Source organism: Pongo abelii, chromosome 2 (genome assembly GCF_028885655.2).
Source record: "Pongo abelii isolate AG06213 chromosome 2, NHGRI_mPonAbe1-v2.0_pri, whole genome shotgun sequence".
NCBI classification, from domain to species: Eukaryota; Metazoa; Chordata; class Mammalia; order Primates; family Hominidae; genus Pongo; species Pongo abelii.
Genome location: NC_085928.1, coordinates 126,063,356 through 126,135,444, shown reverse-complemented (window position 1 = coordinate 126,135,444; position 72,089 = coordinate 126,063,356). Strand labels below are relative to the sequence as shown.

At 39.3% G+C, this 72,089-nt stretch overlaps 1 protein-coding gene and 1 long non-coding RNA gene across 2 annotated transcripts; both read right to left on the bottom strand.

Moving 5' to 3' along the window:
• Positions 1-34,771: 34,771 nt before the first annotated feature.
• On the bottom strand, positions 34,772-35,668 carry LOC134761088 (uncharacterized). The gene has a single exon (XM_063722426.1). It carries the CDS (start codon positions 35,666-35,668, stop codon positions 34,772-34,774), a length of 897 nt encoding a protein of 298 aa, XP_063578496.1.
• Positions 35,669-42,260: 6,592 nt separating this feature from the next.
• Positions 42,261-49,648, bottom strand: LOC129058606 (uncharacterized). The gene is made up of 3 exons (XR_008523822.1): positions 49,553-49,648; positions 49,293-49,446; positions 42,261-42,390 (listed from the first exon to the last, which is right to left on the bottom strand). It is a non-coding gene; the product is annotated as an uncharacterized LOC129058606 (long non-coding RNA).
• Between the last annotated feature and the right edge of the window lie 22,441 nt (positions 49,649-72,089).

Genomic DNA, 72,089 nt, shown 5'->3' with positions numbered 1-72,089 from the left:
GAAATTTGTGAAGGGAGTCCCAGCTACCTCTTCAGAACTCCATGATCACTCCACTCGTCACTCTAGGCCAGACCTTACAGTAGGGATTGCAGTGATTGAATTGGGAAATTAAAATGCTATGGGAGTAATTGAAGTAATTGAATCCCTGGGTGGCAAAGGCCAAGTGGCATCACTCAACTGCTAAAGGGAAGGAAGACATTGTTACCATAATGGACAGAAGAGTCAAAGTGGCAATTAGAATAGCCTGACTCATAAAGACTTAGGGTGTTGGCTCATTGATCATGATGTCCCTAGAAGTGAAACAGAAAGAAACTTACTAAATTCTTATTTGATCTGTATAAGCAGAAATGTTCTAGATCAAGTGAACAAAATTCTAACTTGAATCATAAAAACAGAGTCACAACTCCTCAATCAATTTCCAGACTTGAGCAAGATTATAGACAGAGTACCACGAATGAAGGGGAGGCTGGGTCCTCTTCAGAAGAGACCATGGGACACTGCCAAAAATTTACTGTTAACCTTCCTTGTAGCCCAAAGGAACTTTTGGCCTTTTACTGGGGTAACCGTGCATTGGGGAGAGGAAATAATCAGAACTTTGGGGAATTACTGGATACTGGCTCTGAACTGACACTAATTCCAGGAGACCCAAAATGTCACTGTGGGTCCACTGGTGAAAGTAGGGGCTGATGGAGGTCAGGTAATCAATGAAGTTTTAGCTGAAGACCATTTCATAGTGGGCCCTGTAGGTCCTCAACCCTAGCCTGTGGTTATTTCTCCAGTTCCAAAATGCATAATTGGAATAGTTCTACTTAGCAGCTGGTGAAATCCCCACACTGGTTCCCTAACTTGTGCTGTGAGGGCCATCATTGTGGGAAAGGCCAAGTGGAAGCCACTGGAACTGCCTTTACCTAGGAAAATAGTAAGTCAAATGCTGTGTGAAGCTTTTTTTAAAAAATAAGAACCTTAATCCTATTTATAAGGGAGAAGCCCTCAAGATCTAATCACCTCTTGAAGGTCCCACCTCTTAATACTATCACATTGGCAACACCTGAATTTTGAAGGGTATGCATTCAAACCACAGCTTAGCTCCTAAACCAGATGTGGTTTTATTGCTTGAGTAAATTAACACATCCCCCAACATGGTATGAGGCTATTAATCTGGCAAATGCCTTTTCTCCATTTTTGTCAATAAGGCCTTCCAAAAGCAGTGTGTTTTCAGCTGGAAAGGCCGGCAATATACCTTCACTGCCCTACCTCAGGGGTGTATTAACTTTCCATCCTTTTGTCATAATTTAGTTCACAGGGATCTTGATCATTTTTACCTTCCATAAGGTATCACACTAGTTTATTACATTGATGACACTGTGCTGATTGGACCTAGTGAGCACAAAGTAGCCAATATTCTAGAATTATTGGTAAGACATTTACATGCCAGAGGGTAGGAAATAAACCCATATAAATTCAAGGACTTCTACTTCAGTTACATTTCTAAGGGCTCAGTGGTGTGGGACATGTCAAGATATCTCTTCCAAGATGAAGAATAAGTTGTTGTTGCATCTAGCCCCTCCTACAACCAAAAATGAGGCACAATGTTTAGTGGGCCTCCCTAGATTTTTGGAGGCAATATATTCCTCAGTTGGATGTGTTTCTCTAGCCCTTTTAAGAAAAGCTGCTCATTTTGTGAGAAGCCCAGAGGAAGAGAAGACTCTGCAACAGGTCCAGGCTCCTGTTTAAGCTGCTTTGCCACTTGGACCATATGATCCAGCAGACTCTATGATGCCTGAAGTGTCAGTGCATATAGAGATGCCTTTTGGAGGCTTTGACAGGTCCTTATGGGTGAATCACAGTATAGACCTTTAGGATTTTGGAGCAAAGTCTTGCCATCATCCACAGAACTATGGTCCTTTTGAGAAATACCTCTTGGCCTGCTACTGAGCCTTAGCAAAGGCTGGGTGCTTAACCATGGGCCACCAAGCTACCAAGTGATCTGAGATGCTCATACAAACTGGGTTATTCTTTCTCCCAGCCTGCACCTCTGGCTTTTTGGGGAATTCCCTATGGTCAGTTGACAAAGGAAGAGAAGTCTTGGGCTTTGTTAACAGATAGTTCTGCATTACATGCAGGCACCACCTGAAAGTGGACAGCTGCAAACCTATAGCCCCAACCTGGAATGTTTCTGAAGCACAATGGTGAAGAAAAATCCTCCCAGTGAGCATAACTTCAAGAAGTGAATCTGATTGTTCACTTCGCTTGAAAGGAGAAATGACCAGATGTGCCATTAGATACTGATTCATGGGCTAGGCTAGTGGTTTTGCTGGATAGTAATGAGATATTTGGACATGATTGGAAAATTGATAACAAGGAAATTGGAGGAAGAGGTATATGGATAGATCTCTCTGAATGGACAAAAACCATGATGATATTTGTGTCTCATGTGAATGCTCACCAAAAGGTGGCCTCAGGAGAGGAGGATTTTAATAAGTAAGTGGTTAGGATGACTCATTCTGTGGATAGCAGTCAGACTCTTTCCCCAGCCTCCCCCGTCATCACCCAAAGGGTTCGTGAATAAAGTCATCGTGATGGCATGGGCTCAGCAACATGGACTTCCACTCATCTAGACCAACCTTGTTACAGCTATTGCTGAGTGTGAAATCTGCCAGCAGCAGAGACCAACATTGAATCCCTGTATGGCACCATTCCCTGGGGTGATCTGCCAGCTTCTTCGTTGATTACATTGGACTGCTTCCATCATGGAATGAGCAGCATTTTGTTCTTACTGGCATGGACACTTATTCTAGATACAGATTTGCCTTCCCTGCATGCAATGCTTCTGCCAAAACTACCATCATGGACTTTTAGAATATTTTATCCACACTCATGGAACTCACAGCAAAAAAAAAAAAAAAAATAGGTGTGGTAATGAACCCATGTTTATGGAATTCACTGGTCTTATATTTTCTACCATCTGGAAATGGTATGGCCTTTTGAAGACTCAGTTACAATGGCAGGGGTGGGACAAGGTTCTGTAGAAGGCTGTATATGCTCTGAATCAGTGTCTGATATGTGGTGCTATTTCTTCTATACCCAGGATTCACATTTCACGCATTAAGGAGTAGAAATGAAAATGGCAGTACTTGCCATTACCCCTAGTGACCTACTAGCAAAATTTTTGTTTCTTATTCCTGTGACTTTATGCTCTGCTGGCCTAGAGGTCTTAGTTCCAAAGGGAGAAATGCTTATACTAGAAGACACAACAGTGATTCCACTGAAATAGAAGTTAAGACCGCCCCCAGCCATGCTGGACTTCTCATGTTTTTGAATCAACAGATAAATAAGAGAGTTACTGTGCTGGCTGGAATGATTGACCCTGACTACCAAGGGGAAATTGTACTACTACTCTACAATGGAAGTAAGGAAGAGTATGTAAGGAGTCTCTTAGTATTACCATGGTCTATGATTAATGTCAGTGAAAAACTACAACAGTCCCATCCAGGCAAGGCTATTAATGGCCCAAGACCCTTTAAGAATCAAGGTTTGGGTCACTCCAACAGGTAAAGAATCATGACCAACTGAGATGCCTTTTTCTACTCATTTTTTTTGCACAGGACTGATAGGAGGAAGTTATTTATTTATTTATTTATTTTTTTGAGATGGAGTCTCGCTCTGTCACCCAGGCTGGAGTGCAGTGGCGGGATCTCGGCTCACTGAAAACTCTGCCTCCCGGGTTCACGCCATTCTCCTACCTCAGCCTCCCAAGTAGCTGGGACCACAGGCACCCACCACCATGCCTGGCTAATTTTTTTGTATTTTTAGTAAAGACGGGGTTTCACTGTGTTAGCCAGGATGGTCTCAATCTCCTAACCTCGTGATCCACCCGCCTCGGCCTCCCAAAGTGCTGAGATTACAGGTGTGAGCCACCGTGCCCTGCCCAGGAGGAAGTCATTTTTTGAAACACGCATTCTTCTTTCTGTACTTATACTTTCACCTAGCTTTCAACCCTGTGGGAACTTGTGGTTATCTTGAAGTCAAAATAAACTTAAAAATAAAATTATAAAACAGAAAAGCACTTTTGGGACCAAATAAACCCTTTCTGTGTGAGAATTCTGAAACATGCAGAAATTGCATACATTCAGTACAACAGACCAAAAAGCTGTAGATGAGGCCACCTCTTTCTTGTTCCTTAGCATGTAAATGACAGCAAAAACACTTTGGGTTATTTTATACATAGTGCATAAGTTAAATTTATTTTATATGCTATTTTATGACCTGAAACTGTTTAGTAAATTGGCTAGCATGTCTCTAATAGGGTAATGTCAAAATATCATTCCTTGCAGCATATTCATTTATGTATTTTTAGATGAAAAGTTGTTTATATGCCCACCAAATGGGATGGTGGGTTGGGGAGGAGCTGTTGTAGGAAAAGCAGTATAGCTTCTCAAGAGCTATTAAGTCAACGGCTTAAGTGAGGTAAGACTATGTATTGGCTTTTTAAAAAATTTAAGATAAATGAAAACCTGGCACGAGGGGACTTTCATTTATAATTTTGTATACTTTTCTGAGTTATAAAAATGTTATCTTTAAATTTTAAATTTTTATAAAAAAGGTGGAGGGAACCAGCTTAGGCTCTATTTTGCCCTTCCATCTTTTCTGCCATGTGACAAGATTCATCCCCTCCAGAGAGCACAGAAACCAAGCACCATCTCAGACAGAGTGATCATTCCCCTCACTAGAGACTGAACTAGCCAGAAACTTGATCTTGGACTTCCCAGCCTCCAGAACTGTGAGAAATACATTCTGTTTATAAATTACTCACTTTGTGGTATTTTGTTTTAGGGATACAAACAATCTAAGACAGTGGGGAGACAGACTCTGCCTCTTAGAGAGAGGAATGACAAATTCATATGACATGGGGAGGTGAAGAACGGGGGTCCTTTATGCAATTTATCACGGTGCTATGGCAGAATATTGGTTGTGTCGATTGCTGATTGTTGTTTGCCCCATGTCCATTCAATACATTAGTTTCTTTTAGCCACCTCAGAAATAACAAGCAGGAACCACCTTGGACATTGCTGCATGCCAAGTCCAGCTCATAAGTATTGCCAAAGGAATGAGCTCGACAGTGTCCTGGTTTAAGATCCAGTTCTCATGACCATGGCACTAGGTAGGGAAGGCAAAAGAAAATGAACTTAAGTCTGATTTCTTTACACTGGCAGTTCAGTGGGACAGTGGGAGGAAAACAGGTCTCTTGTAATCCAGGGCATCTCAAATCATATGCTTGAGGTTTAGTTTTTATTCAAATCCTCAAACTTCTCTTTTAACTCCACCTACGTTTCTACCTGACATCTTCCTTGGGGAAGTCCATACCCCTGGACATTCTGGAAATGCTACCTAGTTCCATTCTCAAATTAGGATTTTTACATTCACCTCCTTGTATCACCATGTCATTGTAATATAGGAGGGGGAATTGCTGTCCTGGGACATTTTATTTGGTGGTGGCTTCTTCAGGGCTGAAGATTACAATGGAATATGCTTGCTTACAGCAGGCTTTACCTGTCTAGAGAAATGCACATCTTTTTCTAATTTGCACAAAGATGTTATATAGGCCAACAATAGCCCAGACTTTCCTGGTTTTCCCTTGGTGACAACTCTAATGCTGGTGATTTTTTCCAAGTTAGTACAAACCATAGATGCCTTTGTGGTTCAAATTATTCAAAGAGCAACTTTTACCTTCTAGTATGTAGTCACCAGTTGCTCTTAAATTAACCTATATTTTTCCTTGTATTATTGTGCAAACCTATTTTCCTTCAGAATGTTAACTCTACTCATTTCCCAAGTACTACTTGAACTTGAGCATGCTAATATATTTTATTCTCAATTTTACTGCCCATCTGTAGCTGAAACTGATTCCCATTGCTTATATGAGAAAGAAACTTAACTAATACATTAGCTAAAGAAATACCGCAAAGAAACAACAGGATTGCTTAATCAACATGGCAGCTTGATCTGCAAAAGTTAAAAAAAAAAAGAGAAAGAAAAAGTCAAAGTAGTCTTGGCTGTATTAGCAGCATCAGGCAATTACAGAATCTGCTGCAATAAATGGCCAAGGTTATGGCACCCATAAAGTTTAATTTGCATTCTGAATATTACCATGTGTTCATGGAGAATGCAAAGCAGGCTTTGCAGGTTGTGAGCAGCTGAATTACAGTGCATTTCAGGATTTCTTTGGTCCATGCACGGGCAGGAGGAGAATGGCTTGCTGGTGTGTGGTCAGCCTCAACCTTTGCCTCCTTCAGCAGCACATACAGAACATTAAAGCAGATGGCCCTTCTGGGCTACCCTTGGAGGACATAGAATCACCAGATGGTCTGATGTAAATTGTCACTGGGCACACTGCAGCCAATCGGATTATCTGGGTCATTTTGGGGATTAATGTAGATGGTCAGAAGATTGATTAGGTTGCCATGATTGGAACCTGCTGCTATGGGAATGAAAATGATTTAGCCAATTGTGCCAAATGTGTGTTATTCCAAGTTGCCCAGTGAGAAAGTGAGCTGGCATTGTGCAGAGACACTGAAATTGGATGAGAACCTCATTGCCAGAGAACATACAGGAAATTATATTTCCAGATAAATGAAATATGTAGGAATCACACTACTACAGGGGAAAAGGGTTCTAAGCCCAGAACATTTTCCCACAGTTCCCTCACACTTACCTATCTTGCATGCATCCATGGCAAGGGAGGAGGTCAGGGCTCTGATTCATTCTGATAAACTTCTCTGCTAGGCTATATGGATCTCCTGCTCATCTTTCCATTCCTGGGCACCTTCCATGGGTCAGCGTTTCCCATAAACCCATGTGGAACCACTCTGTTACCAAATGCCCAGGTTGTATAACTAGGATTGTCCTTCCAGGATGTCTGTCTGCTCCACTCCTAACTGCTCTATCACAGCCATGAGCAGAACAGGCATCAGACTTAGAAAATCATAGGGAATTCATTTTTAGTGAAACAATGCATAATTTTAGGATACAATGAGAGAGTGAGAGAGGAAGGGTGAGAGGGAGAGAATGGCCAAAAGTGTTTCGCTATTCTTTATTCCTTAAAAAATTGCAGTGCCAAGCCACATTCAAACATAACCCCACTAGAAGGTCAATCTTCAGTTGTCAGATTCTCCAGCACTTCAAGACTGGCTGAGTTCCCTCAGTCTTGTAGGTGTTGTGTGGCTAGAGAGGGGAGGAGAGAGGAGCAGAAGGTAGGGTTGCTCCTCACCTAAGGTTGAGCCCCTTCAGCACCAAGGCTGACCATTCAAGAGGGGGAGCTGTCCTGGCCCATTTTGTTGCAATGCTGAGGGCAGGAACTGGGGACCAACTGTGACATCCAAAACAGAACTTTCACCTCATTTGAGACGCTGATGAACAAGGATTTAAAATATTTACCTCATTTCTTTAATAAGTGAGTTAACATCATTTTTGAAAAACAAGGTTTGTTTTTAGGAAAGAATTCTCGTTGTAGATCTCTTCTGTAATAAAGCAGAGTATATATATACATCAAGAAAAAAATTTTTAAAAGCCTACATAAATGAATGATGCACACTAAACAATTTAAAATTATTCCTGTATAAATCACTCAGAGAAAAATATAACATAGGAATAAAATAAAAGTCTTCATAACCTCCCAGTTGGGTTTTAGTATATTTCCTTCTAGTCATTTCTCTATGTGTATGAGAAAACCATTTTAAAAATTGGATCATTGGTGTATATACACACACCACACATACATACTTTTCCAATCAATCTGTATTAGTTTACTATGGCTGCCATAACAAAATATCACAGACTTGGTGGCATAAAGAACAGGAATTTGTTTCTCACACTTCTGAAGGCTGGAAGTCCGAGGTCAAGGTGATGGCAGGTTTGTTTTCTCCTGAGGCCCCTTTCCTTGGCTTGCTGATGGCAGTGTTCTCTCAGTGTCTTCATGGGACCTTTTCTCTGTGCACTCCTGGTGCTCTTCCTCTTCTTATAGGGACACCAGTCATATTGGATTATGCCTTTATTGAACCTGATTACCTCTTTAAAGACCCTACCTCCAAATACAGTCACTTTGGGAGTTAGGGTTTCACCATATGAATTTTGAGGGGACACAATTCAGTTCATAACACTATTTAACATTATATAATAATCTTTCCTCTACATCATTAAAGTCTTGAAAATATTTCAATGGCTATACTATAACTTACACAATCTTTTCCTATTATTTTAGTTGTTTATAATAAGCAAAGGGTTATTTTACTTATAAGTAATATTGCAGGAACATCTGCTTGCATAAATGTTAAGTGTGAATATTTGCCTTTCAAGTAAATTTTAAGCTGTTGGGTAAAAGGCATCAGGGAGAGAGCTGTGGTGCAGGACAGACCCAGGGGTACCAACGGGTAGATTGTCTTAGTTTTCTCCATTTCACATCCCATTCTTGGACTACAAGCCATTGACCAGCACAGGCCCCAGGCCCACCAACAGATACTTACCCCCTAATTGTGATCCCATCCCAGTGACAGGAGGTGCTTGCCAGCTCCCACTTGTCCATCTGTGGTATGGTCCCTGTTATTGACTTTCCTCTGATCCTCTACTTTCCCTTCTCTGGAACTTTACTCCTCTAGTTCTTCTCATAATTATGCAAGGTGTCTTTACTTTGGCACACTCCTTACTCCATAATAGTAAGAAGAGCTTACTATATGCAGAAGAGCTTACTATATGGTAGGGTGCAGAACCACCTTAATAGGTAGGGTGATTCTCCATTCCTAGTTGAACCCTAACTGATACAGGCAATTTGTCTCCCTGTACTTCAAAATCCTCATATGTAAATTGAGGCTAATATATGGGGAGGCATTTAGATGTTCTAAGGTACACTTAGAACAGTGCCTGGCACATAAAAAAGACTCAATGAATTCACTCTGTTATCTTCATTATTGTTATCACCTTATACCCAGGTACCTGCTTTAGATTTGTAATTTAGTCCAAGTATGGCTCTTAGCTTCTTTCTTGATTCCAATAAAAATTGGCTTGCAGAAACATTTGCAAAGCGTAGTTAATTTTACTGGTCAGGCGTAGGAAGATATGAAGGGAATTTTACATCATGGTATTACAAGGAACTCCAGGTTGGAAAGCTAATTTTCTTATTCTTAAATTTTCTTCTGCTGCATGCCCCTGGGCATTCCCACTGGTACTTTACCCAAACAACCCAAAACGCCTACCTCATGCCTCTCCCCAGATGTTCTCTCCTTATCTGCTTTCCTCATCTCCTCAAGTCTTTTTTCTCCCCATCCTTCCCAAGAGCAAACCCTACATTTTCTTGATTTGTCCTGTCAAGCAGCTTGGCAGTGGTTTTATTACTTAAATTATTTCAGTGGTCCTTAACCAGGGGCAATTTTAGTACCAATGGGGTATTTTGCAATGTCTAGAGACATTTTTGGTTGGTTGTCACAACTGGGAGTGATATTGGCATCTAATCAGTATAGGCCAGGGATGCTGAAAACATCCTACAACAAAGAAGTCCAAAATATCAATAGTGCTGAGATTCAGAGACCCTGAACTAGTGCAACACTCATGTTCTCAGAGCCTTAGTGTTACCCCAATTAGCTTACCAAGACAGTTTTCCAAGAAAAGACAGCTCTCTTTCCTATACAAATTTTGACCCTAGCTATTAAGAAAATACATTTCCGCTCGGGTGTGGTGGCTCACGCTTGTAACCCCAGCACTTTGGGAGGCCGAGGCAGGTGGATCACAAGGTCAGGAGTTCGAGACCAGCCTGACCAACATGGTGAAACTCCATCTCCACTAAAAATACAAAAAAAAAAAAAATAGCTGGGCATGGTAGCGCACACCTGTAATCCCAGCTACTCAGGAGGCTGAGGCAGGAGAATCACTTAAACCTGGGAGGCAGAGGCTGCAGCAAGCTGAGCTTGCAAAACTGCACGCCAGCCTGGGCGATAGAGCTAGACTCCATCTCAAAAAAAAAAAAAAAAAAAAGAAAAGAAAAGAAAATACATTTCTATCTCTGCACAAAGAGAAGTTGTAGCTTTTCCTGCACTATTATGCAAAACATGCTGCCCTTGTTAAGCTCTAGGATTAGCTTCTAAATCTGTGCTGTCCAATATGACAGCCACTGTATACATATGGTTATTATATTACCAAAAGTTAACATTAAAAATTCAGTTCCTCAGTCATACTAGTCACATTTCAAAGTGGCTACCAAATGGGATAGTGCAGATATAGAACATTTTCATCACCCCAGAAAGTTCTATTGGACTGTATGATTGTAGAGTTTCTTACATTGCCCCTAGACCTTCCTCATCATTCTTCTTTTAAATTTAACTTTTAAGTTCAGGTGTACAGGTACAGGTTTGTTACATAAGTAACAAACATAAGTGGCTTGTTGTAAAGATTATTTTGTCACCCAGGTATTAGGCCTAGTACCCATTAGTTATTGTTCCTACCTTCTCCCTCCTCCCATCCTTTGATAGGCCTCAGTGTGTGTTGTTTCCCCATGTGTCCATGTATTCTCATCATTAATCTTGCACTTATAAGTGAGAACATGCAGTATTTGGTTTTCTGTTCTTGCATTAGTTTCCTAAGGATAATGGCCTCCAGCTCCATCCATGTTCCTTCAAAGGGCATGATCTCATTCTTTTTTCTAGCTGCATAGTATTCCATGGTATATACATACCACATTTTCTTTATCCAGTCTACCATTGATGGGCATTTAGTTTGACTCTGTGTCTTTGCTACTGTGAATAGAGTTGCAGTGAACATACATGTGCAAGTGTCTTTATAATAGAATGACTTCCAGTCCTTTCAGTATGTACACAGTAATGAGATTGTTGGGTCACATGGTATTTCTATTTTTAGGTCTTTGAGGAATCACCACACTGTCTTCCAACATGGTTGAACTAATTTACACTCCTCCCAAAAGTGTATAAGTGTTCCTTTTTCTCTGCAATCTCGACAGCATCTATTATTTTTTGATTTTTCATTAATAGCCATTCTGATTGGTGTGAGATGGTATCTCATTGTGGTTTTGATTTTTCATTTCTCTAATGATCAGTGAAGCTGAGTTTTTTTCATATGCTTGCTGGCCTCGTGTATGTCTTCTTCTGAAAAGTGTCTGTTCATGTCCTTTGCCCACTTCCTAATGGAGTTGGTTTTTTTGCTTGTTAGTTTGTTTAAATTCCTTATAGATTCTGGATATTAGACCTTTGTCAGATTAATAGTTTGCAAAAATTTTCTCCCATTCTGTGAGCTGTCTGCTCACTCTGTTGATAGTTTCCTTCGCTGTGCAGAAGCTCTTTAGTTTATTTAGATATCATTTGTCAATTTTGCTTGTGTTGCAATAGCTTTTGGTGTCTTTGTCACGAAATCTTTGCCTGTTCCTATGTCCAGAATGGTATTGCCTATGTTGTCTTCCAGGATTTTTATAGTTGTGGGTTTTACATTTAAATCTTTTTATACATCTTTTTTTGGATTAAAACACACAGATTTATTTATCACTCACACTTCATGTCTAAAGCATGTCACTTGAGGGATGCTATATTATCATTGTCACTCACGGACACAGGCTGACAGAGAGTTGGCCATGTGACTGACATCACCATCTCGACATTCTAACAGAGGAGAATGCAAGGGGAATCACATACGAGCTTTGAAGTGCTTCCATCCAGGAAAGACATCTGTCACTTCTGCTCTTATTTAACAGGCCAAAGGAAGTCACACAGCCATGCCTAACTCCATGGGGTTAAAGAAACATAATCTTCCCTTGTGTTGGGAGAAGAGGAGAACCAGAACTACTAGTAAACACTACTAACGTGTGCTTCACCATCCGTAATCTAACCCCCTAATTCCTTTCTCCCCTTCTTCCCTCTCTGATCTTCTATCTGAACTCCATTACATGATCCCTTGCCATTCTAATATTATCCCCTTCCATCCCTTTCTTTGTTTTGTTTTGTCTTTGTTTTTTTGATAGTGAGCTCTTTTTTTCTTGAATAAGTTTTTGGGGAACAGGTGGTGTTCAGTTACATGAATAAGTTCCGTAGTGGTGATTTCTGAGATTTTGTTACACCCATCACTCAAGCAGTGTACACTGCATCAAATGTGTAGTCTTTTATCCCTCACCCCACTCCCACTCTTTCCCCCAAGTCCCCAAAGTCTATTGTATCATTCTTATGCCTTTATGTCCTCATAGCTTAGTTCCCACTTATGAGTGAGAACATACAATATTTGGTTTTCCATCCTGAGTTAGAATAATGGTCTCCAATTCCATCCAGTTTGCTGCAAATGTCATTATTTCGTTTCTTTTTATAGCTGAGTAGTTTTTTGTATATGGTGTAAGAAAGGGGTTCAGTTTCAATCTTCTGCATATGGCTAGCCAGTTCTCCCAGCACCATTTATTGAACACGGGATCTTTTTGCCATTGCATGTTTTTGTCAATTTTGTCAGAGATCAGGTGGTTGTATGTGTGTGGCCTTATTTCTGGGTTCTCTACTCCCTTCCTTTGGTCTATGCTTTTGTACCAGTACCATGCTGTTTTGGTTACTGTAGCCCTGTATGATAGTTTGAAGTTGGGTGGCATGGCCTCCAGCTTTGTTCTTTTTGTTTAGGATTGTCTTGGCTATTCAGGTTCTTTTTTGATTTCACATGAATTTTAAAACAGTTTTTTTCTAGTTCTGTGAAGAATGTCAATGATAGTTTAATAGGGAACTATAAATTGAATCTATAAATTGCTTTTGGCAGTATTGCCATTTTTACACTATCGATTCTTCCTATCGATGATCATGGATTGTTTTTCCACTTGTTTGTATCATTTCTGATTTCTTTGAGCAGTGCTTTGTAATTCGCCTAGCAGAGATCTTTCACCTCCCAGGTTAGCTGTATTCCTAGGTATTGTGTGTGTGTATGTGTGTGTGTGGCAATTGTGAATGGGATTGTATTCCTGATTTGGCTCTTGCCTTGACTGTTATTGGTGTATAGGAATGTTAGTGATTTTTGCACATTGATTTTGTATCCTGAGATTTTGCTAAAGTTGTTAATCAGCTTAAGAAGCTTTTGGACTGAGACTATAGGTTTTTCTAGATATAAGATAATGTCATCTGCAAAGAGAGATAGTTTGACTTCCTCTCTTCCTATTTGAATGCTCTTTATTTCTTTGTCTTGCCTGATTGCCCTGACCAGAAGTTCCAATACTATGTTGAATAGGAGTGGTGAGAGGGCATCCTTGTCTTGTGCCAGTTTTCAAGGGGAATGCTTCCAGCGTTTGCCCATTCACTATGATGTTGGCCATAGATTTGTTATAGGTGGCTCTTATTATTTTGAGGTATGTTCCTTCAATACTTAGTTTATTAAGAGTTTTTAACATGAACGGATGTTGAATTTTATTGAGGGATTTTTCTGTATCTATTGAGATAATTATGTGTTTTTTTTTGTCTTTAGTTCTGTTTATGTGATGAATCACTTTTATTGATTTGCATATGTTGAACCAATCTTACATCCCAGGGATACTTGATCATGGTGGATAAGCTTTCTAATGGCTGCTGGATTTGGTTTGCCAGCATTTTGTTGAGGAGTTTTGCACTGATGTTCATCAAGGATACTGGCCTGAAGTTTTCTTCTTTCTGTTGTGTCTCTGCCAGGTTTTGGTATCAGGATGATGCTGGCCTCATAGAATAAATTAGAGAGGAGTCTCTCCTACTCAAGTTTTTGGAATAGTTTCAGAATAAATAGTACCAGATACCCTTTGTAAATCTGGTAGAATTCAGCTGTGAATCTGATTCTGGGCTTTTCTTGGTTGGTAGGCTACTGACTACTGACTCAATTTCCGTGCTCATTATTGGTCTGTTCAGGGATTCAGTTTCTTCCTGGTTCAGTCTTAGGAGGGTGTATGTGTTCAGGAAATTGTCCATTTCTTCTAGATTTTCTAGTTTATGTGCATAGAGAAGTTCATAATATTCTCTGATGGTCATCTGTATTTCTGTGGGATCAGTGGTATTTTTCCCCTTGTCGTTTCTAATTGCACTTCTTTGAATCTTCTCTCCTTTCTTCTTTATTAGTCTAGGTAGCAGCCTATCCATTTTATTAATTTTATCAAAAAACTAGCTCCTGGATTCATTGATCTTTTGAATGTTGTATGTGCGTGTGTGTGTATGTGTGTGTGTCTGTGTCTCAATCTCCTTCATTTCAGCTCTGATTTTGGTTATTTCTTGTATTCTCCTAGCTTTGGGCTTGGTTTGCTCTTGGTTCTCTAGTTCTTTTAATTGTGATGTTAGGTTGTTAAACTGAGATCTTTCTAACTTTTTGTTGTGAGCATTTAGTGCTATAAATTTCCCTCTTAACACTGCGTTAGCTATGTTCCAGAGATTCTAATATGTTTTGTCTTTATTCTCTGTAGTTTCAAAGAACTTCTTAATTTCTGCCTTAATTTCATTATTTACCCAAAAGTCATTCAGGAGTAGGTTATTTAATTTCCATGTAATTTTATGGTTTTGAGTGAATTTCTTGGTGTCCTTCACCATTCTTTTTTGTTCACTTTTGTAAATATCCATGTCTTTTGTGATCCAGTCAGCAAATCATAGCAGGTGTCACTCCAGCACCAGAGTGAGCTGAAAGTGCCTCTCCTGGGAAGGGATTCTGCCTCAGATATGAGGAGAGTAACTCAAAGACACTTGGGTCCTTTGAAGGGGATAGTAAACTCCTCAAGGCCAGGAGTTTACAATTTCTTTCCCTAAGGACCCAAGGCACATAGCATGGTGTCTGACACATGGTCAGCATTTAATAAATAATTAATTTAGTGAGTTGAGTGAATTACATAAATCCTAACAAGTTACGTATCTGTGTGTTGGCCTGTATCTTGGCACTCCAGAATTAACCAGACTTGGCCATCAAGTTGGTTTGTTGTAGCCAAAACCTACATGGTAGGGAGGGGTAATAAACAGATAATGGGAGTTTGCATGGGATTCTGTTTCCTTGCCAGCTAGGTGGCCTTCGTTGGTTATTTGGCTGATTGCTTAACCTCTATGGGCCTCAGTTTTCCTCTTTGTAAAATAAGGATCTAATTTTTGACTTTCCTACCTTCTGTTGTGTATGTGTGTGTATGTGTGTGTGTGTGTGAGGTTTGAATGAGGTAATTTAGTTAATAGCAGTTTGTAAAATATAGATACCAGTAACTTTTATTATTATTGCAATTACACAGGCAATGGTCCTGGTTAAAATTAGCAGGGGCCATATATTTCTTCCCCTTGTAGAATTCTAGCTTTCAGATTCATGGTAACATTTGTTTATCTTACTACTGAAAAGATTTTTTTGGTTGCTTTGAGCTCATTCCTTGATCTTCTTTCTGTTTCCTCATTAAAAAAGAAATGAATCTAGTTCACAGGGTTTTGCTAAAGAATAGCTAATGAATTACAGATGCTGTAAATGCCAAGCAATGACAACAGGCTGCTCTCAGGGGTCCAGTATCCTTGCATTCCACTGTATCAGTCTCTTCCACTTTCTCTTCAGTCTGGCATTTAACACCACCCCTGATGGCATTATGGTTTCATCTTTAGAGAATGGTGTCACAGAAGTTAACACTTTTGTCATTATCCATTGAGCTGATTTTGAAATTCCTAAAAGGGTTTAAAAGCAAGATCAGCTGACTTCAGTTATAGCAGATATTACAGGTGAAACATGCTCTTCTGAAATGGCTGTTATGTCTACATCTACATCCACACTGAAATTCATCATCTCCAGCTGCATTCTCTCTTCATTTTGGTGGGGAGAGGGGGACCAAAGTTTGGTGCTTTCAGCTATGAGACATCCATGTTTTAGGCAGTATTCCTGCAGCATACATTTCCAACACCTTGCTCTAATTGCAATGCTCTTTGTTTCATTTTACTTATATCCTATCTATCTTCCAAGGCCCATGTCTTTCTTTCTTCTCTCTTACTGCTGGGACTACTCCTCCAATTATTTCCTTCCCGGTAGTGACAGAATGATAGAAACTTAAGGCTGGAAGGGACCTAAAAGATCCTCCAGTCTTAAACATCCTATAACCCTTCAATCTGTCCCAATTAGTTGTTCAACCTGTGCTTGAACAAACTATTACATCACACCCATTACCTTAGAGTTAATAAAAATGGTCTAATTGTTTTATAACTTAGTTTTCCCTCCCCAGTGAAACAGTCATGAGTTGTTCCTTTATTATCTCTTTCAACCCTTAACATATTTGTATTGGTTGAGATTGCTTTTGACTGTATGTAGCAGAAATCTGAATAAAGTTGACAAACAAATAAAGCTTTATCTTCTCTCATAACAAGAAGTCTTGGAGATGGGCTATTGTTGTTGTTGGCTCAGTGGGTCAATGATGTTGCAGCCAGCAAAATTTTTGCTATGATCTCTTTGCTGCAGCTCTTTCCAGGTACCATGATTACATTTAAGGCAGAAAGAAGGCAGTCACATCTATAATTTTTTGTCATGATAGCAATAGCTTCTTCAGAAAATTTTCATTAGTTTTATGCTTACGTCTCATTGACTAGAGTGATCATATCTGCAAGACTGGGCTATAGAAACTGAAATGAGATTGTCATGTTTGGTGTATCCCAATAATAATTCATATCCTGGGGATAGGCTTATTGCCTCTCTGCACAGTATTTGGGATCTGTTAGACAGAAAGAAAGGGAGAATGCTAATAGGAGAGCTACAGTCATAAGCTGTGTTCCTCTAGGAGCTAGTCATGAGACAACTTTGCAAGCAAAAAGAGCTGATTTAGGAGATGATCCCAAGAAGCATTGGCAGGAGAGTGGAAAAACGAAAAATGGATGGGTAGAAAGATGTATTAATGAGCAGGTTAGTGCTGTGGGCAACTGCAGCTCAGTCCTACTCAGGACCTCTGTGAGACAACGTAGAGCTTTCCTACCTGAGGGGCAAAGAAGCTAGAATATTTAACCAGTCATTCCCATCCATCATTGGTAGAAAGTTGCTCCCAGCAACACTAACTTCCAAGCACCTCCAGCCTACCACTTGTATGGACTAAGCATCTCCCTCAAGCAAAGAGTTTTAGATGCTTTTAACAAGAGCAATCCACGTACTCAGACATGGTGAGTGCCAAGGGACATGCAGTGTCTGCTAAGCTACCATCAATGCCTGTCACAGTACTTACAAGGTACTCAATAAATACTTTAATTCAATGAACACTTATTGAGTACCTACTACTTGCCAAGCACTGTGAAAGATATTTACTAATTGATTTATTCTCCGAGGGACCTTCTTAATATAAACAAGAACAAAACACACGGTCTTTGTACTCAGATCTTGATAAATCATAAAATGCACTTTCCCTATGTCTATAACCCTTCTCCTTTCCCTATTCAATATTGGTGTATAAACTTTTTGTTCCTATTGCAGGAATCAGTCAGTACTAGAACAGCCTGTCACTGCACATAGTGTAATTCTTAGGAAACAAGCTGTTTTATTTCATAAAATGTTCAATGTGTCTGAGTTCTACTTTGTCCTTAAGAGCAGGTATTTACTAACTAGCACATTAGTTGCTTGAAAAAAAATGAAGATCTCTTTTTCTTATTCTAGCATGGAGATTTACTGCCATGAAAGAAACACCATTGTTCTTTTCTTAATATCTTAAACGAGGACATGGTTGTCATGAATGTAGGTGTTGGCTTCAAACCTCCCTCAAAAGTTATTCTTAGGAACAACAGGAAAAATGCAATCATCCTGTCATTCTAGGGTAGCTTTGCTCCAGTGTGAGATTCTCTTGTGCTGGGTGGATTGAGTCTGATGATGATGCCATGACTATTTTGCTTTCAATTTCTTTTGTCTGCCTTCTTTTCTGGCTCTGTCCTTCTGCACTCATTGACTATGAATTTATTGGGTATTGCAGTGGGATTGATGCCTCTCTAGCATCTATTCCACTCCTTTTCTATTATGGTAGGCATATGGTTTGGTAGGACTACATTCATACCCAAGGGCAAGACATGATTGGCTTGTGTCAACGAGATGATATTTTCCTGGTCATGGTGGTTAGTTTATGGGGGGTTATGTACAATGAGTATGGAGCCAGCCTGAGAACAAAGACGGCACAATATAGAAAGATAGATCCAAGAGAATAGAAGTGAAATAAAGTCAGAACCCACTTCAAACTGTTTTAGAAACTATATTATTTCTATACATTTTAGTTCCATGAACTAATAAATTTCTTTTGTTGTTAAAACAATTTGAGTTGCTTTTCCTTTTGACTTGCAGCCCAGAACATCTTGACTAGAAAAAAAAAAACCCTGCAGTTTCTTTCTTCATCCAGCCTTGAATTGGCCCTACCTTTCACTCTGTATTCTCCTTTTGTTTCTCTGGGTTCCAAATCTGGATTTCAGTCACCCAATATCCAGCCTGCCAATATCTTCCCAAAACGTGGCCAATACTTAACCATGGAAAGACCCAGTCATCCAGCTTACTAAGACCTTCTGAGGCATGGAGAATTACCATAAGACATATGCCAAGTATATCCCAAAATCGTGTCTTTCGACTATAAACTCCATAAAGGTTGCCTTATTCTAAATTATATAAAAACTGTCAGGTAAGAAAATGTTTGACAATAAGCCTAGTTCTGGAATTGGTGTTCAAAGTCTTTAGTTCTCCTATTGTAAACCAAAATTCCTTTATTTATAAATGGTGAGTGATTAGCTGTGGAATCTGGGAAGTGTAATTTGCAGCAAATTACATTTAGTGTAGTTCACCTTGTGTTGATCTCTGAGGAAGAAATCATTTTCACTCACAAGAGCTAGTCAAATACAAATCTATCCCTTTCATAAAACAGCTATTTTTCAACATACCCTAGAGAACATGAGAAGAAAGAGCCTCAGCTGGACATATGAGAGACTTACAGTAAGTATGAGGAGGGTTTTCTTCATGCAAGGTGTTTTAAGAAATAGAATGGGTGAGGTTAGTAAATGTCAGTAAGGTTAGTAAATGTCATTTATTTAGAGATCCTTAAAAACAAAGTGGTTTTATGTAGGTGAAGATTTGCTTAATGACAATGAAAAATAGAGTCTTTAGCTGTCTGATGATTGACACTGAAAAGCATATACTTAGTTTCCTGTAAAAGACTGAATAGAGCTTTCAGAATAAACAGCACTATAAACACAGACACAAAAATTTGCACTACCTGGAAAGTATGGGTTCTTTCTTTTTTTCTATTCAACAAAAATCCCATAGAATTCATTGGCCTATGACATTTCAATGCGTAGTTGGTAAAAACAGGTCAGGTCTGGTTGGAGTCTGACTACATGGCACAATGATTTTGCTCTTACTTTGGCCATCTTTTGAAGCCTTGCTTGGTGTACCCACATGTGGTCAGAGAACATTTATAGTCTGCTCAGTGATCGTGACATTCCTAATTTAGAAGCAATAGGTATATCTAATGACTCAATCAGTCCTGTTGATTTTGCTTCTAATTCCCTCTAGAATACAAAACCTGTTCTTTCTTTTGTGGTTGCTCTCTTATTCGAAATCTTATTTCTTGCTTCTCTTACAGCTCTGGTCCCCTAGTTGGTTTCCTTGCCCTCTTATCTTACTTTTCTCTATAGGGTTATCATGAAATCTCCCACATCTTATTCCTTGCTTAAAATACCACCATCATTACCATGATGTAGAAGCACCTTCACGATCTGGGTCCAGCCAACCTTTCCACCCACCTCTCATTTCTCCTTTACACACTTGAGGTTCTGCAATGTACCGTCTTGCTCTGTACCCATTGTTCTCTCCACTTTGAACAGCAAGGATGCTGCCTCCCTTTTATTATTTTTTGTGATGACATCTCCTCATCCTTCCAGATTCAGCCGAGCCATTGCTTCCTCCCTGACACCTCAGACTGAGTTAGACACCATTTGGGTTCCCACAGCACATAGTGCTGATTGTCAGTCTCCTGAGATCCTGGAGGGCTGGAGCTATGTCTTGCATTTCTGTATTTCTGGCATAGTTCTTACAGCCTAGTACAAGTGCTCAGGAAAGGTTTGTGAAATGAAGGGCTGAATGAATGAGGTAGAGATTATGCTTAATTTGCTCTCTTAGGGAATGAGAAATGAATGAGTTAGGGTCATTACGCACTCCTGAGGGGTATGGACTGTGGTTGAGCATAAGTTATGCCTTTGTAAGAAGAACATGGTTAGCTCTGTTTGGGGTTGTTAATCAAAATCTAGACTTCTGACTTCCTGTGCTACACAAAAAGCGCAATGCCATAGAATTCCAACATTCAAACATACTGAAAGAAGACCAGGTGGCTAGAGCTTGTCCAACTCATACAGGCAGTTACCTAACTGATACAAAGTTACTATGCACCCTGGAGTTTCAGACACCCAAGTAAGAGCTGAAAATTGGGGTAGAAATAGTCTTTATTAGCGTGTCCTCAAATAACCCCAAACTAAAATCCCCTGCATGATATGAAAATATTTCAATGCATCTTTTAACAGTGGGTCTATTAAATTTTAAATTTGCAGTTCGAATAGAGTCTAATAATACCTAGTAGATATTTATAAATGTGATGAGAGCTTTATGTAATTACATTATTTAATCTCCACAACAACCCAAAGGTGTAGGAAATGTTATTATCCCCGTTTTACAGGTGGGGAAATTGAGGTTCAGAGAAATTAAATAATTTAGGTGACTTTCCAAAGTCATACATACACTGGTAGTGGAGTTAGAATTTAAAATCATATTCATCAGACATCAGGGACTTGGACTCTTAATTAGCTACTTTTTGCAGTCTTAGCCAGGAGGGAAAGCAACATGTGCACATTTTCAGTTATTTTTATTGATACTGTATCAACAAAAGCATATGAAGTTTTCACTATCTAAACAAGGTAGCAAGATGTGAAGCATCAAATATTTAAAACTAAGAATCTGGAATGTAAGTAAATATGAAGGGAAAATATTATTCTAGCTATGCAAGGCATGGATTATTATTCACAAAGTGATAGATGAGAAAACTGAGATGAGAAAGAGGGTGGATAAATTGTCCAAGGTCATAGAGCGAGTGGCTGAAGTGGGATTTGAAGAAGGCATGTCTTACTCTGAAATCCTCACTGGGCCTCAGTTGTTGGGTGCTGGTAAGGCTCTTATTTAAATTTGTCATGGAAACATGGAGCAGGAATAAACTTAATGCCAGAAATCCTGCCTACTGCTTACCATATGAATAGAAGACATAGTTGAAACAAAAATTTTTTACCACTCTAAGATACTATTCTGGCATTAAAGTGAATTAAAAAACACAATGTGATACTACCTCATACCCACTTGAATGGCTACTGTAAAACAGACAGAAAATAAATGTTGGAAAGGATACAGAGAAATTGTAACTCTTTTTTTTTTTTTTTTCATTATTTTTCTTTTTTCTTTTTTATTTTTTTTGGTTTCTTTTTTTTATTTTTTATTTATTTATTTATTTATTTTATTTTATTTTTTATTTTTTATTATTATTACTATTATTATTATTATACTTTAGGCTCTATGGTACATGTGCGCAACGTGCAGGTAAGTTACATATGTATACATGTGCCATGCTGGTGCGCTGCACCCACCAACTCGTCATCTAGCATTAGGTATATCTCCCAATGCTATCCCTCCCCCCTCCCCCCACCCCACAACAGTCCCTGAAGTCTGATGTTCCCCTTCCTGTGTCCATGTGTTTTCATTGTTCAGTTCCCACCTATGAGTGAGAATATGCGGTGTTTGGTTTTTTGTTCTTGCTATAGTTTACTGAGAATGATGATTTCCAATTTCATCCATGTCCCTACAAAGGACACGAACTCATCATTTTTTATGGCTGCATAGTTGGTGGGACTGTAAACTAGTTCAACCCTTGTGGAAGTCAGTGTGGCGATTCCTCAGGGATCTAGAACTAGAAATTCCATTTGACCCAGCCATCCCATTACTGGGTATATACCCAAAGGATGATAAATCATGCTGCTATAAAGACACATGCACACGTATGTTTATTGCAGCATTATTCACAATAGCAAAGACTTGGAACCAACCCAAATGTCCAACAATGATAGACTGGATTAAGAAAATGTGGCACATATACACCATGGAATACTATGCAGCCATAGAAATTGTAACTCTTTTACACTGTTGGTGGGAATGTAAAATGCTATAGCTGCTTGGAAAACAGTACAGTAGTTCCTCCAAAAATTAAAAATAGGAATTACCATGTGATCCAGCAATTCCACTTCCATGTATATACCCAAAAGCACTGAAAGCAGGAACTCAAAGAGATATTCCTACGTGAATGTTCATGACAGCATTATTTACAGTAGCCAAAAGGTGAAAGCAACATAAATGGCCATCTGTGGTGAGTGGATAAACAAAATGTTGTGTGTGTATATATGTGTATATATACACACACACACACACATATATATATATAACAATGGAGTATTATTCATTCTTAAAACGATATAAAATTCTGACACATTCTATGAAATGAATGAACCTTGAGGACATTATGTTAAGTAAAACAAGCCTGTCAGGAAAGGATAAATACTGTATGATTTCACGCATATGAAGTACCTAGAATAGTCAGATTCCTAAAGACAGAAAGCAGAAGGGTGGTTGCCAGGGGCAGGGTTTGAGGGGAACAGGGAGTTATTGTCAATGGGTACAGAGTTGCAGGTTTGCAAATGAGAAGAACTCCAGAGACGGATAGTGGCGGTGGTTGCACAGCAATGTGAATGTATTTAACGCTATTGACTTGTATACCTAAAATGGTTAAGATGGAAAATTCTCTATGTGTATTTTACCACACTTAAAAATAATTTTAAAATGAGCTATTACCAGTCAGAGTTCATTCAGGAAACCAGTTACCACTCTAGCCTTTCAAATGGAAGAGAGTGTGATAGATTCAATCACACATGGGATGGCCAGCAGAAGATGATGAATTCATCCAGAGGTTAGCAAAAGCAGGAGGCTGTTCCCACCCCTAGGGCTAGAATTCCACAGAGAGGAAGGTGTATTACCTGGTCCTGGAATCTGGGGCCACATAGTGGTAACTAAAACCACAGTGGTGGGGGTGTGTGGGGCTACTGCCCAGCGAGACCTAGGGCAACTGAAGGAGGGTCTGTCTGTCTGGCAAAAGCTGGAGCCACAGAGGAGATGTAGCTGCTGCTGGATGCAGCTGAGGCAGGAGAGAGGGGAATAAATACCCTAGCGTCTTCCCTCCTTACACCCTGCCATCTTCTACCAGTACCTCCTATGGACTGAAACTACCCAGAGATCAGTTAGCAAAAGAGCCCAGATATGTAGTTTCCTGTGACACAGAGCAGAGCAGGGAACACAACAAACAATGAGAAATGGATCTAGGAGCAACCTGGCAAAATACCAGCACACTAGTCTGTGAAAGGCTTCTTTCCTTCTTGTTTAAAAAGCAATTTTTAAAAATCTCTCTACATTGAGTTTCAAGTACCTCAGTGCTCAGTGATACTGATTATTATTAAATTAATTCACTTTCTAGAAGTTAGACCCATTTATTAAGAGTCTATATATATTTGTACAGAGGTTTAGCTTTGGTTATCATTCAATGGTTCAGAAACTATCTCTTGGCCAACCAACTTCAAGTCATCCTGAGCAAAACGGCATACTGTTTTGTTTTGATTTGTTTGTAAAGTGTGAGCTCAGATGAAATAAAACTCTTGCTCTTCCTTTAAAATCAGATTAGGGTTCACTTTCTTCTCCGGCCCTCTCTCGTTACCTTTCACTCACCCCAAACCTAGGTTAGTGTTTCTTTCCTCTGCAACCTCGGCATCATGAGTTTACTTAGAGTATAATACTTATAATAACAATTTTAACATTTTGTTGATTTGTCTATTCTTTCTACATAAGTCTGCAAACTACTCAAGAGCAAAGACATTATGTGTGTGTGTACATACAATATATGTATATATATTTTCATAGATATGTGTGTGGGTGTACTATGCTATCTCCATCACTAATAACTAACATTAACCATTTCAGGGCCAGATACATAGTAAGTACTCAATACCGTTTTTTAAAATAAATAAATCAATAATTGTTTAATTAAACACAATTAATAGGTTTCAGCAACTGTTTGGATGTGGGGAGCTAGAAACAAGAGTCAAAACTGCATGTGAGCTGTTCAGCTTTGATGATTAGGAAGAATTGTGCTGTTAATATCAATAACAAAGAATTGGATAAAACCTGGTTTTAATAAAGAGCTTTGTGAATTTTGTTTTTGAAAAATTCTAATAGACAATCAGAAGTATGGAACTGGCCTCAGAAGAGATGTCAGGGCTTACAGATAAATTTGAAAGTCATCTTCATAGATGGGATTTATAGAGGAATCATCATGTAGCAGCCTGTTTTTTCCATATATTGCTGCAACAGGGTTTTCTCTTATCCTACATGCTCTTTTAGTACTTTACTACTTCCATATCAAGAGATGGAGACTATGTCCTCTCCCCTTGAACCTGGGTAGGCCTTTGTGTTTGCCTTGATCAACAGTGTATAGAAGAAATGGCCTTGTTCTGGTAGCTTTCTGCCTTGTTCTAGTAGATTCTTTGCTCCGAGAACACAGCCACCATGTTGTGATGAAGCCCAAGCGGCCTTTGGTAAGCTTATGTGAAGAGGAACAGAGGCCCCTGGCCCACAGCCCTTGAGCCCCAGCCAACAGCTAATACCAAGTTGCCAGCCACATGAGTGAGCCATCTTCAATGTGGAGCTTTCAGCCCCTACTGGAGCTGCTCCAGCTGATGTGGAATAGAGCTGAGGCATGTCACATCTACCAAGCTTTGTCTGAATTGAAGTTGTGTGAGCATCATAAACAATTTTTATTATTTTAGAGTATTAAGTTCTAGGGGTAATTTGTTATATAGCAAGAGATCATTGACATATATGGGTGGAAAGGATCATGAAATTTGTGTCTGAGAGGCCTGAATTCAAATGCCTGGTTCTGCTATTACCAGGATTGTGGCTTTAGGCATCCTATTTATACTGTCAGAACCTCACTTTTCTCAGGCATAAAATGGAGCTAGCAATGCTTATTGCAATAAGGCTGTTATGATAAATAAAAGAAATGTTATACATTAAATGCCTAGTGGTGTGTTTAATCTATCTGGTGATTAACAACGAGTGCTATTTCAAGAAAGTTAAAGTTTTGTGAGCTCTCAAGAGAGAATATTCATGGAGTAGAACCGGTCACTTGGGGATGGATAGGGAACAAAGAGTAAAAATGAGAGTTGATGAGGGATTAGTCAGAAAAGGAGGAGGAATTAAGACTGTGTAAGATTGATTATTTCACTCAATTTTTCTTCAGAAAATCTGAAAGTCCTTAATTGAAATTTTTTTTGATAAAATTTGAGTGAAATAAGGGACAGACAGATAATGAAGATAAAGGAACCACAAAGGCATTGATTCCTGCAGTGGAGAGGTGATGAGTGACACACAACAGAACAGTGTCGACAGAGCAGAGGGCTGGGAGCCTGAATACTAAGGGGTAAAAAGAGAGGGAATAGTGAGAAGAAGCAAACAGTTGGCATCTCTGTATGTCTTAATTTCTAAGCATGTATGTTATTCTAAGGTATGTGAGAATATCAAAATATGAAAAAGGTGATTTCCACCTTTTTCATATTTTGATATTCTCACATACCTTTAGAATAACATATCATCATTCTCAGTAAACTATCGCAAGGACAAAAAACCAAACACCGCATGTTCTCACTCATAGATGGGAATTGAACAATGAGAACACAAGGATACAGGAAGGGGAACATCACACTCTGGGGACTATTGTGGGGTGGGGGGAGGGGGGAGGGATAGCATTAGGAGATATACCTAATGCTAAATGGCGAGTTAATGGGTGCAGCACACCAGCATGGCACATGTACACATATATAACTAACTTGCACATTGTGCACATGTACCCTAAAACTTAAAGTACAATAATAATAATAAAAAAAAATGAAAAAGGTGTGTATCACCCACCAAAATTTCTATTTCTCCAGTATAGTAGTCCTTCTCTTTTCTCTAGAAATTTATCCAGGTGCAGCTTCTAACTCATCATCCACAGTCTTCTGGTTCTCCCTAGAGGATTATTTATTATGTTTATTACTGCCTCTGTGGGTTATTTTTTCTTATGTGTTTTGTATTTACATTTAAATTATCATTTTCCAAAATGTTGCATCTAATTATTTGCCATAGTTGTACATGTTTGTTATACTCTGATTTCAAAATGGAAAGCAAAGTGTACAGATAAAGAACATAATGACCAGGGGATCAATATCTAGAAATAGGAGAAGAGATGCAAATGAAAGCATACCATTAAAAACTACAGGTTTCCCACCTTCACTTGATTATTTGATACTTTCAGTGTGCAATTAACTAGTCAGAAGATATCCACTATTGTAATCTCAGTTTTTGAGTTGAAGACATTACACATTATTTCACAAATAGGGAAATGGATACTCAGAAAAGATACCTGGGTGAAGTTGCAGTTACTCACTTTCTTACAATGGTTCAGTGAAATTGACACAAACATGTGATCATAGTAAATCCATGGTGAAAACCTAGTTTCCAAATAGACTGTTCTTGTTTTACTTTTTTGAAGACTAAATTTTCTGAGATGAGATGCAAAGTCATTCACATAAAAGGTTTTTAATATTCATTCTCAAACATTTATTTAGCTCCCACCATGTACAAGACACTGCATTAGGTGGGCCTTCTAAAACATACTACGTGAGGATATGAAAGATAATTTGTGGTTTAAAAAGCCAAATTATGAAAATGTAATATTTATTAGGCACTTGTAAGATAAAAGGCACTTGCTAGAGCACCTCCTCTGCAAGCTTTATACCTTCGTAAAATTTCTGGTTTGCTCAGGAGATATGAGCATGATGCTAATGAGAGCCGGGTCAGGAGTTTTAATTCTTGACAGCTTTGTACCAGGAATGTTAATTCTGACCAACCATGTCTAGGTTGTTGTAGTTGTAGTTAGTTCTGCAACTGAGGGAAGTGTGGCTGGTAGAGCTGATGGTGACTGAGCAGTCATATAGGGCCAGTAAGTGGATACATGAGGCAGGAAATGGAGCTATCCATGGTATGTTCCAGAGTTCTCCCCCACCGCAGGAAACAACAGTCGGCAAGGGGGATTGGGACATGAGATATAGGATACAGGGCTGAAATTGAAGCAGGATTCACTTGGGAAGCATAACACTTCTTCCCCATATCTATTTCTTTCCATGTGTGTGGAGTTCAACTAGCACAGCAACCCTGGCCTCTCTCAACTCTTTCACTCCCTCTGCCCCAGGAGAGGTTTCTTGTCTGCCTAGTGAATTTGGGAAAAGATGGACTGAGTTTGCTGGCCTCCTCCTTTTTCTTTCTGGGAGCTAGCTGCCTGCAGGGCACATGCCCACACTGTTTGTGACTGGGTGAATTTGTCTGCCTGATCTTAGTGTTCATAAATAGGAAGACCATTTGCCTACAGATACAAGCTACATCCTCCAACTTAGATGTTATCAGTAATAGAGGTGATATTTTGGCCCTGGATATTCTTTGGCCTTATTTCTCAGCTTAAGAACTTGGGTTGGTTATTTATTGGGTTCCCTTTTTAAGACTCCTAAGGGATACACAGGGAGAACACTCTGGTTGCTGAAACTCCTGGGGTAAGTGGGTGTGTACTGACTTTTTTCTTTCTGGTGCTCTCATAGTATCTTGTGGCATACCTTAAGTATCCATATTGCTGTTGTTTACAAAGCAGAGACTAACACATGCTTCATCTCTATGGCTCCACTGTCCAGCAAACATCCCAGTAAATGTAAATATGCAACAAAGATCCCCAGTAACCCTGTCTCTACTAAAAATACAAAATTAGCTGGGCGTGGTGGCTCATGCCTGTAATCCCAGCTACTTGGGAGGCTGAGGCAGGAGAATCGCTTGAACCTGGGAGGCGGAGGTTGTGGTGAGCTGAGATCGCGCCATTGCACTCCAGCCTGGGCAACAAGAGCAAAAGTCTGTCTCAAAAAAAGAAAGAAAGAAAGAAAGAAAGAAATCCCAGTATGGCAACCAAGATTCCAAGCTGGGAGGCCCAAATCAAAGTAAAGGGCACAGAAATAATCAAATGCGGGAGATCATAGGAGAGGGACTGCATTTCTGAGCACCACACCTAAACATTCAGAAGCACTAATTGTCAGAACCAGCTCAGCAAAGCTGACATTCTGCACAAGATTCAGGAAGCCGAATGGTTCAGCTCACTAAGGCAGAATTGCTCTGATATTGCTTGGGCAGAATGTGACTGCTCTTCAAACTGAAAAGGTCTGGAAACATTTTCGGGTGACCCCAAAATTAAAGTTCCGAATCCTGGGAATTCTTATGTCCCCAAACTACATGTAAAATTTCAGTCATCTGTTAAGAAACATGTGTGTTTGAGCAAGTAAAGGGTGGTGCATCTTCCAAACATTGCTCAAGACAACTATTAGGGTTTGTGGCTTAATTTTATTAAGATGTCAGCAACGGTGTAGAAACACAGAACCGAGTTTGGCCCTCTTAGTTCATCACTGAAGGAGTAAATATTTTTGTCTTCTTTCATCCTCACTCTGCTCCCTCCCTTTTCAACTGGATTGATGTGGATTATGAATAAACTTGCCCTCCGTTTTTGAGAAAACGACATCTGAGTGAGGTGGGTCTTAAGAAGCCCTCATGAAAGTCAAGATGTTTTGAATGGTGTCTGAGCTCCCAGCCAGCCTCCTGAAATCATATTATCTGAAGTCCCTTGGAGTTTCTTTCCTGAGGACAACAACAACAGTCTATTTATTGGTTTCAGTTGCTATGAAGTGACCATCCTGCAGAAGTGAGGCTGTTGCCCTTAGCTACACATTTCTTTGTGGGAATAATTTTGAATCACACAGTACCAAATCAGCAGCTGGGCAAGGCACAGACCCTGATGAAATATTTTCCTAGTGTTAGCCTCCTTTTATAAGACAGGTTGTGGCTAATTCAGCTTAGAAGTGATGCATGTCACTTTTCAATCAAAGAAAAGGGCTGACTTTATTTTAACACTATCCTCTTCCCTCTCTAGTAGGGATTTGCTTATTTTTATTCTGCCTTCCTGAGGTGTGTTAGTTAAAATACTAATCCAAATCTCCAGAATAATTTTTTTCCTGATCATACCCACCTTACATGGTTATTGAAAGGATTATAGGGGATAATGTACAGAGCACACTTAAGCAATGATAGGCAGTGCAATTATAAGTGTGGTTGTTGTTATTCTTATCCCAGAGAAGAGAAAGCTCGAGGGGGCTGGTTTCTGTTTTCAAATCATGAGTGTTTTTGTTTTATCCCCTCTCCTCTGATCTCACCCCATCCCATCCCATCTCATTCCATTGGTTCCATAGATATTTAATATCCGGACTAAGTGTTGAGTACATTTCTATTTTGAATTTCATTTGCTATCTTCTAGTACTGTTAACTGTATGATCTCTCTTTTGTTTGGCATTTCACCTTCCATTTTGAGAGTAATCTGCAAGTTTTGATATTTACTTTCAACATAGATGCTCTCAATGTAATCAACTTTCCATTATACACCAACAAGATGCTTGGGGTGGGGGGGGGATGTCTTTATGTATCCTGTACTCTGAATCCATTTGCAGTCTTTTGTCTCTTTTTCTTAAAGCAGTTTCCAAATGCATTCTATGTCTGCTGATGTTTGAAAAGGCTGTAAAATTAAAGCTAGGCAATTATGAATACTATGAAAAAGGTTTTGACAACTTTTGGTGGCATTTAATTCAAGTTAAACTTCTCTCATTCAAAATAATAAGCATAATGTTACTTATTATGTAAATGAGGTGGCAAAGGCAGATGTTTTTCTTCCTGGTGCATTCACTGGGGATTAATACATACAAAAGCTGAGAAGGAGGGGCTGGTGTGCAACCTGGGAACTCGAATAAGGGTTGAGCAAGAGGAAAGATGATTACTCTTGAGCTGTGCTGTTCAATAGTGGAGCCGATAACCACATAAGGCTATTTAAATTTAAATCAATTAAAATGAAATAAAAGTAAAATTCAGTTTCTCAGTCATATTAGCCAATTCATTTGTTCAATAGCCACATGTGGCTGGTGGCTACTTATTGAAGAGCACAGATAAAGACCATTTCTATCATTGTAGAAAGTTCTACTGGACAGTGGTGCTAAACCTAGAAGGGTTAAAACAAAGGAAAGGATGCTTGTAGATTCCTCTACAATTGGAACTTTACGCATAAGAGTTCCACAAGGTTCTCAGAATGGAAGTACATCCACGAAGAGCCAAGAGATGTAACAGTTAGGATTAAGTGGCTGGTATATCTTTTTGTATATCACAGGGATACACTATAGCTGTGCTTCTCAAACTTTAAATGTGCATACATATCACATGGGGATCCTAAGGTGCAGACACTGATTCAGTAGGTCTGGGGTGGGGCCTGAGAGTCAGCATTCATAAACAGCTCCTAGGTGATACTGATGAGCACCCAGGTGATGATCTGTGAATTGCACTTTGGGTAGCAAGGTGCTAAAGCCCTTAATAGCAGAGACTTGATTTACAGCAACATCCCTGAAGGTGGTTAACCAATCTGACACAGGAATCTTTAATTACTGCAGGCCGGTGCCAGGGTACATCTCATAGCCACTTAAAATTGAATCATTTCACATCGAAGTCCTGCTGGAGATAGCAGAAGCTGCTGTCATGTTACCAAGAAGGAAAAATGGCTCATTGGAAAATACTGAATACACTAATTTGAATCTATGATAATTGGGATAGTACTCTACCTTTCTAGTTCTCCATTTTTGCAGATTAAGAACTTTTTTTTTTAAACTAGCATAGAAGAAACTGCTGCTCCATGGAAACACTGATTTGCATACATAAAAATTCAGTCTATAGACATCCTTCTCAACCTTGTCTGCACAATTGGAATCACCTGGGGGAACTTTTAAACATTAACATGTTAGATTTCACCCTCAGACATTTTAATTTAATTGATTGTGGGGGAGGAAATCGTGTTTTTTGAACACTCCCCAGGTGATTCTCACATGCAGTAGCAGAGAATCTTTGATCATAGCAGTGGATCTCGAACTTGAGTATGCATCAAAATCATGCCTTGTGAAAACATGGATTGCTGGATCTCACCTCTAGAGTTTCTGATTTGGTAGGTCTAGGATGGACACTAGAGTGTGCATTTCCAACAAATTCCCAGGTGCTACTGCTGCTGGTTTGGGAATCACACTTGGAGAATCACTCACAGACTTACAGCACTGTTTCTCAATCTTGGCTACATGTTGTAATCACCTGGTGAGGTTTAAAAACTACTTGTGCTTAGATCCCACCCCAAATATTCTGATATTCTGATTTAATTTTTCTGGGGCCTAGTAGTCTGGGCATTGAAGATTTTAAAAAGTTTCCCATGATTAAAACTTGAGAAACATTAATGGTAATAAAGCAAACCTATTAGGTCTGGGGACTAGAAGCACTGGCTTTACCTGGATGTTAGAAATTTAGACTCTCACACCCAAACCCAGACCTGCTGAATCATAACCTGCATTTTGACAACATTTTCCTGGTGACTTCATATACATTAAAGGTGAGAAGTACTACACTAGATAGCCTTTTAAAGTAACAATTTGTTGATCTGTGTGATTTAAAGAAATTCTTGTAATAATTTTTTATAGTCCCTAAAAATATTGGGGCACATAATTTGGTCCAAACTCACTCCAAATTATTGTAGCTTTATTAGATTGCCACTGCACAGACAAGCACTTGTCAGCTTCTGTTTGCCTTGCAACCGAAGACGTTAGTTATCCCAGCAGAAAGAAACTGTGGACTTTCAAGTCTCAAGTAGAAAGAAAGTCAAGAATAACCAAGTTTTTAAGAAACTAGTTCCACATATTTTCATCAAGTTTATTATTCAAGACAAAGTGCTTTTTAGGTTAATGCCTTTTGATTTTAGAAAACTGTATGCTTTTATTACCAGAGATACAATATAGATAAATTCTTTTTTTTTTTTTTTTTTGGAGATGAAGTCTCGCTCTTGTTCCGCAGGATGGAGTGCAATGGCGTGATCTTGGCTCACTGCAACCTCCGCCTCCCAGGTCCAAGCGATTCTCCTGCCGGGGCCCCCGGAAGCAGCTGGGATTGCAGGCACCTGCTAACCATGCCTGGCTAAGTTTTGCATTTTTTTAGTTGAGACGGGGATTCACCACGTTGGCTAGGCTGGTCTAGAACTCCTGACCTCAGGTGATTCACCTGCCTCGGCCTCCCAAAGTGCTGGGATTACAGGCATGAGCCACCGTGCCCGGCTGATAAATTCTTAATTTATGAAACTTTTCATTATGCATCACTAAGATCCTGGAGGATGAGAGGTGGTGGGGAATATAATGTCTTAAAAAAAAAGATGCTAAATTGTGTTTTCCTAGTGAGCCTTTCTTGGTAGTATTTTAGGGAAATAATGAGTGCCCATAGACGATTATAATGTAGAAAGACCAACCATGTGATGTGCCAGAGCACTGGCTCTTAAACTTAAATGTGGTAGGAATCACTTGTTAGATGTAGATTCTGATTCAGTAGGTCTAGGGTAGGGCCCAAGACTTTGCATTTCTAACAAACTCCCAGATGTTGGGAAGCTTCTGGTTCATGGATCATACTCAGTAGCAAGGAGTTAAGAGTGACTACTCTCCCAGGACACCTTTTTGTAAACTCCCATTTCAGTGACTCGAAAAATCAAGAGGTCTGGTATAAATAGGAAGAAGGGTAATGTTGTTGAAAGTGCTGATTTACTAATTTAAATCATTTGGGAAGAGAACGTCAAAGGTCAAAATTATTCATAGACCTATCATTAATGGAAAGTTAATTGAGAAATGAAGAGTCATTTAAGGCAACTGCAAAATAGTAACACAAATACCTCAGATGACTAGTAGGGCAAAATTTTCAAAATGTTGCAAGCTGTCTTCATGCTTGAAGTAGCAATTTACATGCATAATTAGGTGCAATCAACAGTTTTGAAATGTAATATATTTTCCGAGTCCATATTTACTTGTGACAGATGCTTTAAAAAAACTGTCCCCCAAAAATAGAGGGGCAGAAGAAAGGAGAAATATTTGCATTTAACAATAAGAATCTTTAAAAGGACATGTCTAAATTTAGAACAAATATAATTGAAGTATTGTATCTTTATTTTGATTTAATCTTCATTTAAGCCTTGAAAGAAGTTCACAAACGTATTTTGGAAGTAGCAAGCATGGAAGAATAATAACTTACCAGTCAGCTATTCCTGCTGCTGTCTGAACTGACATGTGATTTTTATTGCTACACTGTAGGAAAAAAAAAAAAAAAAAAAAACCTGACAAATTCAAACCTTTATTGCACAAAATATTATTGACTTTCTTCCTGTCTTCAGAAGGGGCTTCATTCTCTAAAAATACCAAATATCTTTTAGGAAATTTAAATAAAGGTAATTTAAACTGGTAGCTTCTTTTTTGTAAATCAAGGTCTTCAGATGAACACTCAGTGTGAACTTATATCATCTTACTGTTCTCAGTATAACAATGTTAGGTGCTTGCTATGCAAAAAGACACTCTGCTAAGCACATTACACATATAGTCTAATTTACCATTATAAACGTTCTATAATGATTCTTGGTTTATTACCAGGTACCGGGGAGGAGCTCACTCTATTTTCAACAATTCCCAATTTAGAAAACGAACTTGAAATGTGATTTTTAGAAAATCTGAAGAGAAAGAGAATGGGTAATTTGGTCCCTAAACTTTTTCTTCTTTTTCAAAACCTTGTTCACATTGCATTACCCAGATTGGTTGTCTACACTGATGAAAGTGGCAATTAATTTCTGTCACACATGCAGAGTCAGATTAAAAGACAGCACTGAGGAATACAACCTAATGATGTGTTCTTGTGTAACCGCATCTATGGGACAGTGTGTCTTGATATGTAAAAGTTGTGTTTAAGTTAATGCAAAGCATTCATGGGATGAGCAATGCAATTTTCCAGTTTCATCAAGCAAGTGTGATCTGTGATATATGCTAGGGGAAAAAAGCCATCCTCTGCTAAGAAACGCATGAATAGTTCATTAATCTGCTGATCCATTTGGGAGCATTATGGAATTCAAAGCCCAGAACAATGGGCTCTATTTAATATTGAACAGGTTCTTGATAACCCGCCATTTCTCTCCAGAGCTGCTTGAAGGTCCCTCCTGGACGTGCAGAGTTGCAGTGGCAGTTCCCATGAAGTTGTAAGCTACTACCCAGGATCAAGTGGTGTTAAATCGAGAAGTCATCCTGTTCACCTGACTAGTGGTGAACCCTGATTTAAGAATTTCCAAGTCTACCCTCGCCATCTCTATTTAAATTTATAGACGCAACGCACTGCCTGCCCTGGGGTCACTACCGAAGCCTCCTGGTGGAGCCCTGCCCTGCTGAGGACGCTCTTCCAACACAGAACTCACCACCAAAAAGAGACGGCGCCCAGCTGGCGCCCGCCCCGGGCACATTGCAGTAAATGCCTGGCAGCGACTTCTCGCTTCTCCTTCCTCCTACCCCATCGACCCTCTGCTGCCGACCTTTACGCCAAACTCCGGCGCGCCGCGAGACTCGCGTCCTCGCTGTCCCCGAGGGGCCCCACCCCTTCCCGGTTCTAACCTGCGACCTGGCCAGAGGCAAGGGTAGGTCGACTTCCTGCCCGGAATTTGCCGTTGGTTTCTCCTTCTCTACTCCAGTTCTCTAGTGCAGGGCTGTGAGGCGCGGAGCCGCCAGCGGCGGAACAGACCCCGGAGCGGAGCTCTGGGATACACACACGCGCAGCCCGGAGGGACTGACCCCGGAGGCGCGCTCGGCCGGGAGAGGGAGGGGACCAGGGCCAGCGCGGAGGCGGGGGTCACCTGGGGTTGGGGGTGGGCGCACCAGCCCTCCGCACGCTCCTCTCTTTCTAGTCCTCGCCGCCACCACCTCGCACAGGTCGGAGATCCCTCCTTTCCTTGGCTCCTTTGCGTTGGGGAGGGGGTAAGGCTGAGGGTCGGCGCTTGGTCAGCGGGCGGGAAGGTAGATTTCACTTGCACCTGACAGTCCCTATTCTTGCCAGTTTCGCCGGGCAAAGCCCGGCGACCAGGTTGGTTCTTCCAGCAACTTTGTTCAGAAGGTTGGTAGGGAGGAGAAACGCCAAGGGGCCCCAAGAGACGCTGGAAAGCGGCTAGGAGCGTGGGCCGGGCTGGAGAGCAAGTCCCCAAGCGGCCCTGAGGCTGGGAGCGCGGCTGGGAGGCGCCGCCGCCGCCGCCGCCGGGATGCGCTCTGCTTAGCGGGACTGCCGGGGGCGCCTGAAGGCCAGCGCTCCAAGGACACGCGGCCACCCGCTCCTCGCGCTCCCCGGCCCAGACGCCGCCAGGGCCGGAGCCGAGCAGGCGAGCGGAGCTGCGGGGAGCGCGGGCGAAGGGTGGCAGAAGGGAGGGCGCGCGGGAGGCTGCCCCTCTTCGGCGAGCCATGCGTGCCACGGGCAGCTGAGTAGCTGCCGGGCGCCGCTGCCAAGTCTCCACTCCGCTTTTGTCTTGCCCTCCAGTGAATGGGAAGATGGAGATGGATGTTGAGGGAGTTTCTCCGCGCCCGGAGCCCATCCCCCGCTCCCAGGGGGCTGGCGGAGCCTGCCAGGCGCCGCCACAGCCGCCCCAGCCCCAGCCGCCACCGCAGCAGCTGGCTCAGGATGAACTGCCCGGCGAGAGTGCAGGCGCTGAGGACAGCGACGATCCCGAGACGAGACCCAACGGCGAGAAAGGAGAGAGCAAGGTAGGTCCACAGTGTTGGCGCTGTGATACCTTTTGAACAAAACGAAGGAGTTGCTGTCGTGGCTGTCACTTTAACCCCTCCGCTCCCCAACCCCCTTCCCTGGTTTGTGTGGGGGTGGGGGTGGCAGATGTGAAGAAGGCTTAAGATTTAAGGGAATCCATGGGCGATAGTGACTTTCCGAACTGGAGGGTATGTGCAGAAGTCTGTCCTGGTTTCAGTGTTCAGCGGTGTGTGCAGAGAAAAGTCTTCTGATACATGCGGTGTGATGCTCTGGGCAAGCAAAGCACCTCAGTAGAGCAGTGATGAGACCTTTGCTTGCCCACGCAGTATAACTGAGGCTTATTTGGATGATATAGGTCTAAGAGAAGCATTTCTTTAGGAGCTGACAAGTGGCTTCTGAGACTCCTTGGAAGGTGGTGACATCAACCTAAAGATAACAATGGGAGCAAAGTTTGGCTCATTTGCAGAATGGAGTGCCCTGCTTAACCCCGCTCTAAGCTGGAGGTCCTCCTCCTGACCTGGCATCCTCCTTCTAGGAGGGCAGGGATCAAGTGTCTGGCAGCAGACGAGCCCTACAAATCTTCTGCAGCCCTGCTGTGTCATTGTAGACCAGGGGATAGCTGCTACTTGCTGTGGAAAGAGGAGTTCTTCAGGTAATTGGATTCTAGTAAGAAATGGCTTGAATGTTATTTTCTGGTGCTGATGTCTCTTCCGATGAGAAAATTGTAAAGTAGAGGAAATGGCATAGAAAATACTGCCTTGGTAGTATTAGTGGGGTGTGTTTATTACAGCTTTGTCTCTGAGCAGTCTTCCTTCACACACTCGGAGTTTAGTTTTGTGGAAGCTAATGTTGCTTTGTTTTATCTGTATAAAGTGTACACTGTATATTTGTTAATATATTTTGAAACTGGCTGGCAATATTGGGGAAAAGTTGGCTCAACAAATCAGACTATTGGAACCAAATGAGTCAGTCAATCTATTTTCTCACTTTTGCTCACTTAAGGAAGAGTGCAGGAAAATGGAGTTAGAAAGGAATTGTGTGTCATGAAGTGCCCCTTAACAGAGGTTGCCTTGGTTTCTGTTAGAGCTTTCCTAAGATACTAGTGGATTAAATAAATACTGGAAACATGTCGGGACCACGTTGAATTGCTGTTCTGTGTTTGGAGACAGGCTCACTTAAGTTCAGATTTGCAAATGTTCAGAATTGTTTTGCATTTTGAAACTGAGCTAAGAATCAAAATTGTTGTTTATCTTCCAAAATCAATATTGTTATTTAAATGACAGTTTACCAAGGAACTAGAATTTGAACACACTCTAGATGCGACCGGGTTGCCTTACAAATGCATACAAGATTTACATTGTGAAAACTATGATGAATTTTAATATTCCGATATCCTCAGCTTTCCAGTCGCTCTTGATTTCATGAATATTTAATTTTGTCATGACTGCATATTTACTACTTTAAAAGACTGTGCTCAGTTTTATGAAATAACCATAACTGAGCATCATATTACCTAATTGAACTTTAAGTATCTTTTGCAAAATAGGTGTGGAGAATAATTAAAATATACAGCCAGTACTGCCATTTCCATATTGTTGATTCATACGCCCTGAGCATGAGAAATTCCTGCCATCAGCAAAAATCTGTGCTTATTTGTTTCCCTTTGATGCACGATGCAGACTGTCTAATGTTCTACCGGTTGTGAGGAATAAGGAAGGCAATGCACTAGAAATATGACAGCAGGTGAAAAGAGGACTGAAAGCGGGTTGATTACATTTAGTTAATTAGCATGTTCAGATAATTGAGTATTCTGATGATGTGATTTGCTTCATGTTTGTCTGTAATTTCTTGAGGTGGAAACAAAATACTACTTTTTTTCCCTCCAGGTGTTTGTCTTAAAAAATTATGTTGCATCCTTCTCTTAACCTAGAAATCAGCTGTGTTAACCCTTTGCTTGCCTCTGATACTGTCCTACTGGTTCTTTTCAGTCTGAGGAAAACTGGTATAAAGTGAAATGGGGTTTTATCAAGCTATTTGGGGTGAGGTGGAGGAGTTTATCACAGTATGGTTTTCAAACAGTAATGTACAAACATAATGTACCAGATGATTATGTTTTCTTTTCATTCATGAGAGCAATAAAATACAAATTTCAAAAACTGAATTATTTACTTTAACTTTACCTTAAGGGTATTATAAGTAGGACATGAGTAGATATGCCCCTTGAAAATAGAGTATCAGAGACTAATGGCAATTTTTTTTAAGATTCTGCTTTAGGGCCATGATTTATTCTCATATGAATTTATCTCAGTTGTCTTATTGGAAAAGGAATCAGAGCTTAGTGCCAGATCAGCTTGTCTCCTAAATTGCAGGTTCATGGTCATATGTCTTCGGAAAGTCTATGAAATAGGAAGAGAGGTTAGAAAACTGGATCAGTCAAGGGACTTTTTACGCCCAAGTTTCATGATGTGACTGGTGCTTTCTGTCCTAGAATAATGTTTCCTGATTCTTCTCTAGCAAATACTCTTCAAAGAAATATTAAAGCAGCTGCATATTATATTGCTTTGATTCCATGAACTGGGGAGGAAACAGACCTGAAATAGACCATCTATTCTTCCTCTGTGCTTTAAGGCAGGTTTATATTAAACCCTTACAAAAAGCAGCCTCTTCTCTTTGCAATGACATCCAAAGATAATATTGTAATCACCTTTGGTGACCTAGTGAGATATTTCCTTCTTGTCTTAGCAAAGAAGATTGAATGATCATGGTCCTTAAGTAAGAGACCTTCAAATTCTTGAAAGTGCTCTTGATTCTGAATTTGATCATCCTCAGAACTTTCTTAGAAAGTTTTTTGCAGGCTCTAAATATTGCATCCTTTCATTGCTTTTTAAAATTCTTCTGAAATGCTTTGGTTATACCAAATAACTCTTAGATGGGTGTTTCTGAAACTTTCTTTGGAAAAGTTAAAAAATGTTTCTTGTGTCGAGGACCTGCACTCCAGTGTCTTATTCCCTCTATATTATAAAGTTACTTATGCAAATGTGGAAATTCTTCCCGTGATCTGATCCTAGATGCTAAAGAAAAATGATCATTTGTTTCCTTCAGGTTCATCTCTTTCATGAATATATGAATGTTGCTTTCTGTCCTCCCTTTTACTTCCTTCCTCCCACCCTACGCCCACTTCACCTCCCCTCTGCCAATACTATTTACTACAGTGTTTTATATAGAAGGTATGTTTATGGCCCAGATGTGAAGCATTATAACCAAACTCTCTTTTTTGCTCAGCTCTTATTAAATCCTTGGTTTGCAAGGTGTGTTATTCCCATGGCTTTGGATTAGAGGAACTCTGTACTGTTGCTACCAATGACACATCATTGATGAAAATGACTCAATTCTCACTTCAACTGCATTCCATCAGTAATGCTGTTCTAACAGTGATTCTTTAGGAGCATACTGTAGGGACTCTTACAGAGCATGTCATTACATTTTCAAAAGCCTTTTATTTTGGAAATAAATGTACATTTATAGAAGAGATGCAAAGATATATCCTTTGCCCAGTTTCCTGTAATATTAACATCCTACATAATCAAGGTATGTATATTACTATAAAGAAATGAACATTTGTACAAAACTACTAGTTAACTTGTGTAGTAAGATTTTTTTTTGAGTGAATGTGTAACATGTAGTTGCTTTCCATTCTATTCTTTTAGTCTTTAAGGTGGTCTTTATACCTGAAAGGCTCTGTGAGAGGGTATTTAAGAGTCAAATTTAACTTCTGGGTGACTATTTCTCCCTTTTATCTGTTGAGTAGGAGCAGCTTGCAAAGTGCAAAGTTGGAGGTCCCAGAAGTTCTGCATCAACTGCAGTGAGCCCTGGGGGAGTTACAACTTTGGCAAAGCTCTTGAGTGCTGTTAACGTGTGAGGAATAATGGTCTTCCTTTTTTGTTTTAACCTGAAAAACATTCCTGCTCCAGGTAAGATAGGGTTTGTCAGTACACAGAGGACAGCAAAGTCTCAAGTGGCAGGCAGAGGATAAAAGGCAATGGATAAATTCAAGGTAGTTCACTTTGATGCCTAACCCCTTGGGTGATTGTTTCTGGCAAGAAATCTAATGGAAGTCTTTTTGGTTTTACATTGTATATTAGCCAGGTGAACTCTGACTTCTGGCACAGAAGCAGAAATGTGTCCACAATAGGTAGGACGTCAATGTGATTAAAACTGTTGACTGTGAAATTAAAAAGACACCAGTTTGATCCTGGCTTTGTCTTTTATTAGCTCTTGACCTCAGACAAGGTCTTAACCTTTCCAAAGCTTAACCTTTCATCTGTAAAATAGGAATAATTATAAATTATTTTACAATAACCATCTATGGTTATTGTATGGCTCGAACGAGATAAAAGGTATAGAGTTTTTGATTCAGTGCTTCATAGGTAATGGCTGCTCAATAATAGTGAATAAATTTTATGAGTTGGGGCTTCAAGTCTCCCTAATTTTTTTCAGTTTACCAGAGGGTTCTGGGACTGGAAATGACACAGACATACTTTTGTACAGTCAAACCAAGTTGCTGCTCATCCACCTGGTTTTGCCCTGTGGTCCTTAAGATGTTCTCAGGTCTTGGTGGGCAGAAGGTTAGCAAATAGTTATCCTGACTTGTCAATAGTCTGCTCTTTTCTCATCAGGAAAGCCAAGAAAGAGCAGGATGAAAAGTCCCTATATCCTACCCCAGGCCCCAGAAATATGCCTAAGACACTAGGAAAGCAAATGGATTACTCTGCTTTTGCACATTTTATTTATGGCTTTTCCAGAAGATTAGGTGGCAAATCTTAAGACTTAACAAATGATTGAGTTAAAAAATTGTATCTATTAGGACTCTTTGGTTGCAGGAAATAGAAACTGACTTTAATCTGAGCAAAATATTGTAAAATTTTAAGGTAATTACAAAATCAAAGGGAAAATGACAAAACTAGTTTTGGGGAAATGCTGACACAAGAGTTGCTCAGATTTAAGTAGTAGAAAGTAGTGAAAGGTTTCTTAAGGGCGCTGACATAAGAAAAATAAATCCTAGCCATTTTTCGCCTTTATGCCACTCTGCTCAAGACCTGGATTTTATGGGAAGGTTATCTAACTGGCCTCTCTTGGGTCAGATAGCTGCTTCTTGGCCAGGGTAAGGTGGGAATCCTCAATGCAGGTTCCTTCAAATTGTTTCTTTTGGATGGGGTTTAATTCTTGGAAAAAAAATCATGGTGCTGTTACAGACCAAAGAAAATGGATATTAGTTGCCAAAACAACCATTATCACCCCTTTCCTAGATAGAGAGAGGCAGAGAGAAAGAATGAGAAAGAGAATGAGAAAAAATGAGAGGGAGAAACAGATATATTTAGACAAGAATCTGGAACATTTTGTAGCATTGTACTCCTACCATTTTAAAAGGAAGAATACAGAAGAAAGTATGGAATCTATCACGTACTTATGTGCAGGAAGAAGGGCAGAGAACTTGATCCTTATTTATTTATTTATTTATTTATTTAGACAGAGTCTTGCTCTGTCACCCAGGCTGGAGTGCAGTGGCGTGATCTCGGCTCACTGCAACCTCTGCCTCCCGGGTTCAAGCAATTCTCCTGCGACAGCTTTTGAGTAGCTGGGATTACAGGTGCGCGCCACCACCCCTGGCTAATTTTTGTATTTTTAGTAGAGATGGGGTTTCACCATGTTGGTCAGGCTGGTCTCAAACTCCTGACCTCGTGATCTGCCCGCCTCGGCCTCCTAAAGTGTTGGGGTTACAGGCATGAACCACTGCACCTGGCCGATCCTTATTTTTATATGCAAAAGGAGACTCCTAGAATTAGGAAACTGGACTGGAATGTGTATCCCACTGGGTCTCGTCTACCTAATCTCCTTTCTTTATTTTTAAATAGGAGAAAATGGAGGTCCCATAAGTGATTTGCCCAAAGGCAGAGCTGGCACTTGAATACTTTTTAACCTGGAACATGCATCCAGGTGACATAAGTCAAAGTCTCTCCTCTTCTTAGGAAACTCTAATCTTCTCTGAGTTTTTCTATGGTTACATGAAACACTGGGAGTCTGCTTTAGAATTTCAGAATTCTTAGTTTCTCAACTTATAAAATGAGATCAGCAGCACACATCTCCTGAACAGATAATCTGACAATGGGTGCAATTGGGCCCTGATGTTTTAAAATACAGACCTTTCATGGTACTCGTGTCCTTTAGAATAAAATATATTAATAATTTTTGTTGGCCTGTAAATTAAAGCAAGTTGATTTATTGCTCAAATTTCTAAAGCTTTTTCTTTGACCTTTGAATTTACATGTCAAAATGTTTCTGTCCTCACATTTGACCCTGTACCATACTGAGGAAGTCCTGTAGGTGGTGGAATCCTGGACAGTGTTAGTTTCTCATTTTTGGGTGGCAAGTGTGGGGAGTAAGTTGTTCATTCCTGGGCACACATTCTTCTGGCACCATGCCTGGCACATAGGTGCTCAATAAATAGTGGTTATGTTGAATTCTGCATTGATGCATTCAGTCAACATGTATTAGCTGGAATTGCAAAGTTAAAGAAGTTAAAACTCCTCCACAGTTCAGTGGAGGAGACACACGTATACACAGATCATCATGCTATAAGACGGTGAGGGCCGTGAAAGAGATGAGAATGAGAGGTATTGCAGAGAGGGGCTCAGCTGCCCTCCCTGAATGGAGGCTGCATGGAAAGGAGCCATTTCACCAGGTTTAAGAGGAGTAGGAAATGCAGAGCAAGAGCTTTCCAGATAGAGGGAATGGGTCAATATTTGGAATGGCTGAGACAGATTCAGAAGTTTGTCATAGAATTGAGTAGAGGTAATAGCTGGAGGTTTATTTATCATGAAGGCCTTGTAATGCCATGCCAGGAAGTTTGGACTTTATCTTATAAATAGGTTGAGAGTAAAACTTTGAGACTGTCATAGCAGTCTAACACTGTCCAGCAGGGGTTTCCAGACTTGGGAATTCCCTACATCGTAAATGTAAAAGAAAATCTAGATACAAAAATAGAATTAACTCCTGTTTATCGTATGACAAGAGAAGATATTACATCATTTCATAAATGAAGTGCATTTAAGCACCAAAAATGATAAATAAAATTTATGTCAGGATAGAGTAGCCTTTCTTGAGAAAGAATAGGTAGCAGCCTTAACTCAACCCTCTCCCAGCCCATCTCTCTCACATGCATCCTGTCTTATCCCATCATAGCCCATCACACCCCACTGTCCTCATTGTCCTCACTTCTCTGTAGACCTCTATGTACTTCCTTATGGATAGGGGGTTGGGAACTGCTGGGGGCACCCGTGTCAAGCCTGAGATTGGGCTGAGGCATTTTTGCTGAGTTTATCTTCTTTTTCTCATGGGCACAACCATGGCAGAGTTACTGTCAGTGGTAAGAGGGATTCATGTTCTTAGACTAGCCTATTGTTTTTACCTCTAAAAAGTAATTAAAAATAAGACATTCCTGAGCTCACTCAAAAACATAACTGGAGGCAGCAGGAGGAGTAGTGATTCTCGTAGCATATTCTTAAAAATTGAGGCCATTTAACATGTTTTGTAAGATAAAGTATTGACTTGTCTAACAAGCATTCCAATGAATAGCCAAACGAAATGAGACTGTGGGACACATAGAGACACTGCTCAGTGAGTGGCTCCTTTATTTCCTGAGATGCTTCCTAAATAATCAAAGGCACAGGTCAGAATTCATTTGCAAAAACTAATGGCTGGCTCTGTGCTGTCCATCAGTCCCATGCTTCCTCCTGCATGCTTTTCCCAGACTTGCAACCGCCTCCCCACGTTAGACCCTCTTGTTCTGTACAATGTTTTATTTTTATTTCTATTTTTTATATACTTTAAGACCCAGCAATCCCATTACTGGGGATATAACCAAAAGATTATAAATCATTTTACTATAAAGACACATGTACATGTATGTTTATTACGGCACTATTCACAATAGCAAAGACTTGGAACCAACCCAAATGCCCATCAATGATAGATTGGATAAAGAAAATGTTGCACATATATACCATGGAATAAAATCTGTTTTTTAAGTAAGATTAATTGCCATATAATTTACAGACAGTAAAACTCACCCTTTTTAAATCTGCAGTTTGGGTTTTGACAAATGTGTACACCTGTGTAACCACCACAATTAGGATGTAGGATGTTTCCATCATCCTCAAAGAGTTCTTTTGCATTCCTTGCTGCATAATTCCCTCACCTTTCCCCAGCCTTTTCCAAAATTTTCTGTAAAGTGAGTCAGATAGTATATAGCCCTTTGTATCCAGTTTCCTTTGCTTAACAAAATTTGTTTGATATCCACCCATTTTGTTGTATGTATCAATAGTTTATTTTTCTTACTCAGTAATATTTCATTGTATGGATGTGTACCACGTGTTGCTTTTCTGTTTACCTGATGTTGTACATTTGGGTTGCTTACAAATTTTTGGCTTTTATGAACAAAGCTGCTATAAGCTTTGTTTTGTGAGTGTGAGGACATTTTCATTTCTCTCAGATGAATTCCTAGGGATGAGATTGTTAGGTCATATAAGTGTGTGTTTAATTTTATAAGAAGTTGCCAATCTATTGTTAAAAGTAGCATTTTAACATTTCTATCAGTTCCAGTCCCTGAGAGTTCCAGTTCCTCCACATCATTGTGAACACTTGGCATGGGCAGTATTTTTAATTTTAGCTATTCAAGTAGATGTACAATGATATCTCATTGTGGCTTTAATTTGTATTTCCCTATTAAATAATGATATTGAGCATCTTTTTATGTGCTTAATTCCTATTTGTATGTTTCTTTGGTAAAAAGTCTGTTCAAATCTTTGCCCCGTCTTAGAAAAAATTGGGTTGTTTATATTCTTTATTGGGACAATCTATTATTTTCACATAGATTTAGGTTTCAGAAACCCTGGTGGAAGTTTGAGGAGATTACGAAGTGAGGGACATTTCGAGCTTTCTTTATTAGGGTTGTTGGTGAACTAGCATTTTTTGGGCATTTATCATGTGCCAGTCACAGAGCAAGGTAGATTCACATCAGGTGGTCTCATCTTATGCTTTACAGTAATCCTGAGAAATACCTATTATTAACCCTGAGGTCACACAGCTAGTATATGTCAGAGAAGGAATTAAATTTAAGTCTTCCTGATATACTCTTTCCACTCCCTCAGGTGTGACTCCAAAGCTTGTTCTCCACAACTGACTGGTTAGTTTCCCAGCCAAATCCCTTGCACTGCTCTGGGTGTTTTAAAAGTAGCCCTCAGGTGAAATAACACTGCTGGCACTGACATGCAAATCAGAACATTGAGCTTAAGGCAAAGAGAATGCTCCCAGTTTTATTTCAGTCCCGAAAAAAAAAAATCCTATCCATTTCAGAAGATAGAAAAGTGAGAGTTCTCCAGAGAAGTGGAAGGTCTGAGGTGTTCATTTACATGTCAGCACCCAGGGATGTGCATCTCTCTCAGCTAAATTGCACTGCTGTGTTACCCACGGGCCTAGGTTTGGGGTCATTCTTGGGAATTAGACCCCATTTTAAACCCCAGTTTTGTTTCTACAGGCTGTAAGGACCTTGGGCAAACCATATGAACACTCTGGTCTGGATTTTCTTATCAATAAAGATGATGGATAAGGTCTTCTTACTATACCTGAAGTTATAGGATTGAATTACTAGTAAGTTTACTAACTCATCTTAGTTTAACATTGAAAGTTCTCCATCTCAGGTAAACCAGAAAAGTTAGTCACCCTACTTACAGGATGCATGTAAAACATCTGTGCCTTTATAGGCTCTCAGGATATGAGAGCTGTCATTGTTGAATGTGCTTTGGGGCATTCAGTCTGTGAGTCTGAAAATGACTCATTATATTTCAGAACTAATGAGGCCCTATGAATGATTCCAGGTTCTTCAAATTGACTTTAAAAATAGTTCAAAGCAAGGCTCTGGATTTGAATTGGAGGAACAATATTACCTTTCTGAATAAGTGGCCATAGAACTTTCTGAGGCAGCTCCCCAAAGCCTCTAACCACAATGGAAGTGTGTTTTAGGATGCTAGCTGTGTTTTAGAATGCTAGTCTCCCTGGCTGGAGAAGGGAAAGCTCTTTGAAAGAGTGCTTTCACTGGCAGAACACAAATCAGCTCAATAATTTTTTCTTTAAAGTTGCATGGTTGGTAGAGTTTGTGTCATTAAGAATCTGACTCAATATTTCTCACGGTAACCCTCATTTGGGAAAAAAAAAAAAAAACTGCTCTTGTAGGAAAGAATGTGAGACTTGGATGGTATGACATTGAATCCTGGATCTGCCCTTTCTAACTGTGAACTCTTGGACAAGTCAAATTTTCTTTGAGTCTCAGTATCCTTTACTATTCAGGATCCTTTACTGTTCTGTCTAGACCAGAAACTCAAATTCAGTAGTGCATGAGCAAAGCCTATTGTAAATTCTTGCATGAATCTGAATGTATATCTGTCAGTCACTCTGGTTTTGTTGGATAAATGAGTCCTACTTGCATTCATGGTTTTCTGTTATTCTATTTAAGGAATTGAACAAAAGAACATCAGAGTTAAAGGAGCTTGGAGATAGGGTGCACAGGATCATGTGGTCATTCCTGAGAAGGATATCCTCAGATGATACTGCATGGGTTCGTATGCCCAGGAGGTCCAAGGGGCTGGATTTGAGTGGCAGGACACCACCAGGGGCCTCTTCAACTGACCCTGAAAACTTGCTCTCCTGCCTGTCTTGCTTGCTCTTTGGATGAAAGTAATAATAACCTTTTTAAAAATATATATACTTTGAAGATTTTTGAGCTCACAGTATCCGACCCTAAGCCTTTGCTAAAGCCATTCCCTTTGCTTAGAATGCTCTTCCTTCCCTCTCTTTCACTTTCTTGTCACCCAGTTAGTTCCTACTCAGCCTTCAAAATTCAGTTCAGTACCTCAAGGAAGCTTTCCCTGATTTGAACCTTTCCCTGCATACCTCATAAGTCAGGTTCCTCACATAGAGGGGAATAACACACACTGGGGCCTATTGGAGGTTGGAAGGTGGGACAAGGGAGAGGATCAGGAAAAATAACTAATGGGTACTAGGCTTAATACCTAGGTGGTGCAATAATCTGTACAACAAACCCCCATGATACAAGTTTACCTGCACATGTACCCCTGAACTTAAATTAGAAAAAATAAGTCAAGTCCCTATTGATGGGATATCACACATTCTTAGTTGCGTAATCTGTCTAATGTATGTCATGAGGATAGGGACAGATCTGTATTTTCAGGCAATTTCTCCAATCCTAACGTAGTAGCAATCATATCAGGGTACCCATTTTGATAATCTTTTATCTAAGACTTACTTTCTGGGACAGGATGGTCGATGTTCTTATGCAGCCCACATTTTAGTGGGAGAGAGAGATACTAAACAAGTAAACAACTAAATAAACATCACAGATAATAAACAACTAAAAAAAATACTTGACACCAGTGGCCCCTTAGCTGTAGGCACATATGCAGACCCCCTGTCTAACCATATTTATTCAAGACAGCAAACAAATAACCATAATCCAACCTGTTCTCTGGAATGGCCATGTATCTTAGCGCCTAAGAACCTGGCCTTGTCTACTTCTTTCTACTTTGTTTTCAGGGTTTAAGTTCTGCTCACCATATTGGCATTGAGAAATATGCAGCAAATGCGCCACCAGCTCCCTTCCTGGGTTCAGGTTAGTCATTGCAAACTAATCACAGCACTCTTTGCTATTGAGTTCAGCCTTCCCCTTGGAAGCAGGCATTCCTTAACAATCCATTGGAGGTGGTGTACAAGATGAAACTCTGGTGCTGTCCTTGCTAGGCTTACAGCTTTCTTAGCAATGGCTTCTCCCTTGCTTAGACCAGACACTCAATCTTCAGTGCTCCCCTCCTCAATTTCTAAACCTGAATTATTCAATATAATGGTCAAGTGACACATGTGGCTATTTACATTTAAACATGATTAAAATTTAATTAAAAATTCAGTCACTTATTTGCACAGCTCCATTTCAAATGCTTAAAAGCCGTAAGTCTAATGGCTACCATGTTGCACAATGCAGATATACAGTGTGTCTATTATTGCAGAAAGTTGTATAGGACAGGGATGTTATAGACTATGACTTTACCTCTCCTAGCCTGCCTCAGCTGTTGTTATGAGAAGCTGTGAAACAAATACTTTGACAAGGACGGAAATTTTATAACTTCCCTGGGTTTGCTTTAGGTTCTTGGTGACTTACAAATTGTTTTAGAATTACCAATATTGTTGTGTATAGAGGCAGCTTAGAGCAAGATCTCTTTCAAAAACTTTGGCTAGTGGGGTTACTATTTTTACTTAGGTATTCTCTTGAATCTTGGTATTTACCCTTGACCATTATAGAAAGTAGTCTTTGGTAAAGTGGTTCCAAGAGATGGCTTTTCTATTACTCAAGTTCAAAGCCTTTATTAGTGGGTAGTGGAACCACTGCCTGAAGCACCATTGACATCTCCCCTTAGCCATTTACTAATGATTGTCTTCACACTGTGGGGATTACTATAATGGTACTTATTGTCAGAATACACAGGCAGAGAAATCTTGCCAAGAGCCCAAATCTAATATCATCAAAGAGCCTCCATGCTTGCAACAACAACATAGGGAATAATTTTCAAATTATATAACGGATAAAGAATACTAAGTTACAAAGTTACACTCTTAAGGTGTTTATCCTATTCTCTTCTTACATCTTACTGAATAAAATTTCAAGTACGTTATGATTACTAGTGGTTTTAGGTATAGATAAATAAGAGAAAGAGTATATATGAAAAAAAGTCTGATAATAGATATTACCTTTTTAACCCTTCTTGTATTTCTTCTTTTAAATCCATGAGTGAGAAGAGTAATCGTTTTAAGATTGGAGGAAGGATTGGGGAGTTAGTCCTGAAAGATCCTGATATGAGACTTGCTGTGCCTTTGTCTGGCACATTAACTGTCAGCAGGAAAAGAGATGGGAAAATGCCCCCAGGGTGGATTTGGTGAATTTCCTCCCTGTTAGCTAGGATGAAAATTTGAATGACACCTTGAAGTGATCTAAAACTCTTATTTACACATCCAGTTAGCTGGGGGGGCCCTAGGCATCCCATTCAGGATGTAGCAATACATGGAAGACAGTGAGAGTGGGAGATGTCAGCCTTCTCTCCTCTATTTCAGCAGTGGCAGATAATCTGAACCAAGGAATGAGAATACAGTTGATACAGAGAACAATAATCAAGAAAGAAAAAGATATATAGCTAAGCCAATAAAAATGACATCTTTCTGATATTTTTACATACCATTTAAATAAGTATTAAAACATAGAGATACAGAAAGACTAATATATTTGCCAAAAGTTAGAGATGTAACCAAGGCAACCATAATTGCCCTTTAGTCATTACCTTCTTATTTCTTTATGTTTGAACTAAAGACATGAAGCTAGAGCTCATTCCAGAGTCCTGTGCATCAGGGAGTTCACTTTCACCACTGAGATTTACTAGTGAAAATATGGACTCTAGGTATCTATGATGTCAATAGCTTCAAGCAGCTTGAAACCTAGAAGGGCACATGAATAAGGAGCAAGAATGAGGAAAAATTGCTGTAACTCTTTGCTGTAACTATTGTGTCTTCCCATGCTCACTACTCAGAAATGTGCACTTACTTTCTGTATGTGATTGTAGCAAAAGCACTTAGCTCAGAGTCACGCCAGCTGGGAGTCACAACCTAAATATTGGGTGGTCACGTGTCCATTTGTTCTACTTTCAGTTTCCAGGCAATTTTGGAATTCGAAGAAACCTCCTTGTTTATGGCACCAGTTCCTGAATTCTATAGAGATTCAGTATCTGCAGCAATATCAACATGTCAGATTTTGCTTCTCTGGTTATGTGTCCTTTTAGTGAAGGAAGAAGAGGTAGAGAAAAAAGAAAACCCTTGAGGGACAAGCACTATTGAAGACCTAATATTTCACAGCTGCTGTGATGTTTGAAAATTTATGTGAAGTCTTTATTTTGATGCAACAATTTAATTGTGGCCTAGAGTTGAGATTTGCATCTCTGAGGCTATTCAATGTAGAGTTAAAACGATAAGGTAACACCATACACTTCACTACGTTGTTTAGTATTTTTATTTTTTTCATTTTTCTTTGGTGTCAGTTGTATAACAGCTGTCTGAAAAACTCCAAGTTCTATAAAGGGTTAATTTTGCACTGGGTTAGCAACTAAGGTCTAACCTTCTTCAGGGCTAGACTAAGTGTCTATTTGGTGTCAGGTAGGTAAAGCAGTCTGATGTTTGAGTTGAGAATCATATCACTCTCTAAAAACAGTCTGGCTTTCTGCTGATGATTCATCAGAAAAATGAGCATGGTAATTGAATTGGGGGTTGAAAAGGATCACAAGGAAAATAACCACATTCAACTTTTGGCACTGTCATGTGAAATCCTGTTAATGTGCTATACATAAAGCAATGATCTCTCAGAGTGGACTCTTTTAGCAAATGCAGGCACTTATTTTTTTTGCTCTGATCAGTTACAAGAGACTGTCTATCATTGCTGTTGAATTCGGGTGGGATTTGGAAACAGAATTGGAAAGCGAGTCTCTGAATGCCTGTGATGCCTTTTATATGTTGATCAGATTCTGGGAAAGAAATCTGGGTTCTAAAGGAAAAGATGACAACTCAGAGAAACTCGAATGGTGGAATTTTCTCAGAAAAGAATTGATCCTCTTTTTGACCATGGTTGTGATAAAAACTGTTACAGGACCTGTAGCTGCTTTACTTTGGAAAGAAACAGGTTTTGCTTCCAACTGTATGGATAGTTGGTTTGTACAGGTTGGACAAAATAACCATCTTTTGGCAAGTTATAGGTTTAACTCTTCTCTAGAGAGGCATTTCTCCACTGGGGATGATTTTGGTCCTCCCTCTAGGGACATTCAGTCATATCTGCAGACATTTTTGGCTGTCACAGCCATTGGTGGGGTGCTCCTGGCATCCAGTAGGTAGAAGCCAAGGATGCTGATAAATATCCTGCAATGCACATTGCAGCCTCCTACAATGCCAAATTATCAGGCCCAACATATCAGTAGGGCTAAGGTTCAGAAACCCCGATCTGAAAAATATTCTGGGACTTTGGGGTATTGTTTTTGTATATCCTTTATGAGAATAATATTTTGAGGGGAAGTTTTAAAACAGAATGTGTAAGGATTTGTCTTGTTATGAGGTAGTCAGGATCCCCAAGTCTATAAATATATCCTTTTTCCAGATCTAATTGTAAGAGACTAGTATGAGGGGAAAGTTTCTTAGACCAAGAATTCCAAGCGTTGTCTTTTCTCTAATAAAACTGAGATTTGCTGGGACCCTTTCTGTTGTTTTGAAGGTAGAAGACGGGAAACTTCTCTAAAAATCATAATCTCAGACTTTAATGAAGGTTCTGTCTCTCTTTTCTTTTTCTAGACATGGAGTCTCGCTATGTTGCCCAGGCTGGTCTGGAACTCTTGGGCTCAAACGATCCTCCCATCTAAGCCTCCCAGAGTGCTGGGATTACAGGTGTGATCCACCATGATTGGAAAGATTGTGTCTTGATGCCAAACTATATATGCTTTGGGTTTCTAAACCAGTGATTTCAAATTGTGTGGCAGTTATACTGTCATTAAGTTTTGCTACAAACATTTTCTTATCTTGTACAATATGGATTAATCCATGCTTATGAATTTTCAAACCAGGAAAAACATTGTATCCCAAATAGTTTACTTAAAAAACACATGCATATGGCTAGCCAGTCTTCCCAGCACCATTTATTAAATAGGGAATCCTTTCCCCATTGCTTGTTTTTCTCGGGTTTGTCAAAGATCAGATAGTTGTAGATATGCGGCGTTATTTCTGAGGGCTCTGTTCTGTTCCATTGATCTATATCTCTGTTTTGGTACCAGTACCATGCTGTTTTGGTTACTGTAGCCTTGTAGTATAGTTTGAAGTCAGGTAGCGTGATGCCTCCAGCTTTGTTCTTTTGGCTTAGGATTGACTTGGTGATGCAGGCTCTTTTTTGGTTCCATATGAACTTTAAAGTATTTTTTTCCAATTCTGTGAAGAAAGTCATTGGTAGCTTGATGGGGATGGCATTCAATCTATAAATTACCTTGGGCAGTATGGCCATTTTCATGATATTGATTCTTCCTACCCACGAGCATGGAATGTTCTTCCATTTGTTTGTATCCTCTTTTATTTCATTGAGCAGTGGTTTGTAGTTCTCCTTGAAGAGGTCCTTCACGTCCCTTGTAAGTTGGATTCCTAGGTATTTTATTCTCTTTGAAGCAATTATGAATGGGAGTTCACTCATGATTTGGCTCTCTGTTTGTCTGTTATTGGTGTATAAGAATGCTTGTGATTTTTGTACATTGATTTTGTATCCTGAGACTTTGCTGAAGTTGCTTATCAGCTTAAGGAGATTTTGGGCAGAGATGATGGGGTTTTCTAGATATACAATCATGTCATCTGCAAACAGGGACAATTTGACTTCCTCTTTTCCTAATGGAATACCCTTTATTTCCTTCTCCTGCCTAATTGCCCCGGCCAGAACTTCCAACACTATGTTGAATAGGAGTGGTGAGAGAGGGCATCCCTGTCTTGTGCCAGTTTTCAAAGGGAGTGCTTCCTTACACCTTATACAAAAATTAATTCAAGATGGATTAAAGACTTAAACGTTAGACCTAAAACCATAAAAACCCTAGAAGAAAACCTAGGCATTACCATTCAGGACATAGGCATGGGCAAGGACTTCATGTCTGAAACACCAAAAGCAATGGCAACAAAAGCCAAAATTGACAAATGGGATCTAATTCAACTAAAGACCTTCTGCACAGCAAAAGAAACTACCATCAGAGTGAACAGGCAACCTACAAAATGGGAGAAAATTTTTGCAACCTACTCATCTGACAAAGGGCTAATATCCAGAATCTACAATGAACTCAAACAAATTTACAAGAAAAAACAAACAACCCCATCAAAAAGTGGGCAAAGGACATGAACAGACACTTCTCAAAAGAAGACATTTATGCAGGCAAAAAACACATGAAAAAATGCTCATCATCACTGGCCATCAGAGAAATGCAAATCAAAACCACAATGAGATACCATCTCACACCAGTTAGAATGGCAATCATTAAAAAGTCAGGAAACAACAGGTGCTGGAGAGGATGTGGAGAAATAGAAACACTTTGACACTGTTGGTGGGACTGTAAACTAGTTCAACCGTTGTGGAAGTCAGTGTGGCGATTCCTCAGGGATCTAGAACTGGAAATACCATTTGACCCAGCCATCCCATTACTGGGTATATACCCAAAGGACTATAAATCATGCTACTATAAAGACACATGCACACGTATGTTTATTGTGGCACTATTCACAATAGCAAAGACTTGGAACCAACCCACATGTCCAACAATCATAGACTGGATTCAGCAAATGTGGCACATATACACCATGGAATACTATGCAGCCATAAAAAATGATGAGTTCATGTCCTTTGTAGGGACATGGATGAAATTGGAAATCATCATTCTCAGTAAACTATCACAAGAACAAAAAACCAAATACCACATATTCTCACTCATAGGTGGGAATTGAACAATGAGAACACATGGACACAGGAAAGGGAACATCACACTCTGGGGACTGTTGTGGGGTTGGGGGAGAGGGGAGGGATAGCATTAGGAGATATACCTAATGCTAAATGAGGAGTTAATGGGTGCAGCACACCAGCATGACACATGAATACATATGTAACTAACCTGCACATTGTGCACATGTACTCTAAATCTTAAAGTATAACAATAAAATAAAATAAAAAACAAAAAACAACAACAAAAAAACACATGCAATGTAAGGCTCAGAATACTTAGCTCTGTAAAGTACTGGAGACTAAATTAGTCATGTTAAAAAAAAAAGAAGGCTACTTAAACTTATCCAGTGGGTAGAAACTTTAAACAAATGCATGCACAGTCCAGATTTTACTTTTTAATTTTGGTAAGCATGAATAAGGAAAATACTTTATTAAGAAGGAAAACTCTCTTGATTCCACCTTAAATCTTGAAAGATTTAATGTATCAGATTTGTTACTTAGCCTCTTTATTCACTAAAGTTAAAGTAGCAGTCAGTGTGAGATGGTCAAGAAAGGGTCCCATATCAGTTGCTACACCCAGAGCCCAAAGTAAGAAGTGTGACACTTTATTTCAGGTGTTGGCTAACTCTTTCTGCGAAGTGCCAAATAGTAAATCTTTTCAGCTTTTTGAACCACACAGTCTCTGTCTCAACTATTCAACTCTTTTACAGTGTAAAGCAGTCATAGACATATGAATGGATGTGTTTATATTATAACAAAATTTTATTTGCAAAAACAGGCATTAGGACCAATTTGGCTCTCAGATCATAGTGTGTCTGCCACTGCTTTATTTAATTCATGCAGCTTCATCATCAGCAAATGCATGATTCTTGTTACATTTTTTCAATGGTGAGGATTATTTATGAAACTATGATACTTTCTTCAAAGCCTCCAGATTGGGAGTCATTGCAGGATGCACTTAAGTGTAGGTTTATAGGCCACCTACAACCTAAAAGGCAGAGAAAATGCCATACCCACAAACTGACTTTGTTAAAACATGATTCAGTGTTCATGGAAATTATCTAATGGGATCTGTTAGGTTATTATAAAAATACAACAGCATTCTCTAATATATGCTAGATTTCAGAATTAGTGAGAAATCAGGTTGAAAAAAAAATCAGCCATTTCAAAAGAGGATTCCCTGAGGACATGAACTGTGCCATGGACTGCTGGTCAGAAGAGTGCATGAGATGAGGACAGAATTGTCAGATATTACTTGACACTGTCCTTGGCAGTATGTGATGAGGTCTGGAAGTGTGTTGCTCGGTTATAGTCTGGGTCTTCCTGATAGAGTTTTCTGACAAGGAGTTGTGTTGCTCGTCCTTGTCAGTGTGCCACCCACTGTGATGTAAGAGCGAGTGATGGTTCCTGCAAACTGTAAAGAGGGAAATGAGCCACCACACGTTCTTTGCTTTCTGTTTTCAGTAATCACGTCAATACGATCAAACACTGTGGCAATTCCAACGAGTCAGCCAGTCGCAATGTGGAGGCAATGAGAGATATTTTTCCACCTCTTAAGTGCCCTCAGTCAAGAAAGATAAAACTAAAGTGGTTTGGTGTGAGGGTTCTCAATCATAGGATGGTAGTGATGCAGTGTGCTGTGTAGCAGCACAAGCATCAAATTGCCCTGAAGTCTTCATTTTATGTGAAATGAGGCTCTTAAGAAATAGTCTCTGATTCCCTGAATGAAGTACATGCTCGGTTCAATTAGCTGTGTTTTCTTCAGTTCTACCAGTCAACACCCCTTCCTCAGAATGAATTAAACCTTTAAATTTTCCTTTCACATGAGCCAATGACAAGTTCATGAGTAAAACCTTTGCTGCCTTGTTAAAAAGAGCCTGTCACCCAGGTAGAACTGATTTCATCTATGATTCAGTTGGAGAAAACTCAAGGTAATACACGATGCCTGGCACAGTCTATTCCCCTATTTCCAGGAAGCATCAAACATAATTAAAGATAGGCAAACCTTTTCAGCCTAAAGTAGAGCTAACTTTCTCTTTTTTACTCTCTGTCTCTATATTGAACAAGCTAGTAAATTCATTATCTATTGGAGAATAATAAATTAACCCAAAACTTAGCAGCAAAAGGAACAATAAGTATTTATTATCTCACATAGTTTCTGTAGGTCAGGAATTCAAGCAACTTACCTGCAGGGTTCTGGATCATATTGTCTCATGAAGTCACAGCACAGATGTCAGCTTGGACTACAACCATCTAAAAGCTTGACTGGACTTGGATGATTGGCTTCCAATATGGCCCAGTCATGTGGCTGGCAAGTTAGTGCTGGTGGTGTGTGGGGGCCCTGAATTCCTTGCCACCTGAATCTCTCCATGGGGCTTCTTGAGTATCCTTACAACACTGTAGCTGGTTTCTTCCAGACTAGTGATTCAAGTGAGAGGAAGGTGGAAGCCACAATGTTTTTTTATGACCTAGCATCGGAAGTCATACTCTGGCATGTTTGCAGTACCAAATTGTATACACAGAGCAGCCCTACGCAGTGTGGCAGGGGGAAGCACAGAGGTGTGAATATGAAGAGGTGAGAATCACTGGGGGCCTTCTTGGAGGTGGGCTCCTATAGCCAGTTACTTGATCCTTAAATCACATTGTGGAGGTATCTTCCTACTCTTTTAAAAATCATTCCTGATCCCAACTAGGGCCTTCTCAATTATGAACAGGCATTTTATTTCATGTGTTGCCTTTGCATGCTCATAAATGGGTTAAACAATGTTTCCGCTACCCTTTCTTAGAGCGTGGGTCTCCTTTGTGAATAAATTTGCAAGCATCTTGAAGAAAATGGAGTGCAAGCCATTAACCATTTTGGCTTTTTAGAGAAGAATCCAATCTTCTGTGACAGAATGGCAGGATTGATAATTCTTGTGAAGGCACTTTGGAAAGAATTCTATTACCAACTTTAGCAACCCTTTTCATTCTGTCCCACACTACCAACTCATCGGTAAACTGGTAAATGGATTCAGCTGATACAGATTTTCCCATTTGCTGGGCTTGCAAACCCATGTTGTCTTCAACAGCTCTTTTCTTGGTCTAGCCTCGTTGAATCAGTCTTTGCAAGTGGTAAAAAGAACAAGCTTTTAAATCAGATAGCTCTGAGTTGGGATCCTGGCTGAGAACCTTTGTAACTGTGTATGGTATTTGAGAAATTACTTAATCTTTCAATACATCAGTCTTTAATTTTGTAAATGGAAATGGTAATGCCTAAAGACCTAAACAAGGACACATAAACAAAAATGCTTGGTGTCAGAAGACCAGTAGGTCCCAAGAAATTCTACTGCTACATGGATTTGTTTAAAAAACAACGTCCGTTAGGAATGCAGCAAGTAACAACAAAAGCATGAAAAATAGCTAGAGAAATCAGGATTGATTTTTCTCACCTAGTAAGTCTGTAGATTGGTGGCTAGCGATGTTGGTTCAGGACCTCTATGGCATCAGGGCTGTAATCTCTGTGATTCTCTTAGCTTTGTCCTCGGGCTAGCAAGATGGCCTCTGAAACTCCAGATATTAGATTCATGTACAAGATGAGAGGAAGAGGGAGATATCAGCTGTGCTTTTCTCTATTATCAAGTAAACATAAAATTTTTCAGAAACTCCCCAGCGATTTTTAACTGATGTCTCATTGGCTGGGTTGTGTCACATGACGATTCCCAGCGGCAAGATGGGCTTGGACGGTGACTATCTAGCTTTGCCAGCTTCAGCAGGGGAGTTGAGCAAAGACTCTATTCATAGTCTCATTTGTTGATGGAGTGGTGTGGGACTGGGGGTATGGGAAGTATAAAAGAGGAATGTGTACAATGTTATGTTGTGAAAGAAAGCATAGTGGAAAAAATGACTGCATAGCAGTAGGACTGAGGCTTAAATATCAGAGAGGAAAGGAGTGTTTCAGAAAGATCCTAAAGAATAATGATAGGTAGAGAAAAGAGTGGGGGTTTCCAGGCCATAGAAATGGGATGCAGTGACACATAAGCACTGTGTGCATTTCATGTTTGAAATTTAGTAGAAACTTGGTGGCTCTAGGATGGTGTGTGTGTGGGGGCGGGTGGGTGGGTGGGTATGATTTAGTTGGTGTTGTGGGGAGTGTTAAGACTGGAAAGATAAAGTAAAACTAGACTTTAAAGAGCCTTGTGCATAGCAGGAAGCAGTTTGGACTTTGGCAGCTGGGGAGGGTACTAGATGGCTTTAACATGAGCTTAGGTTTGAAATGGAGTGAAGAAGTATCTAATGTAGGTTATGGGGTATTGGACTACTGCTGTGAGGAAAAAAATAGAGAAGACAACAAATACCAGAGAGCTTTAGGCAGTGGGCATGATGAGACTTGTCCTGACTTGCTTGAAGAATAACAGGGAGGGAGGAGTTAAGAATAACCCTGAGACATCTAGCTTGGGTGCGTGATGATACCATTGAGTAGAGGAAAAGGAATACTGGAAAGGAGCAGGATTTGGGGGAGAGAATAATGATTCTGGCTTTAAACATACAGAATTGAATGGGCCTGCAGGAGTTCTAAGGATTGGAGATTTGATTCTAAAGGCCAGGAGAGGGGTTGATGGAAGGTACAGTTACAGAGGAGTAACTGACATCAACCTAGGGCAGCACGCAGAGTGCTACGGCAGCATGCAACCTAGGCCAAAAAGGAAGAGGCGGAGGAAGAGAAGAAACAAAGAGGGAGTGGCGTTCTAAAGAGGAGTGGGCATCCAATAATCCAGAGAATTCATGCAGAATGGAAGAGACAACACTGATTCTGAACACTAATTTTACTTCATTTGTTGTGTCTCTGACATGTTTCCTTTTTTGGATGCTCCCTTGTCTAGACCCTAATTTCTTTGTTATCTGAACTGTTACATCTACTTTCTGTTTAGTTTTGTACAAAGTATTAAGCTATTTTCTCTACAAGATATTTGTAAAACTAAAATAAATGCTGGATTTTTTCTGCTTAAAAGCAACATAGGCTCATTATGAGAAAAATCAGAAAACACTGATAGGTAAAAACAAGAAGAGGAAAACCCTCATAATCCTACTACCCAGTAATTACCACTGCCAAGATCTTGGTATATATTTTTCTTGACTAATATTTTTAAACACAAATACACACACAATTTAACATAAATTAGGACACTCTGTACACATTGTATTGCAACCTGCTTTCTTAAATATCACATTATACTGTACCATAAAAATGTTAAATGCTCATCTAACAACATTACTTTTCATGGATGAATAATATTCCACTCAATCTCTATATAATTTGAGACAATTCGTCCCTTAATGTTGTACTTTAAGGTTGCTTTTAATTTTTCCCTATTATAAGCAGGGCTGCAGAGAACATTCTTATAGATAAATGTTAGTATACTTTAATGAATAAAGTTAATGCGAGGAAGTATCTTTAAAATAAGTGCTTAGAAAGGGATCACTGGCTCTTCCAATATCCTTTTGAGTGTTGCTATCAATTTCCTTCCACATACTCAAATGTCTAAAAAGCTCCATTGTGGACTTCTCCTATTCTTCTTACAATTATTATGAAAGTAACTCTGCTCTTCTCTGCACATGACTTGTTCTCATGATACAGAGGGTTTCCTGAGGAGCCACCAAAGTGTTTGAAGGGATGTGAAGGAGAACCAGAAGCAAAGGTCAGATAGAACAGCATCTCATCCTGAAGAACAATTTCATAATGCATTTCCAATAAAGGAAGAACTTGTCACTGAAGCAGGGTCAGCTGTTATCCTCTGCAGTCAAAAAGAGAAGAAACCGGTTAAATCTCTAGGGTGGGTGATTTAAGTTACCTACATGAAATCATTTCCTGGTATTGTAGGCTATTAAGCTTTGAGATATGCTCCTGGGTGTGACTTTGGAGTCTTATTGGGAAACCTTTAGGCATTTTTAGAATCTCTTTTGGCAGGGGTGGTTAAGTGGACTTTTGTCAGAATGAGATGCCCCTCTCGGTGACCTCTGAGGGCCACTGTTAAGCCCACGAAGTCAGTCTTCAACCTGGGAGATGTGCCATTACTCATGGTTTATTGCACTTGGGTCAGGTGATTATCATTTAAGCCTGTTTTCTGTGTATGTTTGTATGAACCACTCTACAGAGTTGATTGAAATCTGAAGTTATTTTTCCACTTCAATTCTTTTGTCCATGAATAGTGCTTCCGTGAGAAAAGAGATCAGTGTTGTTTATTGTTGCTACTTTTGTTTTCTTACAGCTGGAAGCTTTTTCTATCAATACAAATTCCAACTCTTTATGAAAGATCAGAGTTAGTCACATGTAATCTGTATATCCAGGGTTACTCTAAGTGACACCATTTTCAACCTTCTGTAGAAATCACTTTGATTCTAATCTGTTTCTTCATTTCTTATATTTTGGGCTTTTGTTAGAAATATTTTCCTTTTTCTTTGGGGCTGAATGCCTGATGGAGAAAGTATAGGCGGACAGCTGAAAATTTTTTCCCTCTAAATAAAAGATTACAGAAGGTGCCTGAGGAGATTTAGACCTTGGGAAAACTAAAATGAGCATTTTAATTCACTCTTCTGGGACTATTTTACATTTTTTTGGTGGGAGGGGAGCTTTGTGACCCTCTCCTTTTTAAAGTATTTTGTCAGTGGGTACTAATTTGATTTTTTAGTGCTATATCGATGGCAAAATGTGATTAATAAATGAGGAAGATAGGAGTTTTGAATCAGAGGACTATGACCATGTCATGTTGGATTTTTAGCACTGAAATATTTATTCAGTTGTAGAAAAAATATTTAGAAAGTAAGTTCTCCTTCCTTTTTGGATTTCATGTGAAAAATATGAAGGTATGGAACTGCTGTCTCCCCGAAAACTTTCCTGATTTTTGTGCTCTTGACTGCATCTTTTTCCAGTACTAATAAGTCAGTCTGTGATGCCCTCCCCTTGAAAATAATGATATTGGTTTCACCAGGGAAGTACCATTGTGGGAAATAGTTGATCAGTTAGTATCAGTGCAAATATGTGCAGAACAGTGAGGAAAGAAGGAGGCTCATTGACCTGGGACTCTGGAGACTTATGGTCTATTCCTGGCTGCCTGAAACTAGCTCTTAGGCATCTTTTTGTTTTTCTGTACTTGGCCCAAGTAGGACAGACACTATTCTGAGAGCCAGGGACCCTAACTTCTCACTTACAACCTTCTACTAATTTACTGCATGTATGTGTCTAAGCAAGGCTTTCTCCTGTCATTTTCTCCTATGTATAACTAATAGGACTACTTCTAATTTATAGACAAATTTGAGTAAGCATTTAATATCAAGGATTATAAAATTTATTTAAGTGCTCCAAAATGCTCTGAGTATATTTGTGTCACTTTCTAAATCACAAAACAAATCCAAACGTGTAAAATGAGGAAGTAGGTGTTGATGATTACTAAGATGCTGGATTTTTTAAATTGAATTCCTGAGTTATGAAGAAATTCATAAGAAACAAATGATTACTTGTTTGACAATCTGGAAGGTAAACATGGGCATGTGGGAAAACTTGGTAAGTAAAAGACAAAGGATTACAGGTATGCTTCCTGTCTGCTGTGAACTGGCAGGTGCACTGGAAACTGAAAAGGTGAGGGAAATATAGTCTTTTGGAGGCCAAGGCAGGCAGATCACTTGAGGCCAAGTATTCAAGACCGGCCTGGTCAACATAGTGAAACCCTGTCTCTACCAAATATACAAAAATTAGCTGGCTGTGGTGGCACACACCTGTAATCCCAGCTACTCGGGAAGCTGAGGCAGGAGAATTGCTGGAACCCTGGAGGTGGAGATTGTAGTGAGCCAAGATTGTTCCACTGCACTCCAGCCTGGGTGACAGAGCAAGACTCTTATCTCAAAAAAAAAAAGAAAGAAAAAAAAGAGTCTTTTAGACAGGGCTTATGTGTATTTGGTATTTGTTGCTCTTTCCTATGCAGGGCTTCTTCTCATTGGTTTTATTTTCATTTTTCTCCTTTACTCTTCCATGCCCCTTTACCCCATTTCAATTCTCCTTTTCCACATAGGCACCTACTCTAGAGGAGCCATCATTAAAAAAAGGTGTACCTGTATAAAATATGGCATCTTGTTTTGTGTATTACACTATTGTTCTCTGTTGGTTTCTTAATTTACTCTAAACTATGCGTTCGATATCGACTTATATTTTGTGTATAGCTGGTTTGCTTCAGTAATAATTATATTATATTACAAGTATGCATCCATCATATTTTACTGATGCATTTTGCCAGTGGTAGGCGGTCTCACTCCCAACTATGACAAGCAATACTTTATTGTGTCAAAATGTTTCTGTGGTATATGTTTGAGGTTGGATTGTCTGGTTATAGCATATATAGTAATGTGTATCACTCTCAAGTATGGTGTTTTTTTTATTGTTAGTGCAAGCACATTTGTGAGAAACATATATGAAAATTATTCTTAACCATCACTTAAAATTTTCCGTTCTCATGGGATTTAATTACATTTCTTTTATTAATAGTAAATTTGAGCATCTCTTTTTGTGTTTGTGGGCCATTTGGTTTTCCCCTACTGTGATGTGATGTGTGTGTGTGTGAGACAGTGTAATTTTGGACAACATAGTGATGTAAGTTTGGAAGCCGCCCTAATTCTTAATAGCTACCTTATCTATCTAAAGGAATCAACTGCTAATCGCATCAGTAAGTTGCTCATAGTAAAGACAAAGGGTTAGGGCTGGGCACCATGGCTCATGCCTATAATCCCAGCACTTTGGGAGGCCAAGGTGGGTGGATCACCTGAGGTCAGGAGTTTGAGACCAGCCTGACCAACATGGCGAAACCCCATCTCTACTAAAAAAATACAAAAAAAAAATTAGCAGGGTATGGTGGTATGCACCTATAATCCTAGCTACTCAGGAGGCTGAGGCAGGAGAATCACTTGAACTTGGGAGGCGGAGGTTGCAGTGAGCCAAGATCACACCATTGCACTCCAGCCTGGGCAACAAGAGTGAAACTCCATCTCAAAAAAAAAAAAAAAAAAAAAAAAAAATTCAAAGGATTAATAAGATTCCCTCCTCCTCCTACCTCTATTACCAGATAGAGAGTTAAAAGCTTTGTTACCACCAGTTTCTAAAAGCTAAGAAAAGTTTCTGTGCGTCTCATTGCAGGCAAGAAGTTTGACCCTATTAATGGAGGCACTAGTCTGATAGAGACCATCCAAGAGAAGTCAGAGTCAGAGACTCTAATTTCTCATATAACCCGCTGTTAACGTATTGAATAAATTTGTTTATGTAAGATTTTCTCTCCTTATGTGTCATATTTAAAATAAATAATAGGAATAAATACTTCGAAGTCACAGGCACATTCAAGTATGTATCTAATATCAAGCACTATAACATTTTCACTTTTCCAGGGCTGGCATGTGAGGATCTTGGAAGATGTCTCCATCGTCCACACAATAAGACAAATAATGCTGAATAAACTGAAAAATTAACAACTCTTAGAGCTCTCAGAGATCTGAAGGGTCACAGGGCAAATTGCCGCCCTCAAAATTGGAGAGACAGGGAAATACAGAGAATTACAATTTTACCAGAGTAGAAACCAAAAGGAACAACCACTGGGGTAAGCAGTGCTAGAGCAGGGACACCTAAACTATCATTAGTGAATTGCTGGAGGCTCACCGTGGACAAGTTAGAGAGTTAAGAACTCCAGGAAACCTAGTCTTAGGGGGTTGTTCCCATGCTTTTGTGAGTTTTATATACAGGAGCTCTACCAGGTTCTCATAGTGAATACTGGAGAAAAATCCTGTTGTACTTCTGACAAGGGGCACATTTTTAAATATGCCCAAGTGTTCTGTTCTTTTTAACATCTGCCCTTGAAGCAAACCATCTCACCAAAGCCTAACAGACTGATATTTTATCTAAGCCTAAGAGACCATGGGGAAGGGAAGCCCCTTCTAGTTTTGACTGACCTGTGTTGGGCAGTAAAAGGGGGCACAGAAAAACATTTGTGAAGTTTACAACCCAGAGGCATAGGTTCACTAAAACTGAGACCTACTCACAGGACTGCAGAATGTGTCCCCACCCCTCACAGCTGACCGCATCACTAAAAGTCTATTTACTGAAGCTCCCTTTACCCAGTAAATGTCTCGTTTTCAACAAAAAAAATTACAAGGCATACTAAAAGACAAAAAACGCAATTTGAAGAGACAGAGCAAGCATCAGAATCAGACTCAGATATGGCAGGAATGTTGGAATTATTGGAAAGGGAATTGTTAATATGCTAAAGGCTCTAATGAAAAAGTAGACAACAAGCAAGAGCAGCTGGGTAATGTAAGCAGAAAAATGAAGATTCTAAGAATCAAAAAAGAAATGCTACAAATAAAAACTATTGTAACAGAATTGAAGAATGCCTTTGATAGATCATTTGTAAAACTCTTAAGTGTCTCTGATGTTATGAGTATACAGTATTCAAATGTCACTTTAAATTTTAAAACAAGTCTCAACTTTACTATCTCTGTGAAACACGTTGCTTTTTACGTGATACATTTTGGTGCTGCTTATTTCATTCTTGACTTTGAAATGCTCATGGAAGGGAAAAGGGGAGTTTTTGAAGAAATAGTGTGGGAACCAGAACATTATGCAGTGCCTTCAAAGGTACGATGTACAACTAGACATTGATTCTGGGTGAAATCAGCAAATTTTCATTTAGAAATTATTTGGTGAAAATTATTTTTGTCGTAATGAAGTTGAATTCAAATTGTGGCATAAAAGATTCTGACATCAGCTTTAAAATTTGGATACTTAAAATTTGGGAGGTGTGAAGATGAAAATTAGAAAATAAAATGTTATGAAATGCTAAGATATTTTATTTAAGATTTACAGCACTTTTTTGGTCAGTATATTCTATCAATACTTTTTTTCCCCCAGAGAAATCTTGCATTTCATGTTTTGTGATACTATATAAGTTGTTGCTTGTTTTTAACTGACAATAGCCATCAACTATGTTTGGCTTATGCAAAAGACTGCAAATTAGGCTGGGTATGGTGGCTCATGCCTGTAACCCCAGCACTTTGGGAGGCCGAGGAGGGCAGATCACTTGAGGTCAGGAGTTCGAGACCAACCTGGCCAACATGACGAAACCCTGTCTCTACTAAAAATACAAAAATTAGCTGGGCATGGTGGTGCGTGCCTGTAGTCCTAGCTACTCTGGAGGCTGAGGTATGAGAATTGCTTAAACTCAGGAGGCGGAGGTTTCAGTGAGCCAAGATCATGCCACTGTACTCCAGTCTGGACGACAGAGTGAGACACTGTCTCAAAAAAAAAAAAAAAAAAAAAAAAAAAAATGAGTGCAAATTAAAAATAAAAAGAAATAGGAACAGTCAAAAGAAATATGTTAGGAGCATTTTATAATATGTAAGGATAGCGGCAAAGCACGTTCTTAAGATGGACACTGCTTTTGTTTTATTATTTTTTTCATGGGATCATCAAAAACATACTTTTCTGCAACTTTTGCTTTTGTCAATCACATATTACCAGCATCTTTCCAAGTCATTGCAAACACATTTGTCTTATTCTTGCCTATTTTATAAATATAAAATAATGTGTTAAAACATTGCCTATTTATGCCATTGCCTATGTATTTGCTTTTAAGTAGAGTGCTTCAGTAGTCATAATTACATAATGTATCTTTAAGTAGTCATGCTAATGTTTCTTTAGGGTAAATTGTTAAAGTTATAGAGATTACAAAGTCATGGATTGTGGTTATTTAACATGTCGATAGTGACTGTCAAATTCCCTCCAGAAAGGATGCTCTAGCCTCCTTTCCTCTGAGAGGAAAATGCCTATTTGTCACACATTCACCACAACTCAACATCATCAATCTTTGTATTTTTTGTCAATCCAATACCCTTCAATTGGTATCTGTAGGATTCTGGCTCAAGATGACAGACTGATCACATATATCTGACTCTTCTTTCTATTAACATTACAAATTTTTTTTTTAAGAATGGAACTATAATAGCACTGAGCAAGAACATTCCTTAAACTATCAATGGCCATAAGTTTTGAGGAATATGTGGAAGACAGAAAGCATCAGTTCAATCAATGGACTGATGGAGACAGCTCAGTAGAAATCAAAATTCAGAGCAGCTTCAAGTCTGGGGGTCAATAGAGAGCTAGAATGAGCCACAGAGCAATCATCAAAGTTACTCATTTTATAGAACCGTGTTTCCAATAACATGGACATTTGGTTGCCCCTTTGGGCCTTTATTAATTAGAACAGTTTCAATAAATAGGCTTTTGCTCTTGAGCTAAGGTTGAAGAACTGCTTCCTAAAGAAAACAATTTGTCTGGGGGTAGCTCTCAGTGAGAATATAGGAGTCTATAGTGAAGCAGGGTGGTGTATGTAGGAAGTCCTGATCTCCACAACAGATATAGTCAGGTAAACTGAAGAAAAGGTAAGTGCCTGGGAAGGAAATACAGCAAAGGATTCCATTCCTATGGTAATTGTGTCTGTCCTCAGTCTCTTTGCATGCCTCATGTCCTGGTAAACTCCAGGTGGGCACCTGTTGACATCTCAAGTACACCATTTTCCCACCTAGAGCCTGCAGTCAGCCCTTTCATTCAAGGGAGAGATGCCTGTGGAAGCAAACATATATAGCTTTAAAGTAAGTCCATGTTACAAAGGTTAGCAGACATTTGATGAAAACACTGAGGAAAATCTTGAAAGAATGAAAATAAACAGAACAACTAATCTAAAGTAAAAAGAAATAGGTTTAATAATGGAAAAACTTTAATGTTATCAGAGTAAATAGCTTTCATCCTGAAAATAGCAAGAGTTTATGAAAATAGGAAAAACAGATTGCTGACATTAAAAAATCAATGGATGGCATAAAAAATCTAATGGGACTGAAGACCAAGTTGCTGTTCTTAAAGATAGCATCAAGGAAACCTTTGATAATGTACAGTAAAATGAATCAGAAAATAAGGAAATAATACTAAGATGGGAGCAGAGGTCTAGACATCTAATGTGACTCTAATGGGAACTCCATAGAACAAGGAAAAGAAAGAATAGAAAAAAGGACATAGCCCAAAAATAGTAGAAGAGATTTTTTTTTAAGCAAAAGAAATATAACTCTTCAGACTGAAAGATTCCAGTAAGTACCAAGCAGAATGAAGGAAAAGAAAGCCTACTGCTAACTTAGTGTTCAGCTTTTGGTAATTAACCACCCCTCTACCATATGTTAGAACTGGCTGGTTAATGCTACTTAGGGATCAGCGTGGAAGCTGGGAGAGATTGGTTCTTAACCTTTCTGAGATATCTAGCATGTAAGGACTCAGTGATCATGAAACGAAAAAGGGGCCATTTTTGTCCCATAAGGAGAGTATCAGCCTGAGAAAGAATCCACCACATAGAAGACCGGGCCTGAGAGATAGAAAGAAAGAGACACAGATCTAATAGCATTGAAATTATCAGTCTGGCCATATCTGATTTTAGTACTACTGCATGATTCATATTAGGGACCAAAGAGTTTGAGATGCATTTCTGCATGAAAGTTGTGAGAATACGCTTAATGTATCCTAGAGGAATTCTAGTACTCTGAGGATAAAGAGAAGACCCTAAAAGCTTCCAAAGAGGAGAAGAAACAAATTACTTACCAAGAAATAAGACTTGGAATGACATTGTACCTTTTGTAAGCAACACTGAATAGCCAACAAAAAAATGGTGTTTTCCTTTTTCTTTTCTTTTCTTTTTTTTTTTCTGAGATGGAGTCTCACTCTGTTACCTGGGCTGGAGTGCAGTGGTGGGATCTTGGCTCACCGCAACCTCCAGCAGGTTCAAGCAGTTCTCCTGCCTCAGTCTCCCAAGTAGCTGGGATTATAGGCACCTGCCACCATGCCTGGCTAAATTTTTTTTTTTGTATTTTTAGTAGAGACAGTGTTTCACCATGTTGACCAGAGTATTTTCAAAATATGGGAGGGTGGGGAAAGGTTTGAAGCTGGCATTCTATACTTGTCACATTACCAATCAGGCATGAAGGCCAATGAAGTTATTTTTGGGTGTGCAATAATTCAGGAAGTTTATGAAAAGATTGTAATAGGAGGTATTTCAGCAATATGATAAAAGAGTAAGACTTAGGAGAACTAAAGGAAGCTAGAAAGAAGGTAAGAGGTTAATTTGTGTGGGGGACTGAAAATGTCTCCTCAAATGAGAAGTGATTTAGGACAACAGATTCCTTGTGTATTAGTCTTCTTGATTCTAAAGTGAATAATAGCTACACGTTTATAAAAATCATAAACATTCTTAATTGGTTTTCCATTTTTAGAATTAACCTATATGGACAAAGCACAGAAGACTGACTTAACAGTCTAAAGGCAAAATTTATATGCTTTAAAGTGCAGTGATTGCAAATGGGGGCAAAATGATTTGCTTTAAACAACTATGAAATAAATGTAACTTCTCTGAGCAAAATCTTGTGGAACTGGTGTCTGTCTGAATAGAGGAATGACCATGAGTCTGCATTAGAGGCAGGGCAAAGGGAGAATGGAGACACATCAGTTGGGAATGTTGTTGTATCTGATCTGAGACAGGCTCCACCGAAAAGGGGCTGAGGTGTGATAAGTCTAAGAGGGTGAGACCGGCGGTTGTGCTCCTGGTTGGGACCAGTGTTTGCTCTCTAGGAAAGCATTCAGACCATTAGATTATTACCCCTTTCCCTAGGACCCTCTGTTACCTAAAATTGAATGTGTAATTTTTTTGTTGATGTGGTTTTGGTTAGAAGGCGTAAAATGTACTCACTTTTCTGAAAAAGAAGATTACATGTGATAAAATGATGCCTTGTGTCTTAAATATTTAAAAAGAGAAGGAGGGAGAAAGCTGAAATGTTCCAATTTCACTTTCCCCATTTGAAATTGGTGTGAAAGGGCTTAGCCTCTTTTCAGAGAAATAAGAGTCTCATGCTCAAAGGGCATAAACACAGAAAAGAGAAACAAAACATGTTAATTGGTGATTAAAGGAGAAAAGTTCAATATTTCTTGACTGTATGGCAAAAGCTTATATTCTCAAGAATAAACATTTCTAATGAGATCCAAAGACCACAGGGCAAAAGAAAATGGGGTAGTAAAGGCTTTTTAATAATCTAAAATAGCTAGGGAGAAACAAAGACAGTTTTAAGGCTTTAGTGAAAGTTATTTGCTATTGTGTTGGAAAAAAGAACCCAATGTTTAGACTGAATTTTTTATTTTTCAACCACTTGAGTTGGTATGATTTTTCGAAATCATTCTTTCTCCTTCTCTACTGTTAACATGTAGCTATAATTTGGTTTCTCTGACTTGGGATATTTTAAGGCAAAGGAGATATGAAAGCTTGAGGATATGGAATGGACTTTATCCCAGGCTAGGGTTAGGCAAAAAAGAAGAAATGAAGTCATCTTTAAGGGAGCAACTGGAGAAGAACCCAGAGCTGTGCTACTGAAAGTGGACACTCAGTGGTCACTAAATGTCATCAAGGGATAACTTTATGAAGCATGCACATGTGATGGAAGCATTATCAGTTAAAGTAGTATAGAAGAAAAACACAATATTTAGAAATTGATACATATTTTTTAAAAAAGAGAATGATCCAAGAAATATACTTCTAGAAATGAGTTCATTAAAAATAAAAAAAGTTATGTAAAAGGACATGGGAAGAAAAATGTGACAACAGAAAAGCCTTGTGTGGCTCTTATCTGTATGTGTTAGCAGTGCTAGAATAATGCTGGTGAATGTACCAGTAAGAGAAAACATTCTAGAGATTTAAAAGTAATACCATTTAAAATAGTTATTGGATACCTTTGTTAGTATGTGACAACCCAAATGAACAATCATAGCAATAGACATAATTTATACAAAAAGACATGGAGTCTTTTGAGAGAAGCAGGCCATACCCAAAATAATAGCTAATATTTACAGAGTTCTTACTCTGTGCCAGGCACTATGGGAAATGCTTTTGATGTATGGTCTCATTTAATTCTCATTGCAGTTTTTTGAGGTAGGGGCCTTGTACAGATGAAACTTCAAGAGACTGAACAACTTTGTAAGATCTCACCAATAAGTAGCAGGCTTGGGTTTTGAATTCAGATCCTCTGAGTTTGTAGCCATGTTCTGAACCACTCTGTTACTATAAGGGTGTTACTGCTGCTGCTATTAAAGTGATATAAGTAGTATTTTCATAGAAGGAACAGAAATTTCACTGATACAAGGAGTAACTTTTTACCTCAAGGGCCTACATTTATTTTCATCTCAGCTTCAAATAAACAATAAATAAAAATCAAAATGACAAATGATGGCTGCAATTTCTGAGTACTTCGTACATGCTGGGTAATGTATTTGACATGTATCATCTCATTTAATTATGCTATGAACTCTGGGAGGCATTAAGTCAAATGATTAAGGAGGCAAGTCAGAGTCATACAGCCTGGGTTCAAATACCATCTTTTGGCATTACTAGCTGGCTGCCTTCAGCAAGTCTTATTTTCACTGAACTTTGAGATCCCCACCTGTAAGTGGCAATAGTAATACCACCTTCATCATAAAGTGGTGAGGCTTAAATTGCTAATCAGAATAATGTCTGGAACATAGTAATTGCTCAACTGTTAGTTTTTTTTTTTTTTAATATTCTAATCTAGGTGAGAAAATGGAGACTCAGAAGTTAAATAACCTGCCCAAGGTCAATAGTTCTCATATAAAAAAGACGGGATTCTGATCTTTCTATGCCACGAACCTCAGTCTTTGCTGTTAAGCCCTCTGTTGTACTACCCTCCTAGGATTTGACCTCACAACTCTGTTTTCTAAGTATCATTCAGGGTGCTTTTCCTCCTAATTTAATCTATGAATAGGTTGCCTGTTGAGCATGGATATGTCAAGGTTAAGGCAATGAATAAATTAGGAAATTGACACAGTTGCAGGTGACCCATTTTTTAAAGATTGACTTTAAAAGCACTTCTCTTCAAAAGAAACTGGATTAAGTAGAACTACCCGGTTTTACTAAAACATAGAACATCTATTTGAAGAAACATTTAGAATATTTTATTTCCAATGGTGGCTTGTTCATAAATGCATAATGTTAAAAAAGGAAGCAGAGCTTTTAGTTTCAGGCTTTGAAGTTTTTTAAAAAAGAAGCACAATAGGCTGTATAATCCATATCCAAAGTACAGGATAGCATGAAGAAGTACAAATAAAGCATGTCTCAAATGGTTATATTCAGGGGAATCTTGTTGTAAGGTAGTATTAAGAGGTGGTGTAATGAGCTCTTTATAAGTTAACTATATGACCTTAGGTTTTTATTTTCTGTAGGTTTTTTTTCTTTTAAAAATATTTTAAGAAACCATGATATATCAGAGACCATGAATTGTGTAATGGTGTGCATTTAACTAAAAGGAAAAAGGTCAGACTTGGCCAATGGCAACGTCCAGAATATCCTGCCCCAAACCTGCTGGGGATCTCATCACAGAAAGATATTAATTTTGTGAATTTGTCACATTCAGGACCCAATCTCACTAAGCTCACGCACTGCTAGTGGTTTCTTCTCTCAGTTGTGGACTCAGAAACTTTTTACCCTAGTGTATAAAACCAGCAAACCAATTGATGAAGGTACAGTGAATCCCAAGACACATGTCACAGCTAACCCATAATCTCCCTGTAGGCACAGACAACAAATTATAGTCAGCTGGTTGCTTAGTGAGGCTATAACCAGCTGAGGTGAGTGAGTTACATGATTTAAATATTTAATGGCATGAGGATAAGATGGTTGATTACATCAATTCCACAAAAGAGCAAGACCTGCTGCTAGGACCAGATTCTCTAAACTATACTTGGATGGGCACTGCCAACTATGTCTCCTCTGTGTGACCCTGGGCAAGTTCCTTGTCTCACTGTGTCTCAAGTTCCCTACCTGTAAAAAATGTGTGAGTAAGTGGTTTGACAAAATGCTTGGCCATGATATTCCATTATCATCTCTATACAGGCTTCAACTGCCAACAGTCTCCTTTCTTCACACAGAGGCCATTGTATCTCTCTAAAGTGACTTTGCACATCTCTGATTTTTAAAGTTTAGTTCATAGAGGAAAACATTTTTTGCTGACTTCCAAGTTCTCATAGGTTCCAAATAAAGAAAGCAATGATAATGGTTTCTTTTGGTCTGTTTGTTTTTTGTTTTTTGTGTTTTTTTAGAGGGTATCCGTGTGGCCAAGTTAAAAGTGGTTAGGCCTCTTTTAGTGTTGATAAAACACATGGTATCCTGCCAAAAGTCTGTAGAAAGGAGACCTGTCTATGTAAACTATTTTTAACTTCTAAAAGACTATCCTCTGGTATTGTAGCTTTTCTTTCTTTCTTTTCCTTAAATATTTGTATCACGATAAAAAGCATTGCCTTTCCTCACATTTTTCATTAATATGTTTCACTTTCCATTAGAACAGAGCATGAGCATGAGCTTGCTGTTTTCCAACTGATTTTAAAGACTGTGCTTGCAGGGAACAAAGAGTAGAGAACAAGTGGGCCTTTATGCTGCAAAGACAGTTGATAATTGACACCTGCTTCCAAACAATTACTGCATGTGCAATA

What these genes read in the sequence shown, in the direction of transcription:
- LOC134761088 (XM_063722426.1), bottom strand. Translation starts at nt 35,668, where the DNA reads ATGGGCTCCGGGCGCGGAGAAACTCCCTCAACATCCATCTCCATCTTC.